The 52,184-nt window shown below is 30.4% G+C and overlaps 1 protein-coding gene across 3 annotated transcripts; it reads left to right on the top strand.

The window, feature by feature from the left end:
* Positions 1 to 9,416: 9,416 nt before the first annotated feature.
* Positions 9,417 to 50,280, top strand: LOC111614677 (roquin-2-like). 3 transcript variants are annotated; one of them, XM_023356044.1, is made up of 11 exons: positions 9,417 to 9,848; positions 19,318 to 19,557; positions 30,581 to 30,756; positions 42,064 to 42,264; positions 42,347 to 42,479; positions 42,567 to 42,798; positions 42,884 to 43,027; positions 44,957 to 45,036; positions 47,818 to 47,901; positions 48,109 to 48,182; positions 50,122 to 50,280. In XM_023356044.1, the coding sequence occupies exons 1-11, from the start codon at positions 9,500 to 9,502 to the stop codon at positions 50,263 to 50,265; spliced, it is 1,857 nt and encodes a 618-aa protein (XP_023211812.1). In that variant the 5' UTR covers positions 9,417 to 9,499; the 3' UTR covers positions 50,266 to 50,280. The 3 variants fall into 3 exon arrangements, with proteins under 3 accessions (XP_023211812.1, XP_023211811.1, XP_023211810.1); XM_023356043.1 differs by having other exon boundaries at positions 48,016 to 48,182; XM_023356042.1 differs by having other exon boundaries at positions 47,818 to 48,182.
* Positions 50,281 to 52,184: the final 1,904 nt, after the last annotated feature.

Here is a 52,184-nt window from a genome sequence, read left to right as displayed (position 1 = left end):
CCTACTTTGCATTGAATTTTCATCGATGTTAAGCCTAACAAATTTTTTTAAAAATAATAAATCGTTGCTATTGTATCGTTAAAAATTATTTTAAAATTATTTTATTGCTCCTAAAGCAAACAACCACTAATAATTAGAAAATTAAGTCTCGTTTAAATACTGGCCTCCCTTCAATGGTTGAGCCAGTGTTGCCAGCTAAAACACGCAAAAATTTAACAAAAATAATATTAAAGTAGCCAAGACATAGCCAAATATTGTAGTGCCACATCACTAGCGGACATTTGAAATTTGCCGACTAGAACGGTCGGTTAACCGAAGTGACGGTTAATCAGGGGTCGGATAATCGATGCTCTACTATAGTTCTCATAATAGCTGATAAATCAAAGGGTGTTGTAGTCATCAAACGGAGCTCTTATAGAGAAAAGCTACATGACTAAATTGACAGCACAGAGTGTCTTCTTGCCCCAGATAATTACTTGGAAACCTTACAACAAAGAGTGAGGAGATTTACTCTTACTCCTTTAGCCAATTATCTGGAGATGATAACTGCTACTTTACAGGCTTCCAGGACATCAAGAATTTTTGCTTTCGGGAAAACCCATAAACCTGGTTCACAAATACGCCCTGTGGTAGAAAAATGTAATGCTCCAACTTTCAGAATAGAAAAACAACTTGTTAAATTTGTACAAAGGAATATACAGTACAACTCAAACTCATATGATAAAAAACTCAGTGGACTTGATCCGAAAACTGGAAAATGTTGTGCTCATGAATGAAGAATGGATGACGGTTTTGGATTATAAGGCATTATACCCATCAATCAAGCTGCCTCCATGCTTTTGTGCCATAAGAGACTTTTTATTCCCTAATGTTAATAACGCTATCAAATACCACACACAGATTTTAGAATTAGCGGATTTGATTTGTCACACATCTTTTTTTGAATTCGAAAATAAAACGTATTTACAGGGGCGGGGAGTATCGATGGGTAGCCCCATGTCGTCAGTCCTCTGCGAGTTGGTGCTCTGTAATCTAGAAAACAGTATTCTCCCTTTGTTACAACAGGATATACTGATATATGTGAGATATATTGACATCTTTATTTTGTTGAAGGATAATCGCAGCACCAAACGATCTAATAAACAGTAACCCATATGGTTTAACCTTGGAACAAAGTAATATTAGTGTTAATTTCTTGGATCTAACTATAACATGCATAGAAGGGGAAATCCGAGCCAGCATATATCATAAACTGACACTGCTCCTCATCATTATCCCTAAGAATTCGGCGGATTCAGAGCATATCAAAATGGCGGTGTTTCGCTCTTGGATAAGGAGGGCACACACCCATTGCACAGACATTTGCGACACTATTAAGGAATTACAGTATATTTGAAGAACAGCCTTACAGCACGGCTACAGAAGAAAAAGAATAGAAGCTCTCATTAAGAAAGATAGTAATCTGACACATAAGCAAAAGGAAAACTGCCAAAAAGAAAAAGTGGTCCTCAGTTACATACCCTACCTTAAACCATTTGTTAAGAGGATTTCCAAAGATAGGAACTTACAAATAATTTATTGGTGTAATCCCACTGTATACAGGTTATTAAGGAATGACAAGGGAAGTTATGAACGTAACTCCTTAACAGGAATATACTCAATACTGATAAGAGATCATAGGTTCAACTCTAATTTAGTGTATATAGGGGCAACATTAAGAAATTTGAAGAAAAGAATCAATGAGCATAAGCTATTCGGTGAACAAAACCATTGACACTATGGTTCTTGCCACTTATGCCAAAGAACAAGGCATCACAGTTTTCTGGGACCAGACCTCTATCATAAAAGCCACTAGATCTAAACATGCAATAAAGTATCTGGAAAAACTGGAAATCCACAGGACACAGAAGAGCACGCAATGCATTAATTATAGGGATGCTGATGGGCTTTCGTCCGCTTGGAAATCTTTTTGTGATGAAGTAGCTTAGTTCTATATAAAGGCTTAATTAAGCTTAAGATAACTCTTGATAAATAATTTATTTATTTACTATTTTAAACATACCAAAATTTTATTATGTTTAGCGCTTTTATTAATAACGTGTCACTTTTTAATATTTGTATAACCATTTATTTGAAATTTTTGCTTGCGTAATTTTTTGAATTCCACATTCGATTTTAGAGAAATAACTGAAGATGGATGCTTACTGCGTTTGAAAACGTTCTTATGTTATTAAAGAATTTTGCTGGACTTCAGAATGATTTTTTATATTATTAATTTTAGTCTCCAGTAAGCAAGTATATATTTAACAGGATCAATTTTTCAAAAGTTCAGTTATCTCAAAAAAAGGAAAACTGCTGATTATCAAATACAAAATCTTTATTTATTTATTTATTTTTCTGCTAGTCATAAGTATGAAATAGCTGTTTCATATGATACGAATGGAAGACAGTTACATTGCTAAAAACATGGCCAATCACCAACTGCATCTAGATGAAAGTGTTACAAAGGCCCTCTGCCTATAAAATAAAGGAAACTCAATGATTGCAATAAATTGCAGCAATATTTACAACTAAACACTGTTTCATTTATTGAAAGTTTGGTGGGGTCTGACTGTTGATAAAAGTGATTGATTTTTGGGGAGTAATATGTTGAACTCCTTTACAGTAGACCCCCCTATAATGCTTAGATACGTTCCACGTTATCGAATTTTACGTTGTAGGAATCATTAAATACATGAGCCAATCACAGCCCGACACGTGTGAAGTTTACAGACTAAGGCTGTTTGAAAGGTTTTCTTCTATAAAATTAACTGATTCTAGACTAATTCCACTCATCATTTCCAAAACATATAATTTTTTGGGAATAATCCGTATAAACTATGCTATAAACAAAAAATTGTAGGATTACTTACCAAGTGTGTACCGTTTGACTATGCCATTGCTCAAGCTTGTTTTCGTCGCGGAACAGTGCACGAAACGGCGGCTGCGATATATGATACTGAATTTTTCACAGAAAAATAACTTGACCCTTTGGAGACATCATTAATATAAATAATTTTTATGGCCGTTGAATAAGAAATGTTTCTTTCACAAGAAATGTGTAAAATTAGTGCTGTATTAGACTTACGGTACCTAATTTACATACTGTACAGACGATAATAAACTCAACTTACTAGCCTAAACTCTCCGTAGCGTGGCGCTAGATGGCTGAAATTATATATATAATTATAATAAAGTTACAATAAATTAAGTTAATATATAATTATATATACAGTACCTAATTTATATATAATACTGTACAGACGATAGCAAACTCAATTTAGCCGCTCCGTANGAAATTATATATATATAATTATAAGTGGCGCAGGGCGGAGGAAAGTAGTTCGGCTGCTCATCCACTATTGGTCCAGATTCTATCAATCTTGTCGCGACACGAGTCGGCGACGATGTTTTACGAGTTCCTTTATACGAATATTGCTACAATTTTTTCGCTACGTTATAGGAACCCATGTTATAGGGGGGGTCGACTGTATTTTCATTTTATATTATCATCATTGTTATTTAGATGATATGCTGAAATCAAATGTGTTAGTATGTCTTATTTAATTGATCATTAATCAGAACAACATCCTGAAAAAACAAATATCTCACTGGACCACACAAGATATAAATTTGCTTAAAAACACATCATAGGTGGTCTACAAATCACTGTGGGTAACAACAGGGGCCAACGTAACAGTTATTCTGCCCTGGGAAAGACAGTTGTTTGCTGACCTTTTTAAATATAGGAATAGTGTAATTTTAATTGAAAGATCTGAGGGCTTGGACCTCACACATTTAATTACTTAATTATTTTCACAAAGTAAAATACAATTATTGGAAATTAAGAATGTTTTATTATTTTTATTTTCTTTGGCCAATTTTGCCCTAGCAATCTGGCCCCTTGGTAACAGGCTAATTTAGAGTAACTAAAGGACACTATTTAAAAAGTCCATCTCTTATAAAATGTGGATATTCAGACTTGGGATACTGTTCTTTGGGAGAACTCATATATGTTGTCTTATGATGATGTACTTTATTGATATATGTACTTTAATTTAATGCATTTTTTTTATTTAAAAATTTTTACATTAATTTATGTTTAGTGTTGGTAGCAAAATATATGATAGATCTGTTCAATTATTTGTATGATTTAATTTAAATATTTCAAACTGTGTAGTAATAATTATTAGCTTATAAATTGTTGCTTTATTTTGTATGTTAGTGTGCAATAATTTTTGGGGAAATGTTTGTTCTGAAAATACAAGGTCTAATCAAAAAGTATCTGACTTTATTTTGTTCTCTTTGCAAGTGTTTGCAAACTGGGGAGAATACTATATTGTCATGCGATCTTGGATCCTACTGAATGTGTGAATTTTGACTAGTTTGTCCTACCCTGCAGTCACTGTTTGTCAGCTGTGATAATTGTGTGTTTATGCTCATATCATTGCATTAGTGATTAAGTGAAAATGGTGGAATGTGACAGATCCTGATTTCATAAAGCTTATACCTTGGTCTACAGGTATGACCTTGAGACATGGACACAATCATCCCAGTGGAAAATGCTAAAGTCTGTGGTCAAAGAAGGCATGGCAATAATAAATACAACCTCACCATAAACTGGAACTGTAATATTTGCAAATCACACCTAAATTCAAAATTTCCAGCAAATAAAAGTCAAAAATACACATTGAACGTTTTCGGCCACTAGTTTGGTCGAAAACTAATGGCCAACTAGCGGCCATTAGTTTAAATGGAGACGTATATCTTACAGTCTTTGATTTTATTTCCATCTTTCTGTCTATAAGGTTGGAACCTTGCTTCTGCGCATTGAGAGATTATTTTCTAAGCTCTATCCATGATACATAATCGTACCACTCGCAGATATTAGAGCTTACTCACTTATTATGCTATTCATCCTGTTTTTGCTTTAACAAACATATCTACATCCAAAAACGTGGCGTATCCATGGGTAGCTCCAACTCTCTTTGTGAATTAGTCCTACGACAATTGGAGGAGCGTTCATTAAAAAACATCAAGCATAACATCCTTCTGTACACCCGATATGTCAATGACATTTTAATTGTATGGAGAAAACATCCTAATATTGGGGATGTGTTAAAAATGTTTAATAATAACAGCTATGGATTAATGCTAAAGTTGGATCAGGAGAGCGGTAATAGCATTAATTTCTTAGACATCAGGATTCAAGTAGCTGATAGCAAATTCGTCACAGCAATTTACCACAAGGCTACTTCCATCCTCCTAGTCATACCTTCCAATTCAGCGGACCCATGATCATATAAGACATCCGCATTCCACACTCTTGTGGCCAGAGCTTACTCCCATTCTACACAGTTGTCTGATACCAACAAGGAACTGGAACATCTCAAACAAGTAGCTACAACCACGGATATGGCTGTATGTTTATCGACAATCTGGCATCCAAATATCTAACTCAATCATCTAACTAGGTTAACAAAGCAGAAGCAAATCGGGTAATCTTAGACTACGAACCAACACTACATCGCATATATAGAAGGATTGCAAATAATTTAAATGTACTCCTTGTCTATAGAAGGAAACCCACCATTTTCCACCTTCTCTCAAATGCGAAGGACGACACTGAAGACGCTCTGGCTCCTGGAATTTACCACATCCCCCTATNCTAGCGGCCATTAGTTTAAATGGAGACGTATATCTTACAGTCTTTGATTTTATTTCCATCTTTCTGTCTATAAGGTTGGAACCTTGCTTCTGCGCATTGAGAGATTATTTTCTAAGCTCTATCCATGATACATAATCGTACCACTCGCAGATATTAGAGCTTACTCACTTATTATGCTATTCATCCTGTTTTTGCTTTAACAAACATATCTACATCCAAAAACGTGGCGTATCCATGGGTAGCTCCAACTCTCTTTGTGAATTAGTCCTACGACAATTGGAGGAGCGTTCATTAAAAAACATCAAGCATAACATCCTTCTGTACACCCGATATGTCAATGACATTTTAATTGTATGGAGAAAACATCCTAATATTGGGGATGTGTTAAAAATGTTTAATAATAACAGCTATGGATTAATGCTAAAGTTGGATCAGGAGAGCGGTAATAGCATTAATTTCTTAGACATCAGGATTCAAGTAGCTGATAGCAAATTCGTCACAGCAATTTACCACAAGGCTACTTCCATCCTCCTATTCATACCTTCCAATTCAGCGGACCCATGATCATATAAGACATCCGCATTCCACACTCTTGTGGCCAGAGCTTACTCCCATTCTACACAGTTGTCTGATACCAACAAGGAACTGGAACATCTCAAACAAGTAGCTACAACCACGGATATGGCTGTATGTTTATCGACAATCTGGCATCCAAATATCTAACTCAATCATCTAACTAGGTTAACAAAGCAGAAGCAAATCGGGTAATCTTAGACTACGAACCAACACTACATCGCATATATAGAAGGATTGCAAATAATTTAAATGTACTCCTTGTCTATAGAAGGAAACCCACCATTTTCCACTTTCTCTCAAATGCGAAGGACGACACTGAAGACGCTCTGGCTCCTGGAATTTACCACATCCCCCTATATGAAGAGAGGTTTGACAGATTACTAGCTTACATAGGATCTACATACAGATTGCTGCAAGCCAGACTAAAAGATCACAAATACGACGTGCTAAAAGTTACCTTTTAGCACGTCGTATTTGTGATCTTTTAGTCAATATGGCCTTAGCACGGTATCTTTTATCAATATGGCCTTAGCACGGTATGCTAGCGATCCAGGGATTTCCCCATGTTGGGACCAGGCCAAGCTAATACACAAGGTTTTCGACAGGCAAAATATAAAAATTTTAGAAGCAGTAGAGATCTACAAGGCGAGCATGAGTGGAAACCGCATCAACACGGATGTCATACCTGTATCATCAGCGTGGAAACACTATCTAGACTCATAATATACATCATATACAATACATCACAGCCATTTTCGTTCTTTTAAAAATTTAAAAGGCAGCTAAGTTCTATTTATAGAATGGTTTTTCCAGTTTGTATTTCCTGAGGAAGGCCGATAAATTTAGTGGCCGAAAATGTTCAATGTGTATTTTTGACTTTTATTTGCTGGAAATTTTGAATTTAGGTGTGATTTGCGAGGCATGGCAATATGATGCAGCAATGTGAAGGTTATGTTGTTTCTTTTTTTTGACCACCAGGGCATAGTCCATTATGAGTATGTCCTTCATGTACAAACTGTTACAAAGGAGTACTATCTGACTATTTTACATCATCTTTGAGATGCTGTTAGGTGCAAGAGACCACAACCACAACTCCTCAGTCTGAAACTTGTATTCATCACAATAATGCTCATGCTTATGAATTGTATCTCATAGAGACATTCCTTGCAAAACATGGTATTGCGCAGTTTAGCAGGTTTCTTATTCCCACCCATGGCCCTGGCTGACTTTTGACTCTTTTCCAAATTGAAGATGCTATTCAAAGGAAATATCTTTCCTTTGAATAGCATCTTCAATTTGGAAAAGAGACTAATGTGATGAAGCAGTTGATGGTGATCTCTATTTGAAAAATGCTTCCAACTGTGAAAGCATCACTGGAAGAACTGTATGAATTCAGAAGGNTGACCACCAGGACATAGTCCATTATGAGTATGTCCTTCATGTACAAACTGTTAAAAAGGAGTACCATCTGACTATTTTACATCATCTTTGAGATGCTGTTAGGTGCAAGAGACCACAACCACAACTCCTCAGTCTGAAACTTGTATTCATCACAATAATGCTCATGCTTATGAATTGTATCTCATAGAGACATTCCTTGCAAAACATGGTATTGCGCAGTTTAGCAGGTTTCTTATTCCCACCCATGGCCCTGGCTGACTTTTGACTCTTTTCCAAATTGAAGATGCTATTCAAAGGAAATATCTTTCCTTTGAATAGCATCTTCAATTTGGAAAAGAGACTAATGTGATGAAGCAGTTGATGGTGATCTCTATTTGAAAAATGCTTCCAACTGTGAAAGCATCACTGGAAGAACTGTATGAATTCAGAAGGGGACTAGTGTTTGAACATAATAGTGTTTTTTCTCTGTCCTCAGGTTGGATACTTTTTGATTAGACTTTGTGATCTGCATCTCAGGATGTTAGGAGAAGGTGTTAGAGTTGAATGAAACTTTATTAGTGGAAATGTCATGACAATGGTAATAAGTTGTTATAATATTATAACAAAGAGATAATTTCCTTAGAATAATGCTACAAGTTTGGTTAGACATGGCAGTATATAGGCACCATAGATTATCTTGCAACAGATTGTTGCAGCTGCTGCTTCAGATTTATTGCACTCATAGATGGTGTTGTCCCACCTGATCTCACAAATGCTCAATAGACAATATTTAAACTCACACAAAAGCTGGAACTGTTGATCAAAAGCAAAAACACAACAATTAATACATACTCTAGCACACAAATTTTAATGTAAACACAAATGTTTTCAGCCAAATTTATGGCCTTCTTCAGGTAAGAGAGCCATTCTATAAATTGAATAAGTTACAAAACTTTCAAAAATGGAACATTTCATGTGCTCTGCAGGTTAAAATTTTTAAAAATTTTAAATTATTCTGTGCTTAATCAGATGCAGTTTTTAAATTATATATCATAGGTGATTAAAATACAGAGATACATATATAGGTCAAAATATTACAAATTAAACATAAATATATTTGGATAGGAACCAAGTAAATACAGATTGAGCTTTTAACACTTATTCTTGGTTTGTGTTCAGGGTATATCTTCTTTATTGGTTATATTTGGTTTATAATATTTTGTGAATTACTGTATAACATTCAATTCGTATTTGCTTGGTTCCCGGGAATCTAATTTTTATGTTTAATTTGTAATAATTTGATATATATGTGTATATTTGTATTTTAATCATTTTTATGGTTTTTTTTTTATTTAAAAAAAACCATTCAAGGATTTTGAATTTTATTCAGGATTAAATATTTTTCAAGACATCAAAGTCTCATCATTAAATTCATATTTTAAGAATATTAATGTTCTTAAAGTATGGGATATGATGATTTTGATTTAAGAATTATTAAATCCTTTAAAAAATTCAAAAGTGAAAAGGATTTCAAGAATTTTTACAAAAAATTTCAAAAATTTACAGTTAATCAATATTAATATATATAAAATTTTAATTAGTATTAATTTATAATTTCAGTTAAGCATAATTAAGCATAGTATTAATTTAATATATTACATTATTATTATTGTTATATTATATTGTTTCTTTGTTTTTGTTAATTTTTTATATTTAATATTAATTTAACACACAATTTTTCCCAAACAGAAAAATATATTATGAAGATAACTTTTAGTCATTCTGTGAAAACTAAAAAAATTATATTTAAAAGATGAGATACAAAAGAATTTAAAAATGCCAGTACAGTCTCCTCAATGGACAGAATTTCTTTCTTGTCCTATTTGTTATAATGAATTTGAAGTAAATTTACGACGGCCAATTAGTCTGGGATGTGGTCATACTATGTGCAAGAATTGTCTATCAAAACTTCAAAGAAAGCAATGTCCATTTGATCAAACAAATATTAGTACAGATATTAATCAACTTCCTGAGAATCATGCTCTTCTTCAACTTGTAGGAGGAAGTGTGCCAGAAAAAGTACCAAATGTTATTCCTTTTGTTCCAAAAGATGATGTTAAGCATTATCTTTCTGCAAAAAAATGTATTGAAGATTTAGCCCTTTATCTTAAAGTGACAACTCAAGGTAAGCAGCTTTTACTTCCTCAGAAATTTTTAATTATGTAATGAAAATATAAGGTTAATACTAAAATAATAATTTTATTTAATAATATATTATTATTATTAATTTTTAATAGGACAGATTTAAATTTCTGAAGGTGAAATAAAAATAAACAAAATGAATAATTTATTGGAGTACAGTAGAGCGTCGATTTTCCGAATCAATTGGGGACTGGGGTTGTCCGGATAACTGAAATTTCGGATAACTGATTAACGTACGAAAAAATAGTTTAACGTATCTGATGTCGAAATTTTTGTCCGTTGCGTGTCGCTTTGCGTTGAATTTTCGTCGATGTTAAGCCTAACAAAGACTATTGTATCGTTAAAAATTATTTTTTTATTTTGTACAAACAAAATAAATATTTTGAAAAATATAAAAATAATAAAAAATTATACTTCAGATGTTAATTTAGTATCAAAAACGTAAAATATTTGAGTAGCCCAAGACATAGCCAAAGATTGAAGCGCCACAGCATTGGCAAAAATTTAAATTTGCGGCAAAAATTTAAATTTGAATTCTTTCGGATGATTGACTTTCGGAAAATCGACGCTCTACTGTATTTATTTTTGGATTAAATGTTTTTTGAGTTTGTTTGGCTATATCATTTGAAACATTATAATTTTAATATAGTGATCATATGGTAAAGCCATATTTATTGATAGGACTTGGCTAATTAATTACATAGATATTATAATGGCCTTATAATTATTATAATTATATCTATTTGATTAGCTAACTGATAAATCTGGCTTTAACAGGTAATCATTAGAGTAATTTGGGCTTAGATGATTTATATGGCTGATAGTGTTTTTAAATTATAGTTATTATTCTACTAGCAGATAGGCCCAGTGTTGCTCGGTCAAAAAGTAATGATAGTGAAGATTAAGATTATTACGTTATAGTCAATCTTACCTGTTTTCAAAGAATGCAAGAATTAGGTCCCACTGTTTCCAGACTAATTAGAGAATTTTTAGATGGGTTAAAAAAATGTTCGATTTTCCACAAAAACGAAAAAACTGCATCTGTGCCTGTAAATCTTGCACATTGCTTTCTCTTAACACTTCCATTGTTAAAACTTTCATTGTTGACACTTCCATTGTTGATACTTCCATTGTTACTTAACACTTCCATTGTTGACAGTTCCATTCTTAACACTTCCATTGTTGATACTTCCATTGTTACTTAACACTTCCATTGTCAAAACCTTAATCCTGTCTCTCTTCCGAGGGGAGAATTTCGAAAAATCCCTTCTTAGTGTGTGTTTTCATGACGTACTCTAACTGTGTATTAAATTTCAACTTTCATCTCTTAACCATTTGGGCTCTGCACTTATTATTATCATTATCATTATCAACCCGTCTCAATTATATATTAGATTGATTTATACTATATTCCTGTGCTTTATAGCCCATGGGTGATAAATTGACTTAATGCCCATTGCAGGCCGTAAACTGAAAACAAAGTACTGCAATAAAGCAATACATCTTACTAAAATAATTTAAATTTTAATGTGCATGTTATTGCAAAAAACCTCAAAAATTGTCAAATCTAGCAACTATAATATGATAGTATCTGTAGTAGAAAGTTGTTGTTACTGGTACCAGGTATTTATATTGCACTTCATGCATTGTTTGCTTTTGGATATAACCTGAGTGCAGCTGAACCTTTATGAACTTAAATTATCTTTAATTTGAAGACACAGTCTGTCCAAAACCAGGAACCACCATTTATTTACTTCTAGTGTTCCAGAATACAAACATTTGATGACCTGACCTTTCTTTTTAGGCTGCGTGGCTTTCTCCTTTCTTCATCTTCGCAAAGATTCATCACCAGGAGAAAGCTAAGAAAATCTACATTTACCAGTGTCTTTTCCTCAGTAGATATAAAGCTCAAATATCTCTGAGTGGTGATCCACCAGTACCAATTTTAACTTTGTAATTTTAATTGGATATTTTTCTGTGTTTTTAAAGGATATTTTTTTAACTTGAACTTGATGGCCAAGTTCAAGTTAGATGGTAAAGTTTAACTTAATAACTTATTAACTTATTAATAACTTAATAACTTATTTTCATTAGACAAACTGACAAAAATGGCAATGTTTCAATTTATTTCTCATGGGCTGTAAAGGCAGGATTATGTTGTGAATTTTATACTAAAATGCAAATTTATCAAATTAAGTATAAAAAATGTATAAGGAATAATTTACATTTTAATTAATCATCACTTTGAAGCTTATTTGATGTAGATTTAGCTTGTTTGCAACTGTTTTACTGTTTAATTTTATTTAAAGTAACAGAAGTGAAAATTGCCCAATAGTAATTGCCCTCTTACCATAGTGATGCTTCTTCCTGCAATTCCTGTTATTGAATTTACACTCATCCAGGGTTTAAAAATGTTTATGAAAATAACATCTCAAGTTGACATTCTTTCATTGATTTATAATTTATTTCTTAATTTTATGTTATTAATGGAAAGATTACATTTTATTCAGGAGCAATGTTTCTTCTAATTTTTCATAAAGCTGTGCAGTGATGAAAGGCACATGATGAAAAAATTTTCAAACAAGAAGTCTGATATATGTTCATATGAACCTTTTTGCTTAGAATCACTTATACTATCATTTCTCAGAACATTCCTCCTGAATCACTTTCTATACAGAAATTATTTGGATCATCATGAATTGTTTTGCTTTATTACATACAAAACATATGTAATAAAGCAAAACAAATACTGGATTAAATGTTTTGTACGTAGATGTCCTGCTGTTGGTCATGTGCACAGGAAGTAAAAGCACTTGTGCACCTTTATAGAAATCAGTGCATGGCTGTGCAGACATGCATGCAGGTTAGAGGGAATATTCCTCAGAGGACTGACATCATTTCTTTTGAATAAAATGCTGCCTAACTGAAGAATTCTTACAGATAAGCAAGAAAGAACAAAAAAATTAAAATTTAAAGTTATTCATTCTTTAGAACAAGGAAAGATACCTAACTATGAAGAATATTTACACAAAAAATTTATATACCTATGGCTGGATTTCTAAATATGTGCAGTATGTCCTGGCCAAGAGTGACAGTTTTTGAGAGGCAGCAAAATTGGCAAGCATAGTATAAGAATGTTACAAGAAAAGTAAATAATTCCAAATATTGTAATACAGTAAAATCTCATTATTTTGAAACTCAAAGGACCAAAAAAAACACGACTTTGAATTATCCTGGTGTGAATTATCAAAACTTTTTTAAAATTAAATGTTTTTGTAATTCCTGAACAAAATTATGACTTTATCTTATATAATTTTACCAGTTTGGTTACAAATGCATTAATATTACAAGCTATTAGTAATTTAAGCTATTTTGAAAAACTGTCAGTTGGAGTATACTTAATGAAAACAAAACCACATTTAAAGGAAGACATGAAAATAATGTATGAAAGAAGCTTAAGTGCATAAATAAAATTACCTGTGAATTTCGTCTAGAGGACCAATAGCTATTTATGAAGATTTTACTGTCTTGAGTTCGAGATTACAAAAATCATGTGGTTGATGAAAAAAGTCTCTATTAATGGTTAAACCTATGTATGCATTCTATCCTGAATATGCATGTGTATTTAATGGACTTTGAAATTATTGAAACAATAGATTTTTGCAAAAAATGTCCAAAATAATTAAATGCCAAACATATTTCTTCCAAAAAAATGAAAAGAATTGTCTCTTCATTGGCAATGTATACAATGTCCAAATGACCTTGAATGGACATCCAATAAATCAATTTGTAATAGGTTAAACTGAAAACAAAATTGCCACTTGGACAAGGAAACTTTCTGTATAGACACATAATATGATGGAAGATTTTGAATTAAACAGTACTTCTGTAGGTTACCAGACCAGTAATAACTGAATTTCATTGTATGCGTATTTCAAATTATCCAAACTAAAATATTTGTATAATCCTATTCTTTTGGCCGCAGATTAGACTTGACTTTGAATTACATGATACTTTGAATTATCCAATATCAAAATAAAGAAATTTTACTGTATTTTTAATTAATTTATTCAGTAATCTACATAAATAAATAAAGATAATAGCTTAAATAATCTAATTACTTTATATATGTTAGGCTCAAAGACCGAAATTGCTCATTGAGTGAAAAAAAAATGACCACAATGCATTGTGGTCATTACAAAACGGCCACGAAGCGAAATTTACGTTGTGGCTGCTTGTAAAAATGGCCACAAAGCCAAATTCGCATCGTGGCATTTGTAAAAACAACCATGAAGCGAAATTTGTGTCATGACTATCATGATATTTGACCACTACACATTGTGGTGATTAAGAAAAGCCATAATGCATTCTGAACGTTAGCTGATGCAACCATGATACAGGATCATACGATGCACAGTGATTTGTAACTTTAAAATATGGATTATAGGCTTGAAAAATTTTTATTTACAATTTTTAATGCCAACCGACATTAGTTCTACAAGTTTTCCTAGAAATTTAATTTTCATACTTAAAAAAAATTTCAAAGGACTAAAATATATGGAGAAAAATACACATTTGTTTCTTTTGTTTTGCTAAAAAGTGCTAAAGGTCTAATTACATATACTTTTAGGTGCTTGATACACGATAAAATAAAAATCAGCTGTTAAAGTTAAAAACCACTGTGCAATGGATTTATTATGGTTAAAAGCCACCACATGTTCTGGATGTTAACTAATAATGAGCGATGATAAGAAAATAAAACTTTCTTTTCATTATGATTTATTTATCTTCAATCATCTTTTGAATGCAGGTAACAAAATTATTCATCATATACAGAAATATAACTTGGTTACTTTACAACAACATTTAATTATTCATGCATTTTATGTTCTTTGAGTGACATTTGCATTTTTATCAATACAGTATCTTTTACAGCGACACATTATAAACCCTTGCTTACTTCCAGATGTTAACATGGATGCTGAGCGAAGTGTTAATAAAGTTGAGGGTGTGTTCTGAATGTTAATAAAGTTACTGTAGAAATTGTAAATTCATTACGAGCATAAAGTCGATCGAGAAGACTTTCCTTGTTTCCTAACTGATAGAGACCTGATGGATTAATGCTCATAACAACAGCTAAAACATTTTTGGGAGCGGCATGTCCCCTATCAACATTAGGCACCCTAACTAAAACAATTGAACCAATTTCAGCTGCAGAAAATTACCCTAAATTGAGAAAACTCTCTAAGCTTGAGCTCAAGCTGAAATAAAAAAAATAAGATGAATGAGTCTATGACGCAAATTCCTGTACTATTATTGTGAAATAATAATCAGAACAATTCTTACTGTTTCTGAAAATTTTAATAACTAAAGTGTCTTAGGATTTTTAGGCTTTATCAGAGGTATTAATTTACATCTGATATGGAGAGTGCCAATGGCTCAATGGCATGAAGGTTGAGAAAAAAGAAATCCTACTTGGGTGTAACAGTAATACCTCTGTTTTCGTTGACTTCGGTTATCGTCGGTTTCGGATTTCGCCAATTGTTTTCGGATGGATTATTGACAAAAATCAAAGTATCACTGTACAGTGTACACCCATGTACCTTGCATCAATCTGCATTATTTCTTTAGCTTCTGTTGTCCCATCCTAAAACCCTCTAGCAATAGGGAAAAGCAGAATGGTTTTAGGCTAAAACTTTTTCTAGCAAAACTTGTGGAGTGATGAGTAATAGCATCAGAACACAGGGTAGTTTTACCCTAGATTTACCCTAAATATAACACTACCTGAAATATTATTCTGAGAGGTTGAAATTACTCTAGAAAAGGGTAATTACCCTAGAAATGGCAGCACTGGTCAAGAATGAACACAATACAAACTCCGCAAATGTTTGCAATGCGCCTGTTGACAAGTTACAACCTATCCTTTGTATCGTGTGGTTGCATCAGCTAATGTTCAGAACGCATTATGACTTTTCTTAATTACCACAACAGGTAGTGGTCAAATATCATGAAAGCCGCAACGTGAATTTCACTTTGTGGCTGTTTTTACAAACAGCCACGACACAAATTTTGCTTTGTGGCCATTTTGAAACAACCACAAAGTGAAATTTGAGCCTAACATATATATAGCTTTGATCATTTACAATTTAAACATACATAGATATGCATGATTTAATCTATACTACTATATAAAGAGAGAACATACTTTTCGTTTGTGACTACTAACCATGAAAACTACTGAACCAATTGTTACCAAATTTTAACTGTAGCATCTTTATGATCCCCGGAATGTTTACCACTAATCAAACCTACTGATTTTTATTTAATGAAATAAAACTGCAATGGATTTTTGTCTATTTCTCTCTCTCTTCACTAGATTACAACACATGAATTAGTACTTTCTTTCTGTAAGAAAAGTCTATTATTGTAGTTTACTATTATATTTGAAGAACTGACATTAAATTATGATTAGTTAATTAGCAAAATCTTTGAGGAATTAAAAAAGTGATGTCATCATGCTAGATGGCAATATGTGTACTTATGGTGGGTTTTCAAATCGTTATGCATTAATTTCTGCAGGTAATTGTACAAAATATTCGAAATAGTTATTGGATTTATCTCAAGTGAATATTTTTGAGATTGATTGATAAATAATGCCGAGAGCTGCGAGAGCAAGAATAGGAAGAAAAAGTTCTAGAGCTATTATTGTTCATAATTGTAGACAACATGAATCTACAGCAGAGCAGTCTCAAAGACTGGAAGAGCAAAGAATTTGTTCGGCTCAGAATCGAATGCATATAGCGAGGAATTTTTTAGGTTTCAAATCAGCTTTTGATTATCATCCTGAAAATGACAATTTGGATATGAAAGAGGTAAAATGATCAAAATATGTGATCATTGTTTTGCCAAAAAATGGTATGATGAAACTCCCGGACTTTGCTGTGCTTCAGGGAAAATTGTTCTTGAACAACTTAAAGAACCTCCTGATTTCACTAAAAATTTGATTTTAGGAACAGATCCTCTTTGTATACATTTCTTAGACAGTTCTAGACAGTACAACACTCTATTTCAAATGACATCATTTGGAGCCAAAGAAATAAGAGAAGGGAATTTCAATTTGCCTACTTTTAAAATCCAGGGTCAAGTTTATCATTTGATTGGCAGTTTACTTCCTGATCCAGAAGACACTCCTAAATTTTTACAGATCTATTTATTGTCTGAATCTGACCAGATATTAGCCCAATTGAATATAAACCCAACTTTGAAAAGGGAACTCATTGAAAGATTGCAGAAAATCATGCAAGGTAATAATAATCTTATTTAGGGTTTCAAAATTACAATGGGTTTCCACATACAATGTGGATTATCCACAAATAATTAATGAACAATTAGTTCAAATTATCAAAGTTCTATATGTATATAAGAACAGGTGAGGCTATGACAGGGGATGTTAGTTTTTAATTAAAGCAAAATGTACCATGTATTGATACATTAACCATACCATTTAGTGAAATGTATCATTTTGCATTTACTGAATTTAGTTCAATTTAATATAATATTTGATCAAATGATCATCATAATAAATCAGGCTATAAATTTGCTATTATTAATGATTAGATATTAAGTAATTTGGTATTAGCCAGTTTTGACTATAATTTTGGCTAGTTCTTTTCTTTCAGATGGTTCTAAATTATTTAATAAATTATTAAAAATTATAATTATTAATTTAGATAAGAGATGGCACCTAATGTCTACCTCTAATAACAAATTACTTAATATCTAATCATTAAAAATAGTAAATTTATGGCCCAATTTATTACAATGCTTGTTTGGTTGAATAGCAATGTATTGGGCTTCAGGAAGTTTATTAAATATAATATTTGTAATCAAAGTCCAAGTTAGTGTGTCTTGTCAGAATCATTTGTTTACATTAGAAAAGTGGCATTTGAGTCTGTGCCTATCTATAGTGGCAAAAGCATTAAATCTGATCATGTATAATGAGAAATTTTGTCTTATATTAAGAAGTTTTATGTAAATAAATTTATTTACTACCTTAATTTTTCCATTTATTTGCAATCAAATGATAAATATTATAGCAAATATTTTGTTGGCAAAACTAGTGTAACAATACAGGGTAATTGTTACACTGACTAGGTCTAGAACTGAAGATTGCATATCTGAGTAGCATAACCAATTCTTTTCTTCCAGTTTAATCAAAATTAATTAATTAAATGTTATTACTAATGAGATCCTGCACAATATGCAGAATGTATGGAGTCTGATTAAGATTGATATTTTCTTCCAGAAACATCTAAATTATTTAATTTAATCATAATTTATTTCTAATTATTAAATTTAATACAAGATGGCTCCTAATGCTTCCCTCTAGGGTTAAATNGAGTCTGATTAAGATTGATATTTTCTTCCAGAAACATCTAAATTATTTAATTTAATCATAATTTATTTCTAATTATTAAATTTAATACATGACATGTTCCAAAAGTAAGATACAACTGAAATAACAGAAAAAACACGCCTTTTTATCCAGAAAACAAATTTAATGAATTAATAATGTAATAATGTAAAATTTTATAGATCTTCCTCAGTTGCAAATTAGAATAACTTATGAAATCAAACAATTTAATGAAATCAAATGTATATCAGTTATATATCTGATTTCTTATTAAGTTATTCTAATTTTTAAGAAGATCTATAAAATAAACATTGAAACATTATTAATTCATTAAATATGTTTGCTAGATAAAAAGATGATTTTTTTATGTTATTTTGATTACCATCAACCAGTTTCTACATTTATTATTTGCTAAGATACAGTCTTTTATAACAACTTACTAACAAATTACATTAAAAAAATTAAATTAGCCAGTTGCAAGTACATAGTCTAAGCTATTTTTCTACTGTTACAATTTTTTTCTAAACACTTTTCTCAGCAGGAGTCAAGGGCAAAGTTCCTTTCTGAAAACAATTTTTCATGTTATGATTTGAAAAAGTTTGTGACCATATCTTTAACGTCATGATTATCTGAGAAGTGTAAACCACCAAGATGTTTCTTAAAGAGGACCAAAAAAAGGTAAAAATCAGAGTCTGCTATCTGCACTATAAGCAAGTTGTTGCACAATAATACACTCCCCATGCTGCACACCTGATGTCAGACTAGCTAAACAAAAGTATGACTGGAAAATAATGGACCAACCATTGCTTAGTCCAGATTTAGCATCCTCTGATTTTTACCTTTTTTGGACCTCTTTAAGAAAGTGCTTTTGGCTTACATTTTTTGTCTTCTAATAGGTACTTAAACATATTTAACTTTTCAATATATCTATTAATACTGTGATAATAGTTATTAATTTAATAATAAATTCCAAAAGTAAAGTATTATTAATTAGTTTCATATATAAAATGTAATTTTTTTACATTTTTTTTCTATTAAGGTTCAGCTAATGGAGGTAATCAGAGCAATTCTCTTAGTCGTCCAATGCAAAGAAAGTTGGTTACTCTTATTAATTGCCAACTTGTGGAAGAAGAAGGTAGAACACGTGCTATGCGTGCTGCTCGTTCTCTTGGCGAAAGATCTGTTACTGAACTTATTTTACAACATCAGAATCCTCAACAATTATCTGCTAATCTATGGGCTGCTGTTAGAGCAAGAGGATGTCAATTTCTTGGACCAGGTATAATATAGTATCACTTTATTAAATTCAAAGCTAAGTATTATTCTGAAAACTTTGGCTCAATATTTCATTTATTTAAGTCCACTTGACATCCATATATTCAGGATTATTCAGATGAGATAATGACAGGAGGATATAAAGAAATAAAATAATGATTAAGAAAACATTAAAGTTTGATTACCAGTTGTATTTAAATAGTAACTGCCCTCAAATAGCATCATGTCCTAACAGCTTGAAAGAATAATCATCCTCAAATGGTAATGGCTGTGTCTACTATTCAGGGATTTCCAAAAACTTAGGAAATAAATGTAAAATTAATAAATACTGTAAGCTGCAATAATAACTGTAACTTAAATATTGTATTTATTTAACAAACAAACTTAATGGAAAATGAAATAAGTAAAATGTACAATATACAGTNCAGAAGCTTAATTATTAATAAAAATAGGAAGGATGGGCAGTGTCGAGGACGACGACGTCGGTGGAAAGTGCGCCCAATAAATATAAACAGACCTTTGAACAATATAAAAGTAAAGTAAAAGTTACTTTGGTCATAAAAAGCAAATAAATAATTATGGTGTAGATCTAACAACACAAACGGTAATATTTTCTCCGATTTACTTCAAGAGTGCGCATGCGTAAAACAGTCTGTCTCGTACATCGTAAAAATGTTTGGTTCCTTACAGATACAGATACGGCCTTACGGTATTTTATAACTACTGCCATAAATACCAGCGTTGCAAACACTTACAAATACGGAGTTTTTAACCCAGCCTTAAATTGTTTGACTTTCTCTTAAGGCTTCTGTTTCAAACATGCCGTTTCACGTCATTCATTTATCGACAAAGTGCGTGACCCATTAATAATTAATAAACGCCCTAAATGAAAATTATTGTTCCTTCGTGGATTATAAAGATTTCAGTGAATATGTCTAAAAAAGAATCATTTTTAATTAGATGTGTTTTGGAATCGCATACATTGCCATCGTTATAATTACAATATATTCTAAAACTTTCAGCCCTGTGGGCACTAAGAGGTCCTCTTTCAGCAAGCTCATTATGAATTTGGCCAGGCCCACAAAGGGGCGGCCGGGTGGTGAGGGACGGGACCCGACATATCTGGACGGTCCCCCCGAATCATTCCTGAGAATTTTTCGAATCGTCCGCATTTGATCACGGGTCCACCAGAGCGGTAGGTTGCACCTATACCGTTCGGCCATCCGGCCGTGTTAATAATTACAATATTAAATACAGTATACACACAATATATTAAACCACGTTATTGGCTATTGCATCCTTAAAGCACGATAAGAAAATTCTAAATGATATACATACGCCTGTAATCAAAAAGTATCGGGAATGGTTCAATAAAACGCAAGATTTGAATTTATTCATCAAAATTTATTTCGTCCCCTTCAAAGTGATCTCCCTCCTACTGCAATGCACTTATGGCAACGCTTTTTTCGAATTCTAAAAACATGCTTTAATGTCGTGTTTGTGAAACCCCTTCGGGACTCGCAGCGAATTTTATTTTACATCAATCGACTCAAAACGGTGACCAAGAAACAGAAATTTTAGTCAAAGAAACGGAGAAAAGCGGTACCATGTCGGGTTAATATGGAGCTTACAGAACAGTATTTGTTGAATTTTTGACCAAAATTTCACCAGCAACGACGATCGAAGTAAACAATCAATACTACCTTAATTTTTGACTAACTTCGATTGTCTTATCGATCTTGTATCGACTTTCGAGCGTTACTCATTGTCCAGTTGTTTCACTATCAATAGCGTAGACCCAGATTTCGTCGCCCGTAGTAGTGCGTTTTAAGAACGATTCGCCTGGAGAAAGCATTTCCTTGGCCACTCGAACACGTTGTTCTTTTTGGAAAAAATTCAACGTTTCCGGGAAGATTCGAGAAACTAATTCGCCGCCAGCTCAAACGATCTTTTAAAATTGCTCGACGACAATCATTGAGCACAATAAGCCATAGTAAACTAGAAGGACAAAAGCCAAAAAATGCATAACTCAAAATGACTGTTACATGTTTATGAATTAAGAAACAACATTCCAGCGAGTCAATTGCTATCAATATTTTTTTAAAATACGCACCGTGGCTTTGTTAACCAACAAAAGAAAAGCATCCGTTTTATATATGGTTGAAAGTACAGTAGTGCCTCGTATAACGTACTTAATCCGTTCCAGGTGTACGTCCGTTAAGTGAAAAGTCCGTTATACGAAACGCATTTTCCCATAGAAATACATGTTAAAACGTAATTCGTTCCGCAGCATAAAATAACCGTATTGTACCATAACAAAAAAAATGAAAATGGAGCAGTCACCAATTATGCCGGGTAGTCAGATGTTGTGAGGAGGAGGTGGAGGTACACTTTCTTCACACATTCATACAGATACAGACTTTTTATACATTGCAGCGGGTCTTTTTTTTTTATTGTTTTTTAATCGGATTCAGATTCAGGAGAGGCTACCGGAACTTGCAGGGTCAACTTCTCTTGTTCCATCCTTTGTTTTTTGTCCGCTGGCTTCTTGAAAAACATGTCCAAGATGGTCTGTTTCTCTCTCTTCTTCAACACCTGTCGGAAATGACAGGCAAGGGTGTCATTGTAGAGATCATTGATACTGTTGGCCTCAGCTTTGTCTGGATAATGAGTGTTGGTAAACTCTTGAACCTCTCCCCATTCGACAAGGAAGCTTTTGTCAACTTTCACTTCTTCTGATGATTTCTTCTTTGTTTCAATTTAAATCACCTTTCTGTTTTTTTTTTAGAAGCCATGATTTGCATAACACTTGAATAAATGTAAATACCCTGCACTGAGGTGATGTATGTACGTAATAAACAAGGGAGTAATCCGAATGCCAACGGGAGCTCTGTACTTCAGATATACTAATAATATATTCTAATAATACTAATATATTATAAAAATAGCAGATTGTCATTGGCAACGACAAAAGAGTGGCAACATCATTCGCACTTGTTCGTAGAAAGTCCATTGGTCGCCTCACGTAACTGCCGAACGGAAAGTCCGTTGTCCGCAGCCAGTCCGTTGCTCGAGTCACGTAACGGCGAAACAGAAAGTCCGTTATTCGCAGCGTCCGTTATTCGAGGCGTACGTTATACGGGGCACCACTGTATAACGTTAGTGTCGTTTTCGGACTTGTTTCGGATAGTTGTTTCGCTCGCTGTTTTGAGTGTTTTTATCAAATATTAAGATGGATANGAATTGAAACGACACTTTGAAATGTTTTCCCGATGAAAATTAATAATAATGTAATAATAATAATAATAAGTTACAATAAAAATGATAAAATGTAAATTGAATTTTATTATAATGAGTTTGCTTGAATTTCATTTCTTCTGAGATCGCAGCAATGCTCGACGGGTAAGCTAGTATCTCATAAATTACGACTGGTTTTTAGGATTGCAAGATTGGCTTCAAGTTGCAGATTGAGATATTTATAAGACTCAAGGCTACTATGTCTGGGTGACTTCTATTTTTTGGGCCACTTGAAAAATAATTTGAGGTACATTTCAAAGAATTTTGCTTTACTTTTTATAAAATCTCTCTGGCAACCTATGAGGTTCTCATCAAACATATGCTGTTTATCTGCAGTTTATTTATATTATTATAATTAAATATCAATGAACAAAAATAGCATATTAAGCAAATGGAATATGGCTATGTATTCTATTTGTGTAATAAATTACTTTAGTTTCATGGCATTTGGCATATTGTACAGAAATATGTAAACCTTAAATAATTTGAATCTTGATAATTCAAAGTTGCAATTATTTTGTCCCTTGAATTTTGAACTAATGAGGATTTCCTATAGTAAGTTTTGTGATGATAAAAAATGCATAATTTTATATTTGATTTCTTTTAATACATTTAAATATTAAATATCAGATGCTAGCATAGCAGTGCACTCCACACTAGATTTATTCCAAATAGTTCATGGGGTACTAAAATTTTTAACAATTTTGATACTAATGCCAATTCCACTAAAATGTCTCAATTCTGATATGATTCCCAGTTTTGATTCTTTTCAAAAATATAGTTTGATATAATCTCAGAGCAGCAGCATAATAGCACTAGCCATGTAGTAATTAATACTTAAGGGTTATCAGGTCATTTTCATTCAAACATATCAAATGTCCAAATGATGCAAATTTATTTTGTTATTGTTTTTTATCTTGAAGTTGAATTGTTACATTAGAAATTAATGACATTTAACAGTATGTATACTAAACAGATTTGTTGTAAAATTTAACTTTATTTAAAAATCAATAGCAATTTTTGTTTGGTGTAATTACCCAGTAGATTACAAATTTTTGATGAAGATGCAATATCAAAATAAACATGGGGACAAAATATGCTGTATAAGTGTAGTAAAAGCATTTCAATAGTAAAATTTTAACAGCAATTTGGGCAGAACTGTAATTTATTTCTAATGTTATTGCTGACAGTATATTAAGAATGAGTTTAATTTATGCTGAATATAATCCCAAATAAGGTTTGGAATTTCAAATTTTTTTCTATGTACCAAAAACCTTTATAAATGCCAGACTTGGCAATATTTATAATTTATTAGTTCTATTAATCTATTGATTATTAGTTGATAGTCTGTGTTACTATTATTTCTTACCACAGTTTCAGGTTTCTGTGTCATATGTTGCACAGAATGCATTTGTTTAATTTTGTGTAATGATTAACTGGCAATGTGAAATAACTTTATTCTTTAATTATAACAATAAAAATTAATCTTTATAGTATAATAATACTTGATTTGTTAATGATCATAATATACTTGATAAAAACACTTTGTAAACACAACAATAAATTTATTAAAACAATACCACTTTAACCTGTGAATGAATCTCATAATTTAAACAATTTTAATTATTACCTGAAACAAAAAGTTAATTCTGTTGTTTAAAGTTAATTAAAGAATTAGAAATCATGATAAATTTCTCTCAATTCTGACACTGATTCTACTTACTGAAAAATGTTGAATTTTTCCAATTCTTGATACTGATTCCAATTAATCATCCCATCACTGTTTTACACTTTCATTTTTACACCAATTCAAAAATCTGTTTTAAAAATGTTTTTATGAAATTGAATACAACAAAATCAAATATACAGAATATTGTTTAAGACAACAATAAAATAAGATTTAAATGAAAATGTAGAAAAAAGTTAAACTGAATGAGCAATTATTGATTGTGACATTGTCATAATGCTGGGCTGCAAGTTTTAATCATATTTTTAATTTATTTAATTTAAAATATATGATCTCCCCTCAAATTAGTACTGTCTTGCCTCTGTACATTATGATTTTCCTTTAACAATAGAGTGATGCCAGTCATCTATCGAACACCTTTCAGAGGAAATTTTTGAATTGAAATGACATGACTTCTGGTTTGCAATGGAAGTTTGTCTATAATTAATTGAGGTATCCTCCCCTTAAGGTTTCCATATCTGGTCTTGTCTTTTATCTATCTAACACTGTTCTTGAGATTAAGGAAAGACAGACAGACAGACAGACAGATGGACTTACAATAGTGGGAATTTATAGATCTACAATTTTTTCAAATTGCAGCCCAATGAATTACAGTTTGTGTGACTTACAAGTTACAACCATCAAAAATAGTTTCAATCTGTCTCTGAATTAGTACATTTGATCTTTCACTTTCTGAAGAAAAGCTATTTTTATTGATAATGGTTTGCATTTAAGTGAATATAGAATAACATTAACATTATTGGTAAATACATTATCACTGACATTTTTTAATTGAAATCATATCTTCTCCAATCAAGTGCTGTGTATATTTCTTGTTTGCTTGTCAAAAATAAGCCAATAGCTGTAGATTAGCTGCAATTACAATTGAAAACTTGCTTGGGAAAATCAGTCACTGTTGGTATATTTTTTAATAGTAAAAGAAGATACATTTATTACTAATGTGATTAGCATTTTAAATCAGTGCTGAATATTGTCAGTTCATACAAATTTATTATACTAGATTTGAGTTTTCTGTAAGGAATCTTTTTAGAAAAAGTTTATTTGTAAAATATTGTTCTTCAGTTAAGAGTTTACATGATTCTTTAAAAAGAATTGATGACTCTACTTGGACAATTATATATTTGAAACCTCTGGTTTAGCAGATGAAACTTGTTTCATAGCTGATAAATCCTTTTAATGAAGAAACCTTAAAGCATTGCATTCATTTTGTACTTCATTACTGTTTCAAAACAGTTGAAGGTTTCACTGTGAGAAGTAATCAGTTCATAATTTTCTTTACAGTTATCCTTTTTTGAATATTTTCTATGATTTCTTGATCTATTAAACTTTGGAAATCCTAATCAGTATTTTGTTTTCTATATTGAAAGGAGACTTTATCTCTATCATTGTCAGTATAATATGTGTTTATTTATTTGACATGATAAATTTTTTTACATTTTGAATATCAGATAGAATACAATACTAAACATATTCATTACTATGATGATAGTTGATACGATGGTGATGAACAGACTGGAATGAACAGAATAACTGTTTGGACTGATTCAGTGAGTGGAAGGGACTTATGCAAGATTTAGATCATATTTCTTGAATGCACTGATTAGGTAATTGGCAGTTTGGATAATCAGGATTCAGATAATCAGTGTTCTACTGTAAAAGTTAGTTACATAATAACAGATATCAACTAAAGATGTTCAATATAAAATTAAATCTGAAGTTTTTATTGGATTATTTTGACTAGATAGAAATAAAAAAATTTCAGTTATGTACATATCAAAGCATTCAATGAAGATATGCTTTGAATATAACTGAGGTTGCCAACTCTCCCAGACTTGCTGGAAGATTCTAGGAATTTGGCAAAGATTTTAAAATTCTTAGACTTCCAATTTGATTCTTCATGCATTTATTCAACAAGATGATCAACTTTATGAATATACAGTATATTAAAACAGAGTAAAGTAGTATTTCCCAACCTTTTTTGTTCTATGCCCCACCTAATCCTTTCTAAAATTCCTATGCCTCCCTAACATATACAGCAGCTATATGGTTAAGTTAAACTCTGGACGAGCCCATTTTTGAATCCCCCATGGGGCATGGGTCCCACATTGGGAAACACTGGAGTAAAGAGTAAGTGGCAACATTTTAATATTGCTAAGAGTAAAAAATGTCAAATTTCCTGAATTTTTTTACTCCAATGTAATAGAAAATTCCTAGAATCAATTTTTTGGGAGTTGGCAAGCTTAATATAACTAAAGTAAATAGACATAATATATTAATAATTTTAATAATTAAATAATTTAGACTTAGACTAATTAATTTAGAAATTAACATAGGTAGAGTCTGCTTAGAATAAGTGCAAATCTGCAACTTTTATAAACCAGGAGGAGTTATTTCCATTTAATTATTCAGTTTCTGAAATAAATATCTATAAATTTATTTATAAAAATTTTAGAATCACTATACAATTATAGAGGTTAGGTCTTGTCTAACCAATAATCTAGAATAATAAACAAATTATAATGTGAAAACATTAAAAGTTTTTAATTAAACAAAGAACTTTTGTCTAGTAATCTTACTAGACAAAATTACTTTTGTTTTATTAATCTTATTCAATTAGAATTGAATCAGAAAGAAGTTCCAAAAGAATGTGGTCTAAATTTAAATTTAAACTTCATTAATTGAAGAAATCTAAGTAAAAGTGCTTTTATTTGTTTTTATTAAACATTTACTATTTAATGTTGCAATTTGCTTAATGTTCTAATAGTATGCAATGTATAGATAAATCACTTTACTCTGGAGATAATCTATTATCTATAGATTCTCCATTAGTATTCGCTCAACTAACTGTTATGCAGATATGTAGTAACAGCATATTTAATATGAAATCAAATATTTACTGGACTATATTTTTATTGATGTGAATAATTTAAATAATTTATTATTTGCTATCAGAATAGTTTTTCTCTCTATCATTAAGCAGACACTTTCTCCAAATGGTGAAGTTTAATTGTCTTGCCTCTGTACATTATGATTTTCCTTTAACAATAGAGTGATGCCAGTCATCTATCGAACACCTTTCAGAGGAAATTTTTGAATTGAAATGACATGACTTCTGGTTTGCAATGGAAGTTTGTCTATTGTTAATCTAGACCTCCTACTCTTAAGCTTTCCGTATCTGGTCTTGTCTTTTATCTATCTAACACTGTTCTTGAGATTAAGGAAAGACAGACAGACAGACAGACAGATGGACTTACAATAGTGGGAATTTATAGATCTACAATTTTTTCAAATTGCAGCCCAATGAATTACAGTTTGTGTGACTTACAAGTTACAACCATCAAAAATAGTTTCAATCTGTCTCTGAATTAGTACATTTGATCTTTCACTTTCTGAAGAAAAGCTATTTTTATTGATAATGGTTTGCATTTAAGTGAATATAGAATAACATTAACATTATTGGTAAATACATTATCACTGACATTTTTTAATTGAAATCATATCTTCTCCAATCAAGTGCTGTGTATATTTCTTGTTTGCTTGTCAAAAATAAGCCAATAGCTGTAGATTAGCTGCAATTACAATTGAAAACTTGCTTGGGAAAATCAGTCACTGTTGGTATATTTTTTAATAGTAAAAGAAGATACATTTATTACTAATGTGATTAGCATTTTAAATCAGTGCTGAATATTGTCAGTTCATACAAATTTATTATACTAGATTTGAGTTTTCTGTAAGGAATCTTTTTAGAAAAAGTTTATTTGTAAAATATTGTTCTTCAGTTAAGAGTTTACATGATTCTTTAAAAAGAATTGATGACTCTACTTGGACAATTATATATTTGAAACCTCTGGTTTAGCAGATGAAACTTGTTTCATAGCTGATAAATCCTTTTAATGAAGAAACCTTAAAGCATTGCATTCATTTTGTACTTCATTACTGTTTCAAAACAGTTGAAGGTTTCACTGTGAGAAGTAATCAGTTCATAATTTTCTTTACAGTTATCCTTTTTTGAATATTTTCTATGATTTCTTGATCTATTAAACTTTGGAAATCCTAATCAGTATTTTGTTTTCTATATTGAAAGGAGACTTTATCTCTATCATTGTCAGTATAATATGTGTTTATTTATTTGACATGATAAATTTTTTTACATTTTGAATATCAGATAGAATACAATACTAAACATATTCATTACTATGATGATAGTTGATACGATGGTGATGAACAGACTGGAATGAACAGAATAACTGTTTGGACTGATTCAGTGAGTGGAAGGGACTTATGCAAGATTTAGATCATATTTCTTGAATGCACTGATTAGGTAATTGGCAGTTTGGATAATCAGGATTCAGATAATCAGTGTTCTACTGTAAAAGTTAGTTACATAATAACAGATATCAACTAAAGATGTTCAATATAAAATTAAATCTGAAGTTTTTATTGGATTATTTTGACTAGATAGAAATAAAAAAATTTCAGTTATGTACATATCAAAGCATTCAATGAAGATATGCTTTGAATATAACTGAGGTTGCCAACTCTCCCAGACTTGCTGGAAGATTCTAGGAATTTGGCAAAGATTTTAAAATTCTTAGACTTCCAATTTGATTCTTCATGCATTTATTCAACAAGATGATCAACTTTATGAATATACAGTATATTAAAACAGAGTAAAGTAGTATTTCCCAACCTTTTTTGTTCTATGCCCCACCTAATCCTTTCTAAAATTCCTATGCCTCCCTAACATATACAGCAGCTATACGGTTAAGTTAAACTCTGGACGAGCCCATTTTTGAATCCCCCCATGGGGCATGGGTCCCACATTGGGAAACACTGGAGTAAAGAGTAAGTGGCAACATTTTAATATTGCTAAGAGTAAAAAATGTCAAATTTCCTGAATTTTTTTACTCCAATGTAATAGAAAATTCCTAGAATCAATTTTTTGGGAGTTGGCAAGCTTAATATAACTAAAGTAAATAGACATAATATATTAATAATTTTAATAATTAAATAATTTAGACTTAGACTAATTAATTTAGAAATAACATAGGTAGAGTCTGCTTAGAATAAGTGCAAATCTGCAACTTTTATAAACCAGGAGGAGTTATTTCCATTTAATTATTCAGTTTCTGAAATAAATATCTATAAATTTATTTATAAAAATTTTAGAATCACTATACAATTATAGAGGTTAGGTCTTGTCTAACCAATAATCTAGAATAATAAACAAATTATAATGTGAAAACATTAAAAGTTTTTAATTAAACAAAGAACTTTTGTCTAGTAATCTTACTAGACAAAATTACTTTTGTTTTATTAATCTTATTCAATTAGAATTGAATCAGAAAGAAGTTCCAAAAGAATGTGGTCTAAATTTAAATTTAAACTTCATTAATTGAAGAAATCTAAGTAAAAGTGCTTTTATTTGTTTTTATTAAACATTTACTATTTAATGTTGCAATTTGCTTAATGTTCTAATAGTATGCAATGTATAGATAAATCACTTTACTCTGGAGATAATCTATTATCTATAGATTCTCCATTAGTATTCGCTCAACTAACTGTTATGCAGATATGTAGTAACAGCATATTTAATATGAAATCAAATATTTACTGGACTATATTTTTATTGATGTGAATAATTTAAATAATTTATTATTTGCTATCAGAATAGTTTTTCTCTCTATCATTAAGCAGACACTTTCTCCAAATGGTGAAGTTTAATTTTTTAATTATTTTATTAAAATTATTAATGTATGATGTCACTGAATGCACATTCAAATCATAAATTTATATTTAGGCAAAGTATAATTCACAAATATTTGGTTTCATATTAAAATTGGTTAATGATATTTTATTGATGTATTTTAGTTTTGGCATATCATTTAACTCTTTTTATTTTATATTTTGTAATAAATTTTTTATTTTAATAGTTTATTTTTGCATTTACTATCCACTTTTTGAATGTAACACATTTTTATAGCTATGCAAGAAGAAGTATTAAAACTTGTACTTCTTGCTCTTGAAGATGGTTCAGCTCTATCAAGAAAAGTTTTGGTTATGTTTGTTGTTCAACGGTTAGCGCCACATTTTCCACAAGCATCCAAGACTAGTATTGGACATGTTGTTCAATTATTATATAGAGCATCCTGTTTTAAGGTAATTTTAAAATTATAATTAAAGGAAATAAAAATACAAATAATTAAGTAAAGAATACTATATTTTATATCAGCTGCAAGTTGGCAGAGTAATGAGCAGAGAAATATATAACATCTTAATTTGTTTAGTAGAAACTTTATAAGTTATGTATGGTATATAATGAATAAAGAACATAAAAAAATAATAAACAACGCTTTTTGCCCACAACTATAAATTAGACAGACTTAAATAACTTAATAAGTAGGGTATAACAATTTGATAAGCCCTGCAAATTGTTATACCCTATTTATTAGGTTATTTAAGTCTGTCTAACATAAAATAAACTTAACTTTGAGAACTTCAGATTTTAATTGATAAGGTTTAATAGTTTTTAGAAAGTTTAGTAGATCAGTTTTCAAAAATAAGTAAATATTTAAAACAAATTTTTCTTGTTTACATTTGTTTCAACCAGAATTGAAGAACTTATTTCCAAAGTGAGGTATCTCCAGGAAATACAAATTTTAAATAATTGCTTTAAATGTTAAGATAAAAAATTATTGGTACAGAGCTTTATTTTTATATTCTGAATATAGGTTTAACAGTGAAAAAAATCCTAAGGCAAAGGAAATTGTAGTTTTGGTACTTCAAATCATGGACTTACACCACTTTGGAACAAAATTGCAGCATTTAAATGGATAATGGATAATAAAAACAACAAATAGATGGTCAAAAACTTTCAATATATAAAAACAAAAGAGAATATACAAACTACGATACAAAACAAAAATGAAAATCACACGAACCTTGTTCATATGACTAAAGATAATAAAAAGAAAATGGTGTTTAAAAAACTATAATAGTTCCAAAAGAAAGAAAAAAACTTAATGCATGCATAAAGTTAATAAAAATCATTGTAATTGTTCTGTCACAGTACCTATTTAGAATCAGTCACTTTCTAAACAACAAAACACTTTTTGTAAAATGTCATTGCAGTATGGCCATCACTTATTCCCAGTTTATTTAAAAGTTTCTTCACATCATCTATTTTTTCCAGCTTAAGTTTATTTTCCAATAGTAACAAATCAACTAATAGATATGACCATTTTTTACCTCTTCTTAACATCATATGTTTGCACATCCCTGATCTATCATAATAGTGCTGTTTGCAACAAACATATTTAGAATTTATTCTAATTACTTTTATTTCAGATTTTAAAATCCATTTTTGACTTAATGTGTGAATGAATTGAAAGTTTCCAATTACCAAGTTGCCAGTCTTTACCAAGAACATGTATATGTCCTATATGCTCAAAAATTTTATTGTAGTCATCTGGTAAAAGAAGCAGTTCAGTTTTTATTAAAATTTTTTCCACTCTTCCGAAGGCCCTATATATAGTTAGATATCCAGTGACCCTGCACCGGATCTCTAATCTAAAAAATTACACTATATATATCTGAAAGTTTACTTAGCATTACTAATAATGTGTAATTTTTGTTTGTGCACTGCATCCATCACAAAACAAATTAATTTTCTTAATTTTTGGATTTTTCTTATGAAAATTTCTATAAAATAAGGACATGACCTCTTTCTAGCATAACAACTAAATACTTTTTGAACTTCTTTAGAAAATGTGGCCATTATTAAAGAAAAATTAAGAAAACAATCAAACACAATAGCACTTGCGCATCAGAAAGCAGTCATTACTGTGAAATAGTCATGTGACCAATATACACTTTGTAATTTGGCTGTTATGGAAATGTGACAGTTTGGAAATAAATATAAAATGAAAAATGTCACATTTGGAAAGAAAATCAATTTTTTGATACATTTTTCAACAGAAGAAACACCCATTTTGGAAAAAACAATATTGTAGCACTATAGAGAAGCATATTATCAATGTGTTGGTGCCAAGAACTAAAACAAAAATAAAAAATGGAGATACATCACTTTGAAAATAAACTCTTAAATTATATATTATGATGGTTTTGAGTATAAATGATATCATCAACTCACTTATATTTAATTATTAAAAGTTTGTGATCCTCTTTTAATGTGTAAATTCAATGTAAAAATTATAAAGTTCACCCTAATTTCAGCACTGGAGTAAAATCCTGACTTCCCTAAACCTGTTACCAACCCACAACGCGTGTAAGATATATACAGCAGGTGACAAACATTTTTGAACTATCTTGCAGTTCTTCCTCAGGTCAACTAGCTTAGGAATGCTCAGGAATGCTTCCGAACAGAGCGTATGGAATTCGACGTGATTGAATGTCATTTCAACGAAGTCAGTTTAGCTTGACATGCATAGTCATGAGCTGGTGGAGGTAGCCATGGGTCGGCATTTAATAGGGACTGCCAGGCCAGCAACAGCCCTCCTTTTGGTTGACACATGTGGCTACTTGGCTGGCTTTATAAGTGGCTATGTATTCTAGCCATTTAAGGTGGTCCTGGTGGCCACATGTGCCAGCCGGAAGGAGGAGCTAAATCTGTCGCTGGCCTGGCATTCCCTATTAGATGCTGACCCATGGCTACCTCCACCAGCTCATGACTGCACATGTCAAGCAAGACTGACTTCGTTGAAATGACATTCAATCCCGTTGAATTCCACATGCTTCGTTCAGAAACATTCCTAAGCTAGTTTAGTTGACCTGAGGAAGAACTGTGAGATAGTTTGAAAACGTTTGTCACCCGCTGTTTATATATTATATGCGTTGTGCGTTGGTAACAGGTTTAGGGAAGTCAGGGTAAAAATTATAATTCTAAAATTACAAAAAAGAAAAATTTATTAATTTTTGAAATATTTCCTTACATTTTGTTGAAATATTTTAATTATTATAGCTATGATTTTTATTTATTTAACTAGTTGATTAAAAAAACAAAAGTGAAAGTATTATTTTGAAAATTTTTCATAAATTTATATTAATTATAAAAAATTTGTGTACCTTTAAACTACAAAACAGTTTTTTTATTCATTTATTTAAATATTAATGTTTTTACATTCCATATTAAAAAAATTAACTAATTTTAGTCATATACTGCTTTAGAAAAACTATTTGATCTTCATTTGAAGACAACATAATTTTTTGTTTTTTTTTTCAAATTATTCATGCTTATTGTCCTTCAATTATGTAGATTAACTAGTGAATTTCTAAAGCCATGATTTCATATTTAACAGCTATATTTTTATTACTGTATTATTGTCACTGTTAGAAAGAGACACTTGAAATAATTAAAGGAGTCAGGACATTTATTTGGATTAAACGCTTCTTAGGATTTTCAATTTCATCTTCAAATCAAAATTCAATGTCCTGACAATTTGAGTGAAACAACTGTTTATAGATAACTTTTTGAATCTAATCAACCATCATTACAAATATGAACAAACATTTCTTTAACAAATTAATAGATATTTTAAAATTAACAGCACTTGAAGTAAATACAAAACTTATAATAAACATGAAATAATAATGTCCATTCATTAACTAAGAAACAAAAATAAAAAACAAAATACAAATTAAACTAAAATAAAAGACAGGTAACATAACTGAAAATGGCAAAAAAAACATAAAATAAGAATAAAAAAAGCAGTAAAAGAAAATGTTATTCAGTAGTATGCACAGACATTAAGATTGTTAAAATACATTTGTCAGTGAGGCCTACTACAGAAGTTTGTACTCTATAATCAATAGGATGACTCTCATGCCAAAATATTGTATAATAAAATAAAGACACTGAGTTCAGCGTTACATGCATATGTTTTTTATTGCAAGCACTTTCGACGAACTTATAGTCGTCGTCCTGAGGCGAATACAGAGGTTTACCGAAAAATTAAATGGAAATAATCCGATGTAGAATATTACGTATAAAATATAAATTGAAACTTTGTCAAAGCCATTAAGAACACGAAGCAAATATTCAAATATAATCTTCAAATATAATTCGAAAACCGAACAAGCTTTCCGTTTAATTTTTCGGTAAACCTCTGTATTCGCCTGAGGACGATGACTATAAGTTTGTTGAAAGTACTTGCAATAGAAAACATATGCATGTTACGCTGAACTCAGTGTCTTTATTTTATTATAGAAGTTTGTACAATATAAATAGCTGAAGACTTGGAGAGAAGCTTAATCTTGAGTTTTCAATGGCAGGTTTGTGATTGTAGGGAAGTCATACCCAAGGATCTAATTCATTTCCTTCTCTTCTTTAATTTATGATTGAAAGTTTGGCAGTAGTGATGGTCAACTCTTCAGCCATTCTAAGTGGCAAATATCTTGTATTTTTACTTTCCTGGCTATTATATATAACAGCTAGGAAAGTATGGTGATTGGTAAAAAAAAACCCTCAAAATTTTTACACTTTTGGGCTCAGGACACCTTGAAATGTTGAGAAATGCAAAAATTTTAGGGGCATTTACTGTATGTATGGATGTTTGTGTATTGGGAGCATGATTTTGTTCACCCTCTTCGAAGCTTAATATTATTATGCCTGTGCATTTCGTTGAAAATTTCTGAAATTTTGCAGGGAAGTTTGTTTATTAGGGGATTGATGCTATTAAATTTTGGTGGTTAAAGGTTGAGGGGTGGGGACATAATGAGGGTCATGTGTATCTCCAGTAGGGTCGGACTTAATGACAATTTTACTCATTATTAGTATTTACTATTTTCTTTATAAAACCCATGCCTACCATGAAAATTAAGCTTTTATAATAGTTAAAAATATAAAAAGTTTTTAATATAAAATATGATAACAGATGACATTACCAAATGTTGCCAGAAAAGTTAAGCTGCTCATTGCTGGATTTTTCATCAGAATCTTGGTAACCTTCCATTGAGGAGCAGTTTCTGTTTTGTGAAGATCTATTCTACTAGGACTGTAGATAATTTTCCATAAATTACTAATTTTAGTAATTTATGGAAAATTACTAAAATTTAAGTAGTTACATTACCTATCTGCCTTTAAGGTTAATTTTTATTTTGTTTTTTATTTTTGATTCTTAGTTTATGTATGGATAATATTATTTCATGTTTGTTATGATTTTTGTATTTATCTCAAGTATTGTTAATTTAAAAATATCTATCAGTTTTTTAAAGAAATGTTCATATTTGTAATGTTGGTTGGTTATGTTCAAAAATTTATGTAAGAACAGTTGTTCTATTTGAATTGTCAGAGCATTGAACATTGTTGATCTGAAGATGGGATTGAAGATCTCAAAGTGCTTAATCCAAATTAATATCATTACTCCTTTAACCCCTTTTGAGTTTTTTCTAATGTTTATACTTACAAAGTCATTTATTTCACATTTGATTATAGTTAATGTTAAATTAACATTGACAGTGACATAAGTAATAAAAATATGTATAAAATATGAACTCATGGTTTTAGAAATCTATTATGTAATATATACAAACTTCACCAAATAGACAACTGACAAGTCCATTATATTTAGTTAATCAAATTCAATACTAAAAATGTTATCTTAAGATTATAGTAACTAAACTTCTTTGTGAACAAGGTTTATATCTGTTATTGTTGAAACAACCATGAAATATATATAATTATTATTAATATAGTGATAGCAGTATTGCTTTTTCTTTATCTTGATGTTTTTTATAAGTAATTAATTTTACAAATTTTATAATAGTAAATACTAGAACTCTACAGCTTAGTTCAAGATAGTGTTTTAAGTTAAAAGTAATCTTAATTGTAAATAAATTTAAAATACAGTAGAACCCCTCTAATTCGTCACCATTGGGACTGGGGGTATGGTCGGAACGCAAGAAAGGTCGGATTATCAGAAAAAAGTAAAATAAACAATCTTCCCCTTTGTCCAGTCTTTGTAGCACTGCTAATTTTTCATTTAATGAAAGAGTAACGTGTTTACGTTTCACTCCTGACATGTTGAAAACACACACAAAACTGTACATGTACACACAATGTAAAACATATACTGTAACGAACACAGAAAAATGCTACGGACAGTGAGTCACCGATGAGTCGGGACAAGTTTCTCGACTCCGACCACGGTCGGATTAACCAGAGTGACGGACTAGCCGACGGCGGACTAGAGGGGTTCTACTGTATACTGTAAATTATGTATTATTTAAATTTATATATAAGTATATAAATTAAATTTTTATATTTAAATATTTGAAATTTGTTTTAAAGTAATCAAAATGAAAAGATATTTTTAAATCTTTTATTTTTAAATGTCTTTCTAAAAACCAATAAAAAATTATTTTAATAAAAGTAAATTAATAAAATAGTAATGAATTTTAGTAAATTAAGATATAGTGTAAACCAATAAAAATAAATCATAAGCACAATAAAATAAAAAATCATTCAAAAGTCCAGCATAATTCTTTAATAACATAAGAACATTTTCAATTGCATTAAGCGTCCATCATCGGTTATTTTATTGAATTTAGTCTCCAGTAAGCAAGTATACTTTTATTTAATCATAAGCACAACTAAGATTTGTAAAATTTTGTGTTTCTCACTAGTCAAACATATTAGTCAAGTGTCAACATGAATGGAAAAATCTCAAGAATCATCTATACTAATATTATAAAGAGGTAATGTTTGTAAGTTTGTATGCAAGGGCTAATCTCCGAAACTACTCATCCGATTTCAAAAATTCTTTCACCAATATTTACAATGGAACTTCAGGGTGGACATAGGCTGTATATTATTCCGTTAAACATTCATATAAATTAAAAGATATCATCTAGGGTTAAGGCTTTTATCTCCAACAGATGGCACTACGAGTATGACGCCTCAAGTTTGCTTTTCTGTGAGGATGAACTAAAGCAGATCATCATCTATCTATATAAATAAAAATGTAATGTTTGTTTGTTCCTACTGATTCCTTTGAAATTTTGACACAACGCTGCATTCGAATACACACGTGTTTTTATATAATATATGTGTCGAAATTTCCCCCACTGGGGGGGAGATGGACAGGATTAAGGCGTACCGTAAAGAACTTGGCTTCTATTTATACTATTTTAGATGCAGTTTTTTGCGTTTTTGATTGCGTTTTAATAGGGTACGTCAAGAGAATGTACAACAAGAAGGGATTTTTTGAAAAATTCTCCCCCCTCTACGGGGGATGTTATACATTTATAATAGATACATTTTGAGCCACAACAATGCATGGAGGGATCTGCTAGTATATTATACAATGTGAATCAGATTAACAACTATATATTGTATTTGGAACTTTTTGTAAAACAAAATTTTAAAAATGAAGAACTTTTCCATTATTTCTTACAGCAAACTTTGTCTTGTCACTCTGTCCACATTCCCAAAATAATAATAGGTAAAATATTGCAAAAAATACACTTTTATCTATCAACTGGTGGTTCTAAATAAAATAAATAAAGTGAAGTGTTGATTAGGTTATTCATTAATGTAAAAAGAGTTAATATAAAATTAAAAAAAGAAAAAACAAATATCTGTTATTTGGTTGGATGGTCTGTGTAGAGATCAGTGAAATGACTCTATTAACACAATGATTTGTATCCATTCTTTGTTTGTCAGAGCAATAATTACAGACTTACTGATTGCCCATCACTGCCTTTGTTCTTCTTGGTATACTCCATAAAAAATTCATAGGCATATATAATAGTCCATCTCAAGTTGACTTGGGTTAATGTGTGTGTTGTCTACCACATTTCTGTTAATGATATTCAATTGAGATTTCAGTTAGAGACAAAAGAAGGTTATAATGATAAGACTGTACACATTTGTGATATTTTTCCTCTTCATTTGCTGTTTTTTTATTGTGAGAGGTTTCCATTCATTTTATTTGGAACAGTTTTAATGGTTTAATGAGTTAAAAAATCAAAATTATTAGTTAGAAAGGGAACAAATGAATTCAGTTAGAGATAAAAGGAAGGAGACAAAATGGTATCATTTATGAAAATTATTAAAAAATGTTACTAATTGTTGTTTTTTCAATAATTTGTAGTATTGCACTGAAGAGGGGCTTAGCATTTATATAAGCCCAAAATGCATATGTGAAAACAATAAAAAAGTGTCTAACCTGAAAGCTGTAATGATAGTCTACCAAACTAAATTTCGGATTAAAGAGACATACATTCATAACACTTACAAGGGGATAGCATGACATTTGGGTCACCGATTTTGATTTAACTTGGTGAGGTTATTGTGAAAATCCAGAGACTGAATATTTTAATTTTATTAAGAATTTGTTAAAATATTAAATTAATGTTGAATTTAACACATATCTGTCAAGTTCGTGAGAAGGGAAGTAAAACTTCCTTTGGAAAAGAAACATCTCCGATGAACATCTGCCCATTTCTGTCAGAACAAATATCTCGTCAGATGTTACCAAGCCTAAAATCCAATTGGAGAGGAATTTAGAATAAAAGGGAAAGAATCACAAACTCATGGTAGATGGCCATAGAAGAAACTGCCTGATAGAAACCATAGAAAGAGAGCATAGTCCCACTCTGGCTGCCCATCATCAGTCTCCAAACCCACATACATCTCCATCTCATTAGGAATTCAATCAAATTGCCATCAGCTGAGAATCACCAATTAACCTCTCCATAAGAAGTGTATCAATCAAAGATCAATTGTATGACAGCCCAACGAAAAGATCAACATTTGTCAACTGAGATAGTAGAGAGTGTTGATGTAAACTCTCTTTCTCATATTTAGATAGAGACTTTAGAAGCTGTCCGTGTTCAGTCACATATTTGAATTTTATGTTCATTATTTTCATTAAATTTTATTTTTAGTTTGTTTAATTCATCTTATTCTTGATCTCAAATATATGCCGAAGTCTTATCGGGAGTCCACAGTTTCTCCCCCTTGGACAAAAATATAAAAATGTTATATTGTGTGCTTAATGTGCTAATTAGGCTGATGTCAGGAAAAATTAAAGTAAGATCACAAGAACTTCCTGTTGACAAAACGGCAATGTTACAATCCCATCTAGTGACAATGTGGGTGGGTCTTTCAGATCTGAAGCTGAACATGGGTGAGAGACAACTTTCTCTTAATCCTGGATTACCACATTATAGTGCATCCCAAACAACTGACATTGTCAAGCAGTCAAAATTAAATGAGGAAATTGAGGTTGAAAATTGAAAATCACTTAAAATCTTTGAAATTCCTATCATTTGCAAAGTGGCTGGTGGCTTGGTGGGGTGTGCTGATTTCGTAATTGTGAGGTTGGTGTTTTGAATCTTGGTGGTATCAATGTTATTTTTTCCCTAAAACTATAATTATCACTTTATTCTTGGTATTTTTAAATTTATTATACTGTCAAAGAGAAAAACTAACTTATTTTTAGAAAACTAAAATAAACAATAAACAGGATAATAAAACAATAAAATCCATCTGTTTCAAGTCAATGTCAAAAGCAATTAACAAATGCTACCTAACAATATTTATTTTAAAAGCAAAACATTTTTTATACATTCATGTACAGTTCATACTTACTCTGGCAACAAAGTCATTGTTTAACCTAAATATGTCTATAATTACATCCCCTTGTTAGACATTGCTCAACACATAAATAACATAGACACCATTAAGTGGTCATGGGTCCAAAAATTACTTCAAGGCAGACATACCCATAACCTATCTTAGGACTATGTTGACAAAACTGTGTCAAACTACTAGCTGACTTTGGGCTGTCTGTTTGGAGAGACTCGGGAGTTTGTGGTTGCTATTCAAGATTAGGCCATAAACACTAAAAACTGCAGAAAACACATTCTGAAGGATACATCACTCACAAATGACTCTTGCGGAAAATGCCATATTCTGCCAGAAACAATACGGCATATATAATCTCTGGTTGCAAGCTCTTAGCACAGACTATTTACATAAGCATAATCAAATAGTAAATATATTATACCAAGTGCTTGCACACAAGCACAGATTATTCAACACCCAGGTACCATGCTATAAATATACTCCACAGACAGTAATAGAAAATGACACATACAAAATATACTATGACAGAACCATAATTACTGATCAATAACTCACAAAAGCTTTGAATGTCCAGTAAAATTATTTAATTGAAATAACAAACGTTTTTGACCTTAATATTCAGTCTTCATCAGGTTTTACAAATGCTGAGATTCTAAGAACAGTTCTATGCAACGAATTTAAAAACATTAGAACGTTGTGCACGTGCATTGCCATGGATGCATACGTAACATTACCATATGCAGCATTCATATCACAAACGAAATATTATAAGTTTTATATACATAAAAATGAAATAAAAGAAAATAAATTACAATAAAATAAGATAAACTAACATAAGTAATAAGATAAACTAGCATAAGTGTACATTAAATAGGGGTGTGGGGTTGTGGTCTCCCTCATAACAGAACTTCCAAGCTTGAGATATATTAATAGCATCTTTGGAATTGATACAGTTAGTACATAATCCGGCCTTGTATATCTCAAGAGTTTTTAGTGATCGGATGTGTTCTGTGCGGTGCGAGAGTCTAATCATTTTGGCATTGTGAAGGTCTGCTCTTATCCCCGTGGTTGAGGCATAGGATGATTTTACTGGATATTCAAAGGTTTTGTGAGTTATTGATATATTCTTCCAGTATCTGTACAAGGTATTTAATCTTTTCTCAAAACATAATTACAGATAAAACAATTCATCACAATAGGCCTGACATCAGTTTTATTGACAAATGCAATAAGATTGTTTATAAAATAGACATCTCCATTCCAAACACTCATAACATGAATACATATTGAAAAAATCAACAAGTACACTACACTCTCATTTGGAATAAGGTAACTGTGGAGGATAGAGTGACATACCACATACACTCCACCAAAATCTAGAAACATTAAACCTTAATAAAAACATATATATGATACTACAGAAAGCTGCAATATTGAATACATGTCACATTGTTAGGAAGTTTCTAGGCAGATTCATACACCAATAAACTGAAGCTTAATGTTACACTTGTTTGGGTAGTTATACTTTGAGTTTAGTCCAGCGTAGCACTTGGCACCATCATTAGCTGAGCAGAACATTTGCAATATAATAATAATAATTCAAAATAAAAAGGCAGATGGTACGGTACATTTCACAATATAAAAATATAGAAGCTAAGTTTAACTGTTTTACAGAATTTTGCAGAGATGTAGCCTCAAATAAAAAGTCACCTTTGTGAAGGAAAACTTTTATTCCTGGTGATTGGACATAATAGAAGAATGAAGACAATTTAGTTTCTGTTCTATTTTTATATTATATAATAATAATTTATTGATATTAAAAATTTGTTAGAATTTTAAAACAATTTATTTAATAGGTTTCAAAACGAGAAGGAGATTCTTCTCTAATGCAATTAAAAGAAGAATTTCGTACATATGAAGCATTAAGACGAGAACATGATGCACAAATTGTGCAGATAGCAACTGAAGCTGGTCTAAGAATTGCTCCGGAACAATGGTCATCTTTATTGTATGGTGATACTGCACACAAATCACATATGCAGTCAATTATTGATAAGGTTAATATAAATATTAAAATGTTTTATATATACTAATGTTTAAATTTTGTAAATATAAAAACTTTTTAATATGTATTTTTAGCTACAAACACCACAGTCATTTTCTCAAAGTGTTCAAGAATTAGTTATAGCTTTGCAACGAACAGGTGATCCTGGGAATCTCTCTGTTTTACGTTCTCATTTAGAACTTCTTGCTGGAATTGATCCTAGTCCAGGTGACTGTTTAATATATTTTGTAAAATGAAATAAAAATATGTAGTTAATTTAACAAAAACTAAATATGTAATCAATTTCTAATGTAGATGCTGTTGTACCTTCTTGGGAAGATTTAAAAAGTGCACTTGAAGCTGCAAGAATTGTTGTTAAAGGTTTGGTAGAATTTATTCAGAACTTTGGTAGCCGAAAGTTACAAGAAGATAGACAAAATCTTAATGCAAAATATAAAACAAGTATGTGTAGAGATCTTACTCAACGTGGAAGTTGTCCTCGTGGAGCTAATTGCACTTTTGCACATTCTCAGGAAGAAATGGAAAAGTATATAAAATATAAATTTATTTAGGAAGCTTAGAATTTCAGGAAATTTTATTTACTTAAAGAAATTTATTTGATATTTTTCCAGATATAGAGCAAAAAATAAACGAAATTTAAATCATAGAGGTTCTACTCCTATTAGAACTTCTAGTTCTTCTGTTCAGGGGAAAGAATCTGGAATTATTTCATCACCTAATGGGCTAAGATCACCATCTACAAATATTTCTGTGAAGTAAGAGGAAAATAATTTACTATTAAAATTATGTTTTCAGAATAGTTTCATTTTAAAAGCTAATTTTGGTTAAAACATGTATTTTTTAAAATATAATTAATATGATATTAATACAAAATAATAATTTTTTGGAGTTTTTTAACTAGTCATGATCTTAATTTTTACTGTAATAAAGCTGCAAACAACAGATGAATAGGAATACTATCTTTTTTATATTTTAGAAAAAGCATTAAAAGAAAACAGCTTTATATTCAGTAAATAGAATTATATTTTGTAAACATGGCAAGTTCTTAAATTTACATCCAAATAAATTATTCAATATTATAATAGGTTTAACAACTGAATTTATTAAAATCTCAAAATTGTTAATTTCTAGAATGAAAAAAACTAATAACAAAAATGACCTGTTATCTGTTTAAACTATTTAAAAACAATGATAATGTGTACCAAAAAATTACTGAAATAAATTCAAACAACTGATTATTTAATAATCAGATATAATGATTTTATTAAAATGACAACTTGCAGGAAAATCTGAAATTGTCTTTTGGGATTTTCTATGCTAAAACTTATAAACAGAGATTATAATTTACTGATGTTATCTTAGGCAGTCTTATAGCAAGTTTATGATCTTGACTTTATTCACAAAAAAGTCATAATTCTATGTTTATTGAATACAATGACATTATTGCTTGGAAGTTAAGTATATTTTTAAAATAAAGGTAGTTCTCAATAAAATACTAGACACCATATTATATGGATGAAATAGAAAGTAATTGCCTAAACAGTTTTTAGCAGGATACAGGTGACATTAAACATTATCTCTTTTTAAATGGTTATTACATAGAATAAAGATACTTAGATTAAACAATATGTATAAGGATCTTGCATATTTATGAATCAAAAAATGTTCATATTCTAAAGTATTTAAATATTGCAACATTAATTTTTTCAGGTTATTTAAGTCATTAAATAATTTATTAGCCACTTTGAAAATAAATCAAAAATATAATCAGTAATTTCAGTAATATATTAACATTATCTTAAAGTCTTTGATTATTAATTAATTTTATATTTGTATATGCTCCTTTTCAGGATATGTAAGTTGCAACTGACTGGATATTTTGGATATATATTTTGAGCTAAACGAATTACTCAAATAACATGACAATGAGTAATCACTAGTTATATGTGAATTTTTAAATTTATATTGCTTAAAAGAAATCTATTTAGTATATTTAAGATGGTATTAATGACAACATATATTATGTTTATTATTCAGAATTTATAAAGTGGCCCATTCTAAGCTGTTCTTTTTCAGATAAATAAATTAATTAAAATTATAAATTTATCTTATTATTAAATTAACAGATATTGACATTGCTTATCTATAGTGCTAATTATCTCAATCATTAAGTAATTTATCTGCCTAAAATCAAATTTAAAATAAATTGGTAATATTTGAAGAGAAAAACTCAAAACTGGTGAAGAAGTCATGGAATTTAATCAGATTACCAAGCTTTTGGGTTTTTACATTCTCATTATCAGATTACTACATTCTATCTCATCATTATCAGAACAAAAGTGTCGAATGTAGATCTGATGATGGCAATGTAAAAATTTCATTTAATTAAAATTTCTATGACTCCTTTGCCAGTTTCAAGTGTTTCTTTTCAATGATTTATACATGGTATCATTTGTGCTTGTTCATATTTAAACTGGTAATTTCAACAATATTTATTAATTAAATTTGGTATTGATTTAAGAAAATTAAATCATTTTTAATGTTATACTAATTTAACATTATACTGATATTGATTTTGAAGTTCTTTAAATATTTCAGTAAAATTTAAATTATTTTTTCTTGAAATTTTTAATTGCAGGAATACAATTACTTAATCTAACTGATTTAAAATTTTTAAATTTTAGTTTGGTTTCAACAGATTCTATTTATGGTGTAGATGATTCAAATAGTATCTTAGCATTTGAAGGACGTTTCCTGAAAGATAGTAAGTTTTAAACTGTCTTATTTTAGAATAAAATAAATTATTAATATTATTAAAAATATATTCTTGATTACATTGAAAATACAAAATATTAAAATTATTCCATATCATTAAAATTAAAACAAAATATTAAATTTTAATAATTTTATTATCATTAGCCAGTTACCATTGAATTTTTAATTTTTTGCTATTAATGGATTCAGAATGTCTTATATGCATTGCATTTTTTTGTTAAAATTTTCTCATTTCTGTAGTAAAATGTATTATTTTAATTTTATCAAAAGTATATTTGTTTTTATAATGATGATATACTTTCTTCCTCAATTATTTCATCACATTAACAAAAACACACAAAAAAATGTAAAATAAATTACAATATAATAAAATTTGAACGTAATGTGATAGATGGAAATTTAAAAAAAATTGCCACATAAATTGTAAGATCATGTTATTGTAGACCAGCGTTTCTCAAAGTGGGCGATAACGCCCCCTTGTGGGCGCTGGAGGCTGTCAGGGGGGCAGTAGAAGGCTCATAGAGAATTGGGGGGCGTTAAGGAAATATAGAGGGGCGACGGCAGACAAATTCTATATATAAAAATTCGACGGAATATATATAAAATGTTTACATTTTATATATTTTTTATTTTTTATTGAAGATCACAACTTGAATATTTCTAACACATTGACTTTTATTTTAGCTCAGCGTTTCTCAAAGTAAGCAATAACGCCCCCTTCTGGCGCGATGAATAGATCTATGATAGAGGCAGGGTATTGAACGGTGACCAAAGGCAAAATTGGGGCTGATAAGAGGAAACATTGCGTTTAATGGTTTCCAGATGATGAGAACAATGTACAGTAAGGGCACAAAGTGTGAGATTCATAGAAAAGTTTTCCTAAGAATATTTCCAATCCTTTTCTCACACAAGAGAAAATGGGTTAGGGGGCGTTGGGTATAACTTTATGGAACAAAGGGGGCGGTGGATCGAAAAAGTTTGAGAATCACTATTGTAGACAATATTTTAAAGTCAATCTTCCAGTTAATATGAGAGGAAAAGTTTATAGCACTTTCTTTTAATATTATGAAATGTATTGAACAACAATAAGCTAGACATGAATGTTATAAATATATAACTATTTATTGAAAAAATGAAAGGTTAAATACGGTTATATAAAGGAATGTTATTAAAAAAATTGCTTTAGCAAAAATTTTGATTAATTGATTTGAATTGTCAATTATCATTTATAGTACATTTTCTTTGTATAAATATTATTAGGTCTATACATTAAAACGATGATTCATTTTACAACTGAATATGTTAAAATATAGTAATTTTGTATTTTAATAAGAAAAATTATATATTTTGATTTAAAATATATTTTTGTATCTTCTGTATAAAATTCTGGTTAGAACACTTTTCAATATACTGGGTGATTATTATTCAAGTACTCCTATTCTGCACTGTCTGGAGAGATATTTAGTAGTCCAAATGCAACCAAATCTAGTATGACATTTCAGGATATATGGAAAGCATTTCCATAAAAAACAGTTTAGTACTTATGGCACTATAGTACTTAAAATAAATTTCAACAGCGACGGCTGAGATGGTTTGGCCATGTGTGCCGAATGGATATTAATCGAATTCCCCACCAACTGCTCTTCCGACAGTTACCTACTCTGTGGAAAATCCAACACTCTACACCTAAGAAAACGTGGACCAAACACGTTGAGGACAACCTCAAGAACCAACGGTTTGATCTGAACCAGGCAAAAGCGGCGGCCATGGATCGAGGGCATTGGAGGGGCATTGTGGAGAAAGCTCGACTTCCTGCGGCACCCACAGCAGCATACTGGTTGCGCAGATGCCCGCAACCAAATGCCAGCTAGGGACAAAAGAAGAAGAAGAATGGCACTATAGTACTTATGGCACTTCAAGCAACAAACATTTTATTTGTACAAGACGTGCTACAATAGTTAGTCAAAAAATTTCAGACAGTTAGTTGTATCTATTCTCCAACACCCATTTGCAGACAACATTCCAGTCTAAAGCGAGAGGACTTTTTGCTTTATCTCAGAACTACCTGCAAAACTGTTATTCTCCAACAGTTATATTGAACATTTTGTTGAAAGCCATTACATGGGCTGTTTAAAACAAAAAACTATCAAAGATTCCTTATATAATGCAAGAGAGGTAAAAATAGAAATCTATTCTGATTCAGAATTGCCATTTTTCATTCTATTGTTTCCAACTCAAATTTTCTGTAACTCAAAGTTTTTCCTGCCTCTTGGTGCTTTAAGTTAGAGAAGTTTTACTATAGTTCAAAAATGTTTATTATTTTTTACATAGTTCTATATTTGATAAAATGACCAGGACAATAAGTATAAACTTAGAAAATTTACAAAACTTCTCAAAAGTTTTGTAAATTTTTGAGAAGTTTTGACAATATTTTAAAAAATGTCCTTTTCACTTCATTCCTCTCTTTAGAGGCTTCTCATCTGCCTCGATATATAAAATGTTAAAATCTTTACTTTGATGATGGCACAATCAATTAAAAAAAAATATATATATATATTTGATAAAATGGCCATTATGGTTGTTATTTCTTGATGTGTGTGAAAGGGATAAAATGAGAAGATATGTTTTAAAGTATTGTCTATTTGAGAATTTTTGAAAATTTTCTAAAAATTGTTTTGTTTTAACATATGTAATAATAAATATTTTTAATGGCTTTTTTGTGGAATCTAATATAAGTTTTATTAAATTTATGAAATTTTATATTTTTTAGATATTCAAAATACATCACATGCTCTTAATCCTGAAACACCAGCATTTCAACCTATTGGGCCTGCTCAACTAATTCCTCCTTCAGGTACTTATCATGTTGCTGCAGATACTTTTGGTGGTACTATTTTAAACTCAGATTCTTATCCTCCCCTTACTGCTAATACTCAAATATTGGGAATAATTCCTGCTGCTATTGCAGCTCTTCCTACAACAAAACTTAGCCTCAATGTAGGCCATATTTCCAAGCCATGTACAATTCAAGATACAGTATCACTATCAATCTCTACTGTAGGCCTTGTATCAAGTATAGAAGAGAATCCTTCATCAGCAGTGAAAATATGTGGACCACAACTAAATTCTATACAGGTTAGTAATTTAACTTGTAAACAGAAATACATCAATATTGAATAATTTTATTTTTAAATTCTTGAATAATGAAAATTTTTGCAGCATTGTTGTTTTCATTTAATAAATTATTATAATAGATGTAAAGGTGATAGATATATTTTATAATGTATCTTATTATTTTGATTTGATGTTATGCTTAAAAATATAATTTTATAAGAACACAAATAGACAAGATGATCCAATAATGTTGCAGAAGCTGAGATAAATGATTTTTGCATTAAAACATATTTTGAAAAATGTTTTTTATTAAGTTTCAATTTAATGTTTGAATCAAATGAAGAACACATACTTCACTATGCTATTTGAATTTCATTGTGGATTAAAGACCACAGAAGCAGCAAGAAATATCAACAGTGTGTATCAAGGAGCCATACAAGTAAGAACCTGCCAGATGTGGTTTGCCAGATTTTGTGAGGGTGATTTTAGTCTGAAAGTTATGCCCAGATCTGGTAGACCAAGTATTGTTGATCATGATGTTTTAAAAGTCATTGTTGAAGAAAACCCTGGACAATTGATTGAAGAGATTGCTAGCAAAATTGGTGCTTCTTGGTCAACAACATAAGTACATTTAAAAGCAATTGGAAGGTCTACAAAGTAGGGAAATAGGTTCCACACTTATTAATTGATGAACAAAAGTTTTAACAAATTTATGTCTGCAGTTCATTGCTATTGAGACATACAAATGAACCTTTTCTTGAAAGTATCATCACAGTAGATGAAAAATGAGTGATATATGATAATCCACATAAAAAAAAGCAGTGGTTATCTGTCAGAGAACCATCAAAAGGAATTCTAAAACTGAATATACACAAGAAAAAAGGTGCTTCTTGACGTGATGGAGTATCCCTGATTTGGTGCACTTTGAGCTGTTAAACCCTGGCCAAATGATTACTGCAGATCTTTATTGGCAACAGTTGAAAAAGTTAAATAAAGTCACACCAATCAAGGTATCCAGAGTTTAGAAATAGAAAATAGAAAAAGGAATCATCTTTCAATATGACAATGTAAAACCCCATACAAAAAAATCACTCAACAAAAATTCAGGAATTTAGGATGAGAAGTTCTCCCTCATTTTGCTTATTCTTCAGGTGGTGAAACATCTGGAGAATAATGACATTATAAGTACTATCTATCTCATTTACATACTCTTGTGGATCAATATTGTGTTTCCTGCTGGCAGTAACTCTAGTTCTAACAATTCTGTAATGATGATTCAACAATGAAATTTATTATATTTATGATATGTTTTCAGCTTATGTTAAAGTTACTTTTGTTTCATGGTCAGGAGTGTGAAGTACTAATAGTTGCCTTAAACTAAATGTAACTGAACAAAAATAAGTAATTAGGAACTCTAACAAACTGGGATTTTCCCTCAGAAGTTCAATAGTAATTCATAAATTGATGTATAAGAATTGATTGGCAAAATTTAAAGTTTTCAGTACAATTTTCTTATGTCTATACTTCAAAATACAGTGATCTTTGCCATGATCTGTTTTGATAAAATCAATATTTTGTATTTTAGTAGAAAATTTTGATTTTTTGAGAGTTTATTTTTAGACTCAATATATCAATGGACTAAATTATCATAGTTTAATAAAATAATTATGCCATATATATATTTATTTTTTACAGTTATGACAAATCATTTCTATCTGAAAAAATCAAATTTTTCACATTTAATTGAAATAAATAAATATAGTGATAAATTGTTCATTATTGTTTAGGCTTAGTTTATCTTAAATTTTTTAGTCTTATTTTCAAATATTCTCTTTATTAATTTTTATTAATGAGTTCTGCATTTGAATATTTTTTCAAAAATTATTACAAAAATGTTATTTATTGATGAGTTTAAAATTTTTTTGTGGTTTGCATTTCAATAAGTTTTGTTTTATTTTAGAATTTATCATCAAAAAGTTTAATAGCACTTCAACAAAGAAAACGCGAACTTCTGGCTCAGTTAGAAAAAGTACAGTTTATTAGGCAAGAAGTTACATCACAAGGAAATATAATTAATTGTTCATCAAAAAATATGGTAAATTAAACATTTGTAATGCTTAAGAATTTTATTATAATTAAAATTTATGAATTTTTAGAATATTTTAATTTCTAAGCAAATTTTGCCATTATTAAAAAAAACATAATGTTGCTGAAAAAATTATTAATTTGTTACTATGATTAGTTGGCTACTACTAGTGATAAATATAAATAATATAATTTGAACAGAGGAGAAAAGTTATAATATATACCAGTTTTATTTGAATAATGAATACTGTATGTTAGGTACCATTGAGTTATATTTGACTCCTGGCAACTCTATGGAAAAGTGACTTCTGATGGGATCTGAGTAGATTAAGTTCTTTAAGATCTTCAAGACTATTGTCTTTAGCTTCTAAAACACCATCCATCCATTTAGTGCATTAATGACTTCATCTTTTTTCATCTTCTACCTTGACAAGCATAAGCATCTTTTTCACTGAATTAGAACATGTAATGTTGACAAAATACAAAAGTTTTAGCCTCATGATTTTGATTTAAGTGAATGTTTAGGTCTAATAAGATTGAATGGTTGGTTCTCTTGGCTATCCAAAAGACTCTCAACAGTTTTCTCTAATACCAAAACTTAGGAATCAATTTTCTTTCTTTCATTCTTACATAATGTCCATGTTTCACAGCCATACAGATATATTATAAGGGAATACAAGAGAATTTGCAAGTTTGAACTTTGTTCTCAAAGAAATATTTCTATGTTTTATAACTGTAGATAGGCTATTCATTGCCTTTCATCCTAATATTATTATTTTTTGAATTTTCTTAGAACAGATGTCTTCTTTGTCAACATGTGCTCCATATAAATAGTTATCCACAACTTCTATTGTTTCATCATTAATTTGAATCACATTTTTTTCTGTACCAGTGATCTTAGTTTTCTTTAGACTTAAAAATAATCCAGCCTTTTCACTCTTTCTTTTTTTACTCTTGGAATAAGAGCTTTTAAGTCTTTTATGTTCTCTATCACCAAAGTTATATCATCAACATACATTAAATTGTAGACCTTCATTCCACCAAGTTTGATTCCTATATTCATATCTTCCAGACATGCATTACAAAGTATATATTATGAATACAAATTGAAAAGATATGATGAAAGAATGCAGCCTTTCTAACACCTTTTTCAATTTTAAACCATTTTGTATTATTGCTTTGTTTTTATCATAGCTTGACCGGTATAGAGATTTCTTAGTAAAACAATGATGCACTTAGGAATACTCATTGTCCTAAGATATATCCAAAGTTTTGTGTAATCAACTAAATCAAATGCTCTGCTATAGTCAATGAAACAGAAATAAATATATTTTTTAATGTTCTCTGCAGGTATCTTTGCTTCTTCTAAATTGTTCAAGTGTCACTTCTCTTTCCATAAAGGCTTCTAATCTTTTTTCTATTACAGTAGAACCCCTCTAGTCTGCCCTCGGCTAGTCCGTCACTCCGGTTAATCTGACCGTGGTCGGAGTCGAGAAACTTGTCCCAACTCATCGGTGACTCACCATCCGTGGCATTTTTCTGTGTTCGTTACAGTATATGTTTTACATTGTGTGTACATGTACAGTTTTGTGTGTGTTTTCAACATGTCAGGAGTGAAACATAAATACGTTACTCTTTCATTAAATGAAAAATTAGCAGTGCTACAAAGACTGGACAAGGGGGAAGATTGTTTATTTTACTTTTTTCTGATAACCCAACCTTTTTTGCGTTCCGACCATACTCCAGTCCCAAAGGTGACGGATTAGAAGGGTTCTACTGTATTTTGAAAAATATTTTGCTAACATGAGATATTAGAGCAATTGTTCTGTAATTAGAGCACTTATATCCGTCCGTTCGTGAATGAAGGACACGGAAACTACTTTATATCGATTGAAATCAATTAGACCAGTGGTGTGAAATGATAAGAAATTGTCTACA

Source organism: Centruroides sculpturatus, unplaced genomic scaffold (genome assembly GCF_000671375.1).
Source record: "Centruroides sculpturatus isolate CEXI.00-Female unplaced genomic scaffold, Cexi_2.0 scaffold2235, whole genome shotgun sequence".
Classification (NCBI taxonomy): Eukaryota; Metazoa; Arthropoda; class Arachnida; order Scorpiones; family Buthidae; genus Centruroides; species Centruroides sculpturatus.
The sequence above is the reverse complement of the archived record's forward strand: the minus strand, read 5'-3'. Positions and strand labels throughout refer to the sequence as shown.

Bases quoted from the DNA above. Each gene is read 5' to 3' on its own strand.
- LOC111614677 (XM_023356042.1), top strand. From the start codon at position 9,500: ATGCCAGTACAGTCTCCTCAATGGACAGAATTTCTTTCTTGTCCTATT. The intron at 19,558-30,580 runs GTATAATATAGT...ACATTTTTATAG, and splicing joins ATGTCAATTTCTTGGACCAG to CTATGCAAGAAGAAGTATTA. The intron at 48,183-50,121 runs GTTAGTAATTTA...GTTTTATTTTAG, and splicing joins CACAACTAAATTCTATACAG to AATTTATCATCAAAAAGTTT.